The sequence below is a fragment of the Hyla sarda genome, chromosome 6 (genome assembly GCF_029499605.1).
Source record: "Hyla sarda isolate aHylSar1 chromosome 6, aHylSar1.hap1, whole genome shotgun sequence".
NCBI lineage: Eukaryota > Metazoa > Chordata > Amphibia > Anura > Hylidae > Hyla > Hyla sarda.
The window spans coordinates 262,118,625-262,190,713 of NC_079194.1; the positions used below are offsets into that span (position 1 = coordinate 262,118,625).

General features: G+C 43.2%; 2 protein-coding genes across 5 annotated transcripts in view; one reads left to right on the forward strand and one right to left on the reverse strand.

The window, feature by feature from the left end:
* Window positions 1-1,740: 1,740 nt before the first annotated feature.
* TRMT112 (tRNA methyltransferase activator subunit 11-2) lies at window positions 1,741-33,436 on the forward strand. Its single transcript, XM_056527155.1, has 4 exons — window positions 1,741-2,029; window positions 27,672-27,773; window positions 33,017-33,109; window positions 33,244-33,436. The coding sequence occupies exons 1-4, from the start codon at window positions 1,955-1,957 to the stop codon at window positions 33,343-33,345; spliced, it is 372 nt and encodes a 123-aa protein (XP_056383130.1). The 5' UTR covers window positions 1,741-1,954; the 3' UTR covers window positions 33,346-33,436.
* Window positions 33,437-41,559: 8,123 nt separating this feature from the next.
* Window positions 41,560-72,089, reverse strand: part of ESRRA (estrogen related receptor alpha) — a 75,086-nt gene continuing 44,556 nt past the window's right edge. Inside the window, exons 1-8 of one of the 4 annotated variants that reach the window (XM_056527159.1) lie at window positions 68,894-69,018; window positions 65,317-65,433; window positions 57,847-58,164; window positions 55,179-55,295; window positions 54,741-54,866; window positions 53,749-53,916; window positions 52,296-52,565; window positions 41,560-44,215 (exon numbers count right to left, since the gene is read on the reverse strand). In XM_056527159.1, the coding sequence (XP_056383134.1) occupies window positions 43,968-44,215; window positions 52,296-52,565; window positions 53,749-53,916; window positions 54,741-54,866; window positions 55,179-55,295; window positions 57,847-58,150 (1,233 nt within the window). In that variant the 5' untranslated portion in view covers window positions 58,151-58,164; window positions 65,317-65,433; window positions 68,894-69,018 and the 3' untranslated portion in view covers window positions 41,560-43,967. Of the gene's footprint in view, window positions 44,216-52,295; window positions 52,566-53,748; window positions 53,917-54,740; window positions 54,867-55,178; window positions 55,296-57,846; window positions 58,165-65,316; window positions 65,434-68,429; window positions 68,659-68,893; window positions 69,019-72,089 lie in introns of those variants that run through there. The other 3 variants (XM_056527158.1, XM_056527157.1, XM_056527156.1) reach the window with 3 other exon arrangements.

Genomic DNA, 72,089 nt, shown 5'->3' on the forward strand with positions numbered 1-72,089 from the left:
GCCTAACTTACCACCCCCGTTCCAGCTCCGTCATCTTCCTGCGATGCTACACGTCCAGTGACGGAGCAGGAACGGAGGTGGGTAAGTGGCCTTCTGATCACTGTATCCAGCCATCTATACAGAGGGCTGGATACTGCATTAACGTAGCAGAGCGCAACTGCCTCTGCTACTTTAACGTACAAGGACGTACTCGCCTCTGCTACTTTAACGTACAAGGACGTACTCGCCTCTGCTACGTTAACGTAGCAGAGCCCAATGGCCTCTGTTACTTTAATGTAGCAGAGCGCAAGTGCCTTTGCTACTTTTGCAAAACTTCCATCCTGCCCGGACGGCCTTTGGCTCTCTAGGCATGCTGGGAGTTGTAGCCCCTTCACTTCAGAACTAAGCTACACTCTCTAAACTACGCTTTATCTGCCTGTAAAACTAAGCTGACTACACCTGCGTTCAACTACGCTAACTATACTAAAACTGCCCTAACACTACGCTAATACTACACTGCACCTACTACTCTAAGACTGCGCTAACAGTACGCTACGCTAAATACGGTAAAAAACTGTGCTAACACTAAGCTACACTAAGCTATGCTAAAACTGCACTAACACTACACTAAATACGCTAAACCTGCGCTAACACTAAGCTACGCTAAATACGCTAAAACTGCGCTAACAGTAAGCTACGCTAAATACGCTAAAACTGCACTAACACTAGGCTACGCTAAATGCGCTAAACCTGCGCTAACACGAAAGTACGCTAAATACGCTTAACCTGCGCTAACACTAAGCTACACTAAATACGCTAAAACTGCGCTAACACTACGCTACGCTAAATACGCTAAAACTGCACTAACACTACACTACGCTAAATACGATAAAACTGCGCAAACACTAAGCTACACTAAATACGCTAAAACTGCGCTAACAGAACACTACAGTAAATACACTAAACCTGCGCTAACACTAAACTACACTAAATACGCTAAAACTGCGCTAACACTACACTACACTAAATACGCTAAAATTCTGCTAACACTAAGCTACACTAAATACGTTAAAATTGCGCTAACGCTACACTAACTACGCTAAAATTGCGCTAACACTACGCTAACTACTCTATACCTGTGTAAAACTACAACTCCCAGCATGCCTGGAAAGCCTTTAGCTGTCTGGGCATGCTGAGAGTTGTGATCCCTTCAATATAATATGAGCTAAACTACAACTTCCAGCATGCCTTGGCATGCTGGGAGTTGTAGTCTCTTTACTTTAGAACCTATAACCTACCTCCTTTCACTATAAAACCTAAACTACGCTAACTACGTTACAATCTAAGCTAGCTATGCTACACTAATGTTACACTACGCTAACCCTACGCTTGTTTCCCTTTCCCCGTCTTCTACACTACGCTACCTACTCTAGCTAACTTACGCTATCCTCGCTACGCTAACTGCGTAGCGGAAGAAAGCTGCGCAGGTATTTTCCAATCTGTGAAAAACGCCATACGCATGCGCGGGTCTACGCTACAACTACTGCGCAATTAGCGTAGCGTACGCTAATAGCGTGAACATGCGCATGGCGTTTTCCACAGATTGGAAAAAACTTTACATCACCGGTATTTTCCAATCTGTGAAAAATGCCATACGCATGCGCGACATTACGCAGACATTACGTAAGTAGCGTAGCGTACGCCAATAGCGTGAACCTGCGCATGCGCATGGTGTTTTCTACAGATTGGAAAAAACTTTACATCAGCGGTAGACATTGCGCATGCGTTCTCCAATCTGTCACGACTCATGCGCCATAACGATAAGTTTACTGTCAGCATTGGTAGCTCCGCCCACTTTTAAGTCACCTAGTGACTGAATGTGGAGGTGGGGCTGCGGGCGTTCATTGATTGTCGGAGAACATTGATTACCCGGAAGTAGTTGCAGTAAGAAGCACGTGGGTGCCGGTACCGGAGAATGAAGCTGTTGACGCATAATATGCTACGAAGTCACGTGAGCGGCGTGACCCGGGGTTTCCCGCTCATCATCCGGGTATATTGCTGAGTTGTATGTAGTGTGCGTCGTCCTCATGGTTTACTGTACCTGTTCTCTATAGAGACACTGTATGGACTGTGCAATACCGCTGTCTGTCACCTTCATTTAGGATCTAGTAAAAGAACGAACTTCAATACATTAAAGAAGTAAAACCCTAACCTGTGACAACTACACATTCCATCGTGTGCTTTTGCTGTCCGAGCATGCTGGGAGTTGTAGTGTTGCAGCAGCTGAGGGTGCACTGGGTTGCGGAACACCACAGCATATTTTTGGAATTTTAACAGCTTAAAGGGGTAGTCCAGTGGTGAAAAACGTAGGATAGGGGATAAGTTTGAGATCGCTGGGGTCCGACTGCTGGGGCCCCCCGTGATCTCCTGTACAGGGCCCCAACAGCCAGCGCGAAGGGGACGTGTCGACCACCGCACGCAACAGCGGCCGACACGTCCCCTCAATACAACTTTATGGCAGAGCCGGAACGCTGCTTTCCGCAATCTACTTCTCTGCCATAGAGATGTATTGAGGGGGCATGTCATCCGCCGCTTCGTGCAGTGGTTAACACTCGCTATCTGGCCGGAGAGCCTGGCCCCCGTACAGAGAGATCGCGGGGGGAGGGGTCTGACCGCTGGGGATAGCGGGTGTTAACCACTGCACGAAGCGGATGACACGCCCCCTCAATACATCTCTATGGCAGAGACGTAGATTGCGGAAGGCAGCGTTCCGGCTCTGCCATTGAGTTGTATTGAGGGGCCGTGTCGGCCGCTGTTTCGTGCGGTGGTCGACACGCCCCCTTCGTGCTGGCTGTTGGGGCCCCGTACGGGAGATCGTGGGGGCCCCAGCGGTCGGACCCCCGTGATCTGCAACTTATCCCCTATCCTTAGGATAGGGAATAAGTTGTTCACTTGTTCACCTCTGGACTACTCCTTTAAGGACTCGGGGTTTTTTCATGTTTGCGCGAAAGTTTTTTTTCCTCCTCACCTTCGAAAAATCATAGCGCTTTTAATTTTCCATCCACAGGCCCATATGAGGGCTTGTTTTCTGCGCCACCAATTTTACTTTGTAATGGACTCAATCATTTCACCACCAAAACTATGGCGAAACCAAAAAAAGGTGTGAAGGCTTAGGCATCTGTAGGTCCATACGGTTACAACAATACCTAAATTATATAAAGGGGGTATTTATCAAAACATGTGCAGAGGAAATGTGTACCAGTTGCCCATAGCAACCAGATTGTTTCTTTCTAATTTTAAAAAGGCCTCTGAAAAATAAAATCATCTGGTTGCTGTGGAAACTGCTCCACTTTTCCTCTGCAGTTTTTTTTTTTTTTTTTATAAATCTTACCCTATAACTTTTTGTAAAAAAGAAAAAAAAATGTGCATGTTTAAAATTGTCCTTTTCTGACCCCTATAACTTGTTTAATTTTCTGTATACGGGGATGTGTGAGGGCTGAATTTTTGTACCGTGATCTGTAGTTTTTTATTGGTACCATTTGTTTTCATGGGACTTTTTGATCATTTTACTTTTTACCTTACCTTTAAAAAAAATCATAACTCAATTTTGCACCTAAAAATCCGGCTTATTTTTTGCGCCACCAATCCTACTTTGTAATGACATCAGTCATTTTACCAAAAAATCTACGGCGAAACGGGAAAAAAAGTCATTGTGGGACAAAATTGAAAAAAACCCTCCATTTTGTAACTTTTGGGGGCTTCTGTTTCCTCACAGTACATTTTTCGGTAAAAATGACACCTTATCATTATTCTGTAGGTCCATACGATTAAAATGATACCCTACTTATATAGGTTTGATTTTGTCGTACTTCTGAAAAAAATCATAACTACATGGAGGAAAATGTATACATTGTATTTTCCGATCCCTATAACTTTTTTATTTTTCTGCGTACGGGCCGGTATGAGGGCTCATTTTTTGCGCCGTGATCTGTAGTTTTTAGCGGTACCATTTTTGTTTTGATCAGACTTATTAATTTTTTTGTGCGTACACCATTGACCGTGCGGTTTAATTAATGATATATTTTTATATTTCGGACATTTCCGCACGCGGCGATACCACATGTTTGTATTTATTTACACAGTTTTTTTTTTTTCTAAAATGGGAAATTGGGGGGGGGATTCAAACTTTTTTTTAGGGAAGGGGTTAAATGATCTTTAGTAACTTTTTTTTTTTTTTGCAATGTTATAGACCCCATAGGGATCTCAGGCACTGAGCAGTCATTCGGCGATCGGACACCAGGAGGCAAGTTAAGGGTCCCTCCTGCTGCCCTTCAGCTGTTCTGGATGCCGCGATTTCACCGCAGCGATCCCGAACAGCCCGCTGAGCTAGCCGGGGGTAGTTTACTTTCACTTTAGACGCGGCGTTCAACTTTGAACGCCGCGTCTAAAGGGTTAATAGCACACGGCACCACGATCAGTGCCACGCGCTATTAGCCACGGGTCCCGGCCGTTGTTAGAACAGGAGCAGACTCGGGACGTCCTGGGTCCTTAAGAGGTTAATGATCCCGTAGGGTGAACGGCGTAAACGTAAAAAAGACAAAAATGCTGTGATCTAAAAGTTTTATATATGCAAATGTGATATTGATAAATAGTGAAGATGACAGCGCAAAAAAGGAGCCCTCATACCGCCCCATATACTGAAAAATGAAAAAGTTATAGGTGGTCAAAATAGGGCGATTTTAGATTACTGATTTTGTACAAAAAGTTTGAGATTTTATTTTAAGCGGTACAAAAATAGAAAAGTATCTAGCCATGGGTATCATTTTAATCGTTTTGACCCACAGAACAAATATCACATGTCATTTTTACCTTAAAGTGTAAGTGTGAAAACGTAACCCTCCAAAATGTGCAAAATTTTGGTTTTCATTGAAATTTCCTCCCTAAAATAATATTCTTCGGGTTCGCCGTACATTTTATGGTAAAATGAGGTTTCATTACAAAGTACAATTGGTCACGCAAATAACAAGCCTTTATATGGGTCTGTAGATGTAAATATAAGAGTTATGGATTTTAGAAGGTGAGGAGAGAAAAATATGCAAAAATAAAATTGGTCTGGTCCTTAACCCCTTAAATGGGCACTGTCATGAAGTAAAAAAATTGATATGTTGTAGTACTTAAGTACTACAACATATCTCTAATATACTTTAATAAAAAAAAAACAAAGTTTAAAAACAAGTTTAAAATCACTTTTAAATTCGGCCACTAGGGATCGCCCTCCTAGTGGCCGAATGCATTCGGCAGTGACGTCACCACTGAATTTCGACTCATTTAAGCCTGGCAATGAGTCGAAATTCAGGCACTGCGGTGCTCGCTCCCGCCTGTCAATCAAACAGGCGAGAGCGAGCACGCTGATAGCTGGGGCTGCGTGCATTGGCCAGCTCCACTGGCTTCGCCCGCCCCCGTTACCCTGTCCGGAGGCAGCGCGCGCACTCATTGCTGCGCTGATCCTCCGGATGGGTAAATCTGCACTAGAGGAATGGTGTGGGGGAAGCGGGGTTCAGGGGGAGCGCCGCCGCTCAGCACTAGAGGCATGGTAGGGGGAAGCGGGTTTCGGGAGAGCGCCGCCGCTGCTCAGCAGGAGCGCTCAGCACTAGAGGCATGGTGGGGGGGTGGGGGGTTCAGGAGAGCGCCGCCGCTGCTCCGGAAGGGGAGTAGCACTGCTGCTCTAAGGCTGGGTCCACACTACGTTTTGTCCCATACGGGAGCGCATACGGCAGGGGGGAGCTAAAAGCTCGCGCTCCCGTATGTTACCGTATGGGCTCCCGTATGTCATTCATTTCAATGAGCCGACCGGAGTGAAACGTTCGGTCCGGTCGGCTTATTTTTGCGCCGTATGCGCTTTTACAACCTGACCTAAAACTGTGGTCAACCACGGTTTTAGGTCCGGTTGTAAAAGCGCATACGGCGCAAAAATGAGCCGACCGGACCGAACGTTTCACTCCGGTCGGCTCATTGAAATGAATGGCATACGGGAGCGCATACGGTAACATACGGGAGCGCAAGCTTTTAGCTCCCCCCTGCCGTATGCGCTCCCGTATGGGACAAAACGTAGTGTGGACCCAGCCTTACAAAGTTATTGTTTTCACCACAGGGTGCCTCCAGCTGTTTCACCACTACAACTCCCAAAATGCCCTGACAGCCAGTAGATGTCAGGGCAAGCTGGGAGTTATAGTGGTGAAACATTTGGAGGCACCCTGTATAGTGAACTAAGGGCGGAAGTGTCGGCCCCAGCAGGCATCAGTGACGTCACGCCTGCTGGGTAAGTCTGCCTGGTAGTGAGCACACAGCCAGGCAGACAAAAAGCCATTTTAATATAGTAAAAAAAAAAATGTAAAGGCAGGGAGGGGGTTAGGGATAGATGGGCAATAGGCAGGGACAGAAAGAAAAAAAAATGGATGGTGGGAGCTACCCTTTAAAGGGGTACTCCGCCCCTAGACATCTTATCCCCTATCCAAAGGATAGGGGATAAGATGTCAGATTGCCGCGGTGCCGCTGCTGGGGAGCTGCGGCACTGCGCTATCATTACAGTACAGAGCGAGTTCGCTCTGCATGTAATGACGTGGAATACAGGGGCCGGAGCATCGTTACATCACGGCTCCGCCCCTCGTGACGTCACGTCCCGCCCCTTTCAATACAAGTCTATGGGAGGGGGTGCGGCGGTCATCACGCCCCCTGCCATAGACTTGCATTAAGGGGACGGGCCGTAATGTCAGAAGGGGCGGGGCCATGACGTCACGCGGCTCCGTCCCCTGTATCGCCCGTCATTACACACAGAGCGAACTCTCTCTGTGCAGTAATGATAGCGGGGTGCCGCAGCGGGGATCCCGGGGCTCCCCAGCAGCGGCACCGCGGCGATCTGACATCTTATCCCCTATCCTTTGGATATGGGACAAGATGTCTAGGGGCGGAGTACCCCTTTAACCCCTTAAGGACTCAGCCCATTTTGGCCTTAAGGACTCAGACAATTTAATTTTTACGTTTTCATTTTTTCCTCCTCGCCTTCTAAAAATCATATCTTTTATATTTTCATCCACAGACTAGTATGAGGGCTTGTTTTTTGCGCGACCAGTTGCTTTTTGTAATGACATAACTCATTATATCATAAAATGTATGGCGCAACCAAAAAACACTATTTCTGTGGGGAAATTAAAACGAAAAACACAATTTTGCTAATTTTGGAAGGTTTCGTTTTCACGCCGTACAATTTATGGTAAAAATGACGTGTGTTCTTTATTCTGAGGGTCAATACGATTAAAATGATACCCATTATTACATACTTTTATATTATTGTTGCGCTTAAAAAAATCACAAACTTTTTAACCAAATTAGTACGTTTATAATCCCTTTATTTTGATGACCTATAACTTTTTTATTTTTCCGTATAAGCGGCGGTATGGGGGCTCATTTTTTGCGCCATGATCTGTCCTTTTTTTGATACCACATTTGCATATAAAAAACTTTTAATACATTTTTTATAATTTTTTTTTTTATAAAATGTATTAAAAAAGTAGGAATTTTGGACTTTTTTTTTTTTTTCGTTCACGCCAATAACCGTACGGGATCATTAACATTTTATTTTAATAGTTCGGACATTTACGCACGCGGCGATACCAAATATGTCTATAAAAAAAAATTTCCGCTTTTTGGGGGGAAAATAGGAAAAAACGGACGTTTTACTTTTTTATTGGGGGAGGGGATTTTTCACTTTTTTTTACTTTTACTTTTACATTTTTTTACATTTTTTTTTTACACTTGAATAGTCCCCATAGGGGACTATTCATAGCAATACCATGATTGCTAATACTGATCTGTTCTATGTATAGGACATAGAACAGATCAGTGTTATCGGCGATCTCCTGCTCTGGTCTGCTCGATCACAGACCAGAGCAGAAGACGACGGGAGCCGCACGGAGGAAGGAGAGGGGACCTCCGTGCGGCGTTATGAATGATCGGATCCCCGCAGCTGCGCTGCGGGCGATCCGATCATTCATTCAAATCGCGCACTGCCGCAGATGCCGGGATCTGTATTGATCCCGGCACCTGAGGGGTTAATGGCGGACGCCCGCGAGGGGTTAATGGCGGACGCCCATTGCCGGTGGGTCCCTGGCTGCGATCAGCAGCCGGGATCAGCCGCGCATGACACGGGCATCGCTCCGATGCCCGCGGCTATGCACAGGACGTAAATGTACGTCCTGGTGCGTTAAGTACCACCGCACCAGGACGTACATTTACGTCCTGCGTCCTTAAGGGGTTAAGGACCAGGGGGTTTTCCGTTTTTGCACTTTTGTTTTGTCCTCCTTACCTTTAAAAAATCATAACCCTTTCAATTTTGCACCTAAAAATCCATATTATGGCTTATTTTTGCGCCACCAATTCTACTTTGTAATGACGTCAGTCATTTTACCCAAAAATCTACGGCGAAATGGAAAAAAAAAGATAATTGTGAGACAAAATTGAAGAGAAAAAATGCCATTTTGTAACTTTTGGGGGCTTCTGTTTCTACGCAGTAAATTTTTCGGTAAAAATGACACATTTTCTTTATTCTGTAGGTCCATACGATTAAAATGATACCCTACTTATATAGGTTTGATTTTGTCGTACTTCTGGAAAAAATCATAACTACATGCAGGAAAATGTATACGTTTAAAATTGTCATTTTCTGACCCCTATAACTTTTTTATTTTACCGTGTATGGGGTGGTATGTGGGCTCATTTTTTGCTCCATGATCTGAAGATTTTAGCAGTATCCTTTTTGTATTGATCGAACTTGTGGATCACTTTTTATTCATTTTTTCATAATATAAAAAGTGACCCAAAATACGTTATTTTGTACTTTGGAATTTTTTTGCGCGTACGCGATTGACCGTGCGGTTTAATTAACTATATATTTTTATAACTCTGACATTTCCGCACGCAACGATACCACATATGTTTATTTATTTATTTTTTTACACTGTTATTTCTTTTTTAAATGGAAAAAGGGGGGTGATTCAAACTTTTAATAGGGGAGGTGTTAAATGATCTTTATTCACTTTTTGTTTTTAACTTTTTTTTTTGCAGTGTTCTAGCTCCCATAGGGACCTATAACACTGCACACACTGATCTATTGCATTGATCACTGGTTTCTCATAGGAAACCAGTGATCAATGATTCTGCCGCTTGACTGCTCATGCCTGGATCTCAGGCACTGAGCAGTCATTCGGCGATCGGACACCAGGAGGCAAGGTAGGAGACCGTCCTCTTGTCTAACAGCTGTTCGGGACGCCGCGATTTCGCCGCGGCTATCCCGAACAGCTTCCTGAGCTAACCGGTATGGTTTCACTTTCACTTTAGACGCAGCGTTCAACTTTGAACGCCGCGTCTAAAGGGTTAATAGTGCGCGGCAACGCTATTAGCCACGGGTCCCGGACATTGTTAGAGGCCAGACCCGACCGGCTATGACTATGGTTATAGAAAGGGAAAGGACTCAGGATGTACCAGTACGTCCTTGGTCCTTAACCCCTTAACGACGCAGGCCGTATATTTACGTCCTGCGCCGACTCCCGCGATATGAAGCGGGATCGCGCCGCGATCCCGCATCATATCGCGTGGGTCCCGGCACTAATCAACGGCCGGGACCCGCGGCTAATACCACACATCGCCGATCGCGGCGATGTGCGGTATTAACCCTTTAGAAGCGGCGGTCAAAGCTGACCGCCGCTTCTAAAGTGAAACTGAAAGTATCCCGGCTGCTCAGTCGGGCTGTTCGGGACCGCCGCGGTGAAATCGCGGCGTCCCGAACAGCTGATCGGACACCGGGAGGGCTCTTACCTGCCTCCTCTGTGTCCGATCGACGAATGACTGCTCCGTGCCTGAGATCCAGGCAGGAGCAGTCAAGCGCCGATAATGCTGATCACAGGCGTGTTAATGCACGCCAGTGATCAGCATTAGAGATCAGTGTGTGCAGTGTTATAGGTCCCTATGGGACCTATAACACTGCAAAAAAAATGTAAAAAAAAAGTGTTAATAAAGGTCATTTAACCCCTTCCCTAATAAAAGTTTGAATCACCCCCTTTTCCCATAAAAAAAATAAAACAGTGTAAAAAAAAATAAAAATAAACATATGTGGTATCGCCGCGTGCGTAAATGTCCGAACTATAAAAATATATCATTAATTAAGCCGTACGGTCAATGGCGTACGCGCAAAAAAATTCCAAAGTCCAAAAAAGCGTATTTTGGTAACTTTTTATAACATTAAAAAATGAATAAAAAGTGATCAAAAAGTCATATCAAAACAAAAATCATACCGATAAAAACTTCAGATCACGGCGCAAAAAATGAGTCCTCATACCGCCCCGTACGTGGAAAAATCAAAAAGTTATAGGGGTCAGAAGATGACATTTTTAAACGTAAAAATTTTCCTGCATGTAGTTATGATTTTTTCCAGAAGTGCGACAAAATCAAACCTATATAAGTAGGGTATCATTTTAACCGTATGGACCTACAGAATAATGATAAGGTGTAATTTTTACCGAAAACGCCATGCGTAGAAACGGAAGCCCCCAAGAGTTACAAAATGGCGTTTTTTTTTTCGATTTTGTCGCACAATGATTTTTTTTTTCCATTTCGCCGTGCATTTTTGGGTAAAATGACTAATGTCACTGCAAAGTAGAATTGGCGACGCAAAAAATAAGCCATAATATGGATTTTTAGCTGGAAAATTGAAAGGGTTATGATTTTTAAAAGATAAGGAGGAAAAAACGAAAGTGCAAAAACGGAAAAACCCTGAGTCCTTAAGGGGTTAAGGGGTTAAAGGGGTATACCAGGAAAAAACTTTTTTTTTTTTAGATATCAACTGGCTTCAGAAAGTTAAACAGATTTGTAAATTACTTCTATTAAAAAAATCTTAATCCTTTCAGTACTTATGAGCTTCTGAAGTTAAGGTTCTTCTTTTCTGTCTAAGTGCTCTCTGATGACATATGTCTCAGGAAACGCCCAGTTTAGAAGAGGTTTGCTATGGGGATTTGCTTCTAAACTGGGCATTTCCCAAGACATGTGTCATCAGGGAGCACTTAGACAGAAAAGAACAACCTTATCTTCAGAAGCTCATAAGTACTGAAAGGATTAAGATTTTTTAATAGAAGTAATTTACAAATCTGTTTAACTTTCTGGAGCCAGTTTATATATATATATATAAAAAAAGTTTTTTCCTGAATAACCCCTTTAAGGTCAAAGTGGGCTTGGTCCTTAAGGGGTTAAGGACAAAGTCCATCTTGGCCTTAACCCCTTAAGGACCAGGCCCATTTTGGCCTAAAGGACAAGAGCGTTTTTTGCACATCTGACCACTGTCATTTTAATCATTAATAACTCTGGAATGCTTTTACCTTTCATTCTGATTCCGTGATAGTTCTTTCGTGACTTATTCTACTTTATGTCATTTCTTGGTGAAAAATTCCAAAATTTGATGAAAAAAATTGAACATTTTGCATTTTTCTAACTTTAAAACTCTCTGCTTGTAAGGAAAATAGACATTCTAAATAAATTATATTTTGATTCACTACTTTTTGATGCAAACATAAAGTTGACATGTTTTTACTTTTGGAAGACATCAGAGGGCAGCAATTTTCCAATTTGTCACAAAATTTTCAAAATCGGAATTTTTCATGGACCAGTTCAGGTTTGAAGTGGATATGAAGGGCCTTCCTATTAGAAATATCCCACAAATGACCCCATTATAAAAACTGCACCCCTCAAAGTATTCAAATTGACATTCAGTAAGGGTGTTAACCCTTTAGGTGTTTCACAGGAATAACAGCAAAATAAAGGATAAAATTCTAAATCTTCATTTTTTTTACACTTTCATGTTCTTGTAGACCCAGTTTTTTTGAATTTTTACAAAAGGTAAAAGTAGAAAAATCATCTAAAAATTTATAACTGAATTTCTCTCGAGTAAGGAAATACCTCGTATGTGTATGTCAAGTGTTAGTAGAGGGCTCAAAAGGGAAGAAACGACAATGGGATTTTAGAGAGTGAGTTTTTCTGAAATGATTTTTGGGGGGCTTGTCACATTTAGGAAGCCCCTATGGTGCCAGAACAGCAGAAAACCCCCCACATGGCATACTATTTTGGAAGCTACACCCCCCAAAGCACATAAAAAGGGGTCCAGTGAGCCTTAACACCCCACAGGTGTTTGACAACGTTTGGTAAAGGATGGATGTGTAAATGATTGATTTTTAATTTTTTTTCCCACAAAAATGCTGGTTTTCCCTCAATTTTACAAGGGATAATAGGACAAAATGCCCCGCAAAATTTGTAACCCCATCTCTTCTAAACATGGAAATAACCCATGTGTGGACGTCAAGTGCTCTGCTGGCGAACTACAATGCTCAGAAGAGGAGTCACATTTGGCTTTTGAAAAGGAAATTTTGCTGAAATGGTTTTTGGAGGGCATGTTGCATTTAGGAAGCCCCTATGCTTCCAGAACAGTAAAAAAAAAACACATGTCATACCATTTTGGAAACTGCACCCCTCAAGGAACGCAACAAGGGGTACAGTGAGCCTTAACACCCCACAGGTGTTTGACGACTTTTTGTTTAAGTCGGATGTGTAAATGAAGAAAGCATTTTTTTCACTAAAATGCAGTTTTTTCCCCAAATTTTACATTTTTACAAGGGGTAATAGGAGAAAATGACCCCCAAAATTTGTAACCCCATTTCTTCTGAATATGGAAATACCCCATGTGTGGACATCAAGTGCTCTGCTGGCGCACTACAATGCTCAGAAGAGAAGGAGCACCATTGAGCTTTTGGAGACAGAATTTGGTTGGAATAGAAGTCAAGGGCCATGTGCATTTACAAAGCCCCCCGTGGTGCCAGAACAGTGGACCCCCCCACATGTGACCCCATTTTGGAAACTGCACCCCTCACAGAATTTAATAAGGGGTGCAGTGAGTATTTACACCCCACTGGTGTTTGACAGATCTTTGGAACAGTGGGCTGTGCAAATGAAAAATTACATTTTTCATTTTCACGGACCACTGTTCCACAAATCTGTCAGACACCTATGGGGTGTAAATGTTCACTGTACCCCTTATTACATTCTGTGAGGGGTGTAGTTTCAAAATGGGGTAACATGTGGGGGGGTCTATTGTTCTGGCACTATGGGGGCTTTGTAAACACATGTGGCCTTCAATTCTGGACAAATTTTCTCTTCAAAATCCCAATGGTGCTCCTTCTCTTCTGAGCATTGTAGTGCGCCAGCAGAGCACTTTACATCCACATATGGGGTTACAAATTTTGGGGGGCTTTTTTTTTCCTATTTTCCCTTGTGAAAATGAAAAATTTAGGGTAACACCAGCATTTTCCATCCAACTTTGAAGAATTTTCATTAAACACCTGTGGGGTGTTAAGGCTCATCATACTCCTATTACGTTCCATGAAGGGTGTAGTTTCCAAAATGGGGTCACATGTGGGTATTTATTTTTTTGCGTTTATGTCAGAACTGCTGAAAAATCAGCCACCCCTGTACAAATCACCAATTTAGGCCTCAAATGGAAGTATGGGGCAACACCAGCATGTTAGTTTAAATTTTTTTACACTAACAGGCTGGTGTAGCCCCCAGCTTTTCCTTTTCATAAGGGGTAAAAGGAGAAAAAGCCCCCCAAAATATGTAGTGTAATTTCTCCCGAGTACGAAAATACCCCATTTGTGGCCCTAAACTGTTTCCTTGAAATACGACAGGGCTCCGAAGTGAGAGAGTGCCATGCGCATTTGAGGACTAAATTAGTTGTTGCATAGGGGTGGACATAGGGGTACTCTACGCCATTGATTCCCAAACAGGGTGCCTCCAGCTGTTGCAAAACTCCCAGCATGCCTGGACAGTCAGTGGCTGTTCGAAAATGCTGGTAGTTGTGTTTTTGCAACAGCTGGAGGCTCCATTTTGGAAACACTGCCGTACAATACATTTTTCATTTTTATTGGGGGGGGGGGGGCAGTGTAAGGGGTGTATATGTAGTGTTTTACCCTTTATTATGTGTTAGTGTAGTGTTTTTAGGGTACATTCGCACTGGCAGAGGTTCACAGTGAGCATAGAAATTTGCGCCGCAGGGAAAAATTTGCCGCAGCTCATACTTGAAGCAGGAAACTTACTGTAAACCTGCCTGTGTGAATGTACCCTGTACATTCACATGGGGGGGCAAACCTCCAGCTGTTTCAAAACTACAACTCCCAGCATGTACTGACAGACCGTGCATGCTGGGAGTTGTAGTTTTGCAACAGCTGGAGGCACACTAGTTGGAAAACCTTTAGTTAGATTCTGTTACCTAACTCAGTATTTTCCAACCAGTGTGCCTCCTTCTGTTGCAAATCTACAACTCCCAGCATGTACTGATCGCCGAAGGGCATGCTGGGAGATGTAGTTATGCAACAGTTGGAGGTCCACAGTTTGGAGACCACTGTGCAGTGGTCTCTTACTGTAGCCCTTCAGATGTTGCAAAACTGCAAATCCCAGCATGCCCAGACAGCAAACAGCTGTCTCTGCATGCTGGGAGTTGTAGTTGCGTACCTCAAGCTGTTGCATAACTACAACTCCCAGCATGCCGAGACAGCTGTTTGCTGTCTGGGCATGCTGGGATTTGCAGTTTTGCAACATCTGAAGGGCTACAGTTAGAGACCACTGCACAGTGGTCTCCAATTTGTAGACCTCTAGATGTTGCAAAACTACAAATCCCAGCATGCCCAGACAGCAAACGGCTGTGTGGGCATGCTAGGAGTTGTAGTTTTGCAAGATCTAGAGTGCTACAGTATAGAGATCACTGTGCAGTGGTCTCTAAACTGTAGATCTCCAGCTGTTGCAAAACTGCTAATTCCATCATGCCCAAACAGCTGTCTGGGCATGCTGGGAGTTGTAGTTTTGCAACATCTGGAGGGCTACAGTGTAGAGATACTGTATAGTGGTCTCAAACTGTACCCTCCAGATGTTAGGCAACTTACCGGCTTCCGTCGGATCCAGGGTGCCGTCCTCTTCTGCCGCACGACATGCCACCCGCACCGATCACCGCAGCCGATCGTGTCCCGCAGCCTCCACCGATGGGTAAGTGGACTTCTGCGCCTGGTCCCCTTCGGTTTCCCCATCCTGCCCTGCCTATTGTGGGTGGGCAGAATGGGGAAAACGAAAGTTAACCCCGCCGCCCCCGATCTGCTATTGGTCGTCACTTTTGAAGACCAATAGCAGGGATAGGAGGGGTGGCACCCCTGCCGCCTCACTCCTATCCCTTCAGGGGGATCGTAGGTCTCTTCGACAACCGCGATACCCCTTATATTCCGGGTCACCATAGACCCGTATGACCCGGAATAGACGCAAATCGCAAGTGTGAATTCACTTGCGATTTGCGCCGATCGCCGACATTGGGGGCTGGGGGCGGTAACTGATTACTCCCCTGGGCATTTGCGCGAGGTGCCTGCTGATTGATATCAGCAGTCACCCCGGTCCGGTCCCAGCCCATCGCGTGGCGGGGACCGAAATTCCCATGGGCGTACAGTTACGCCCTTGGTCCTTAAGGGGTTAAGCATTAATAACTTTGAGATGCTTTTACCTTTCATTCTGATTGAGATGTTTTTTTTCCGTGACATATTCTACTTTGTTAGTGGTAAAATTTCATCGATACTTGCATCATTTCTTGGTGAAAAATTCAAAAATGTTATGAAAAAATAGAAAATTTAGCATTTTTCTAACTTTGAAGCTCTCTGCCATTAAGGAAGATAGACATTTCAAATAAATTATATTTTGGTTCACAAATACAATGTCTTCTCAGGGATGTGGAAATCCTATCGCCCGAGGCCCGGGACATGTAGTTCCGGGCGCCGGGCAGGTGAATTTTTCATAGATTTAAGCCCTGTATCGGGCAAGCAGGGCCGGAGCGACTTTCCCCTTTTTTTCCCCCCATAATGCGGTGTGAGGTGCGGGAGCGGATGCAGACTTGCATGGGACGCAGGTCTGCACCTCACATCTATGCTCAGGGTGTACGGAGCGGGCTCCAGACTCAAGCCCGCTCCATACCCGGGGCCCCCGGCTGATTTCAGTAGCCGGGGGCCGCCACTAATAGCCCGGCATGCGGCGATCGCCGTGGCCGCCAATAACCCTTTATATCATTTCTGTCAAGGTTGACATCATTGTCTAAAGGGATCTTTTAACCATCCCTGGTGGTCTAGCGTGGTGGATCGCCCCCCTGTAGCCCTCATACAGCCCAGTATATGGAAAAATAAAAATATTATAGAGGTCAGGGATTTTCTTTTTTAAATTAAAAAGTAAGAAAAAAATTACAATTATTATTAAAACGTGACAGAAACTAAAATTTGGTATTGGTGTAATCAGTCCGACATAAAGTATCAATGTGAATGGCGAACAAAAAAAGAAAACCTAAAAATTAGCTTTTTTTTTTTTCAATTTCACCTCACAAATATTTTTTTGTTGGTTTCAGAGCATAAGTTATGGAAAAATGAAAGGCGTCGTTACAAAGTATACTTCCCCACAAAAAACAAGCCTCATATGGGTTATGGCTATTATAGGACAAGGAGGAAAAAATGAAAGTGCAGAAACTAATGAAGACCCTATTTTCGAACTATTTTGGTTGAAATGATTTTATCTATCAGGACAAGTGGATCTTCTTGAGGGACAAGTAGATTGTGTTCCACTTTAGTCCCTTTTGGACAAGTATTTTATTTTTTTTTTCAAATTTCCACACCCCTGCTACTTTATATTTGAATCATAAAGTTGACATGTTTTTACTTTCGGAAGACATCAGAGGGCTTCAAAGTTCAGCAGCAATTTTCTAATTTTTCACAAAATTTTCAAAATCGGAATTTTTCATGGACCAGTTCAGGTCTGAAGTGGATTTGAAGGGCTTTCTTATTAGAAATACCCCATAAATGACCCCATTATAAAAATGGAACCCCTCAAAGTATTCAAAATGACATTCAGTAAGTGTGTTAACCCTTTAGGTGTGTCACCGGAATAGCAGCAAAGTGAAGGAGAAAATTCAAAATCTTCTTTTCTTTACATTCGCATGTTCTTGTAGAGCCAGTTTTTGAATTTTTACAAGGGGTAAAAGGAGAAAAATCCTCTCGAAAATTTGCAACCCAATCTCTCTCGATTTAAGGAAATACCCCCGGCATGCGCAGTAGAGGGCTCAGAAGGGAGGGAGCGACAATGGAATTTTGGAGAGTGAGTTTTTCTGAAATGGTTTTTGGGGGGCATGTTGCATTTAGGAAGCCCCTATGGTGCCAGAATAGCAGAACCCCCCCCCCCCCACATGGCATACCATTTTGGAAACTACACCCCTCAAGGCACGTAACAAGGGATCCAGTGAGCCTTAACACCCCACAAGTGTTTGACGACTTTTCGTTAAAGTATGTGTAAATGAAAGTTTTTTTTCGCTAAAGTGCATTTTTTCCCCAAATTTACAATTTTTACAAAGGATAATGGGAGAAAATGCCCCCCAAAATTTGTAACCCCATCTCTTCTGAGTATGGAAATACCCCATGTTAGGACATAAAATGCTCTGCGGGCGCATTACAATGCTCAGAAGAGAAGGAGTCACATTTGGCTTTTGAAAAGCAAATTTTGCTGAAATGGTTTTTGGGGGGCATGTCGCATCTAGGAAGCCCCTATGGTGCCAGAACAGCAAAAAACACATGGCATACTATTTGGGAAACTACACCCCTCAAGAAATGTAACAAGGGGTGCAGTGGGCCTTAACACCTCACAGGTGTTTGATGACTTTTTGTTAAAGTCGGATGTGTAAATGAAGAAAAAAAAATTCCCAAATTTTACATTTTTTACAAGGGGGAATAGGAGTGAATTACCCCCAAATTTGTAACCCCATTTCTTCTGGATATGGAAATACCCCATGTGTGGACGTCAAGTGCTCTGCTGGCGCACTACAATGCTCAGAAGAGAAGGAGCGCCATTGAGCTTTTGAAAGGAGAATTTGTTTGGAATGCCATGTGCGGGCCATGTGCGTTTACAAAGCCCTCCGTGGTGCCAGAACAGTGGACCCCCCCCTCCCCACATGTGACCCCATTTTGGAAACTGCACCCCTCACAGAATTGTAATGTAATAAGGGGTACAGTGAGCATTTACGCCCCACTGGCGTTTGACAGATCTTTTTCATTTTCACGGACCACTGTTCCAAAAATCTGTCAGACACCTGTGGGGCGTAAATGCTCACTGTACCCTTTATTACATTACATGAGGGGTGTAGTTTCCAAAATGGGGTCACATGTGGGGGAGTCCATTGTTCTGGCACTATGGGGGCTTTGTAAACACACAGGGCCTTCAATTCCAGACAAATCTTCTCTTCAAAAGCCCAATGGCGCTCCTTCTCTTCTGAGCATTGTAGTTCGCCCGCAGAGCACTTTACATCCACATATCGGGTATGTTCTTACTGGGAAGAAATGGGGTTACAAGTTTTGAGGGGCTTTTTTTTTTCCTATTTTCCGTTGTGAAAATGAAAAATTTAGGGTAACACCAGCATTTTAGTGAAAAATGTTTTTTTTTTTTTTCCATTTTCCTATTCAACTTAAACAAAAATTCGTTAAACACCTCTGGGGTGTTAAGGGGGTATTCCAGGGAAAAACTTTTTATTTTTATATATATATATATATATATATATATATATATATATATATATCAACTGGCTCCAGAAAGTTAAACAGATTTGTAAATTACATCTATAAAAAAATCTTACTCCCCAATAATTATCAACTGCTGAAGTTGAGTTGTTCTTTTCTGTCTGGCAACAGTGCTCTCTGCGGACATCTCTGCTTGTCTCGGGAACTGCACAGAGTAGAATAGGTTTGCTATGGGGATTTGCTTCTACTCTGGACAGTTCCCGAGACACGTGTCATCAGAGAGCACTTAGACAGAAAAGAACAACTCAACTTCAGCAGCTCATAAGTACTGAAAGGATTAAGATTTTTTTTAATAGAAGTAATTTACGAATCTGTTTAACTCTCTGGAGCCAGTTGATATCTAAAAAAAATAACCCCCTTTAAGGCTCACTATACCCCTTGTTACGTTCCGTGAGGGGTGTAGTTTCTAATGGGGTCACATGTGGGTATTTATTTTTTTGCGTTTATGTCAGAAAAGCTGTCAAATCAGCCGCCCCTGTGCAAATCGCCAATTTAGGCCTCAAATTTACATAGTGCGCTTTAAATCCTGAGCCTTGTTGTGCATCTGCAGAGCATTTTACACCCACATATAGGGTATTTCCGTACTCAGGAGAATTTGCGTTACAAATTTTGGGGGTCTTTTTTTTTTTTTTTTCTTCCTTTTACCGCTTGTGAAAATAAAAAGTATGGGGCAACACCAGCATGCTAGTGTAAAATGTTTTTATTTTTTTACTCTAACAGGCTGGTGTAGACCCCAACTTTTCTTTTTCATAAGGGGTAAAAGGAGAAAAAGCCCCCCAAAATTTGTAGTGCAATTTCTCCCGAGTACGGAAATACCCCATATGTGGCCCTAAACTGTTTCCTTGAAATACGACAGGCCTCTGAAGTGAGAGATCGCCATGCGCATTTGAGGACTAACTGAGGGATTGCATAGGGGTGGACATAGGGGTATTCTTATTTTGTTGTAGTGGCGGGTTACGGTGAGTTTCCTGCTAGCGCTGCAGCTAAAAATTTGCAGCGGCTCAAACCTGAAGCAGGAGACTCACTGTAAACTCGCCCGTGTGAATGTACCCTGTACATTCACATGGGGGGGGGGGCAAACCTCCAGCTGTTTTAAAACTACAACTCCCAGCATGTACTGACAGACCGTACATGCTGGGAGTTGTAGTTTTGCAACAGCTGGAGGCACACTGGTTGGAAAACCTTCAGTTAGGTTCTGTTACCTAACTCAGTATTTTACCAACCAGTGTGCCTCCAGCTGTTGCAAAAGTACAACTCCCAGCATGTACTGATCGCCGAAGGGCATGCTGGGAGATGTAGTTATGCAACAGCTGGAGGTACGCATCTACAACTCCCAGCATGCCAAGACATCTGTTTGCTGTTTGGGCATGTTGGGATTTGCAGTTTTGCAACATCTGGAGGGCCACAGTTTAGAGGCCACTGCACAGTGATCTCCAAAACTACAAATCTCAGCATGCCCACACAGCAAACAGCAGTCTTGGCATGCTGGGAGTTGTAGTTTTGTAACATCTGGAGGGCTACAATTTAGAGACCACTGTATAGTGGTCTCAGACTGTAGCCCTCCAGATGTTGCTAGGCAATTCACCGCTTCCGTAGGATCCAGGGAGTCGCATCGCCGTCCTCTTCTGCCGCCGATCGCCGCCCTCTGCTGCATCCGATGGTTGAGTGGACCTTCGGCGTCTGTGCTCCTCGGTTTCCCCGTTCTGCCCGCCTTTTGTGGGTGGGCAGAACGGGGAAACCGAAAGTTAACCCCCACCCCCGATCTACTATTGGTCGTCTCTTCTAGACGACCAATAGCAGGAATAGGAGGGGTGGCACCCCTGCCATCTCACTCCTATCCCTTCAGGGGGATCGTGGGTGTCTTGGACATCCCGATCCCCCTTATTTTCCGGGTCACCATAGACCCATATGACCCGGGATCGGCGCAAATCGCCGGTGTGAATTCACTGGCGATTTGCAGCGATTGCTGTCATGGGGGGTCTGATGACCCCCCCTCCTGGGCATTTGCGCAGGGTGCCTGCTGATCGATATCAGCAGTCACCCCGGTCTGGTCCCCGCGCAGCAGGGACGGAATCTCCAACAGGCATACAGGTACGCCCTTGGTCCTTAAAGGAGTACTCTGGTGCAGAGTACTCCTGCTCCGTCCTGCCCGGGCTGCAAAAAAAATGAAATTAAACAATCTCTCACCTTCCTGGGTTCCCGCGGAGCGCCACTACAGCTGATCGGTCCTCCGGTCCATCTTCTTCATACTTCCGTGTGTAAGAAGCGTCACATGGCGCTCAGCCTATCACCGACCGCCGCGATGTTCTGCCTCTGCCCATAATAGGCTGAGCACCATGTGACGCTTCGTTCGTATTTCATTTTTATTGCAATCACTTGATTGCAGATACTGAACAGTGCTATGGATAGCTACAGCATGCCATCACAGCACAACACGCCGAAATTATTTGTTTTATGGACCTAAAGAAGGCACATGCTGGTGCCGAAACGCGTTGTCCCTATTGCTCTAAACCATAATAAACTGTTCTGTGCTTTATTGGCGTTCCGAATTCTTTTATTTAAGCAGTATCGCTCGTTTAGAACCCCTGTTTTTTTCCCCTCCTTTTCCTGGTGCTATGCATAGGGCATAGAACTGATCAGTGTTATCAGTGATCTTCTGCTCTGGTCTGCTCGACCTCAGACCAAAGCAGAAGACCCCTGGAGACGGCCGGAGGCAGGAGAGGGGACCTCCGTCTGTCATTATGGATGATCGGATCCCCGCGGCAGCGCATACGATCTGATCATCTATTTGAAGTGCCGCAGATGCTGTGATCTGTATTCATCACGGCATCTGAGGGGTTAATGGCAGAAATCGTCGCGATTGCTGATGTCCGCCATTACCGGCAGGTCCCTGGCTGCTGACAGCAGCCGGGACCCACCGTGCATGATACGAGCACTGTTCCGGTGCTCGGGGTCATCACGTAGCGTAAGTGTACATCATGGTGTGTTAAGTACCACGGCACCATGAAGTACATTTGCGTCCATTGTTGTTAAGGGGTTAAACACCATTTTAATATTTTTTATTTTTTTCTAATTGGGCAATATTAAATGCAATCCTTAGATTGGCTATAACACTGCAAAAAAAAAAAATAAGTAAAAAAAAAGTGTTAAAGGTCATTTAACCCCTTCCCTAATAAAAGTTTGAATCTCCCCCCTTTTCCCATAAAAAATAAAACATATGTGGTATCGCTGCGTGCGTAAATGTCCGAACTATAAAAATATATCATTAATTAAACCGCACGATCAATTGCGTACGCGCAAAAAAATTCAAAAGTCCAAAAAAGCGTACTTTTGGTCACTTTTTATACCATTAAAAAAATGAATAAAAAGTGATCAAAAAGTCAGATCAAAACAGAAATCGTACCAATAAAAACTTCAGATCAGAAAAAATGAGCCCTCATACCGCCCTGTACGTGGAAAAATAAAAAAGTTATAGGGGTCAGAAGAGGACATTTTTAAACGTATACATTTTCCTGCATGTAGTTAGGATTTTTTCCAGAAGTGCGACAAAATCAAACCTATATAAGTAGGATATCATTTTAACCGTATAGACCTACAGAATAAAGATAAAGTGTCATTTTTACCGAAATATGCACTGCGTAGCCCCCAAAAGTTACAAAATGGCGTTTTTTTCTTCGATTTTGTCGCACAATGATTTTTTTTTTCGTTTCGCCGTGAATTTTTGGGTAAAATGACTAATGTCACTGCAAAGTAGAATTGGTGACGCAAAAAATAAGCCATAATATGGATTTTTAGGTGGAAAATTGAAAGGGTTATGATTTTTAAAAGGTAAGGAGGAAAAAACGAAAGTGCAAAAACTGAAAAACCCTGAGTCCTTAAGGGGTTAATCCTTCCAGTAGTTATCAGCTGCAGAAGTTGAGTTGTTCTTCCTGACAACAGTGCTCTCTGCTGACACCTCTGCTTGTCTCAGGAACTGTCCGAAGCATTAGAGGTTTGCTATGGGCATTTTCTCCAACTCTGGACAGTTCCTAAGACAAGCAGAGGTGTCAGCAGAGAGCACTGTTATCAGACAGAAAAGAACAACTCAAATTCAGCAGCTGATAACTACTGGAAGGATTAAGATTTTTTTTTTTTATAGAAGTCATTTACAAATATGTTTAACTTTCTGGAGCCAGTTGATATGAAAAAAAAATAACAAATTTTTTTTTCCTGTAATGCCCCTTAAGGATTGGGCCATTTTTCACTTTTTGCAGTTTAGTTTTTTCCTCCTAACCTTCTAAAAATCATAACGCTTTCAATTTTCCACCTACAGACCCATATGAGGGTTTGTTTTTTGTGCCAGTCGTTTATTCTTTGTCCACCATGACAGCCACCAGAGAGATGGTCTCCTTGGACCTAATAGGACCAGGAACAGAGAGTTTAAAGAGGTACTCCACCCCTAGACATATTATCCCCTATCCAAAGGATAGGGGATAAGATGTCTGATCGCGGGGGTCCTGCCGCTGGGGACCCCCGCAATATAGCATGCAGCACGTATCTGCTTCCAGAAATGCTGGAGGTTCTGGCTCCCGACCATGGGGACGGAAGATCGTGACGTCACGACTCCGCCCCCGTGTGTGATGTCACGCCCCGCCCCCTCAATGCAAGTCTATCGGAGGGGGCGTGTCCGGGGTCTGTTGGTGGACTCTGGGAATTTCTTTTCTTTTTAAGTGCTTTTTCCCTTGGGGTGGGTTGCGGTCCGCTCTTTGGGCTCCCTAATCCTTATCCCCTTTTGGTTGCGGAGAAGTGATCTTCCCTGCCTCCAAGTAGTGTGGGGTACTGCGCTCCAGTGGAGCTATATGTCCCCACACTAGGATATGCTAAATGTATCCACCGCCTGTGTGCCCCGTGCTTGTGCGGGCTGCTCGTACCTCCGGTGCTGGCGGGCTCCATGTGGGCTGTCTGCTGCTTATCCAGCGGAGGCTGCAGTCTCATGTGTACTCCCGGTCTCTTGTTTTCCCTCGGCTGATGGCTCCTGTAGTGTGTAGCTCTGTTTGTGGTCCGGGGGAAGCTGGGCGCATGGAGGAAGCTGGGCGCATGTGTCGGCGTCCGGAAGTTCCAGGCTGTGCGGAGGTGTCATCGGGGCGGAAGTGAAGTCAGAGGGCGCCAAAATTTGAATTCCTGTTTGTATAAAGGTAGGAAATTCAGTGTGTTTCTTTATCTATGATTGTGCTGTGGCTGCCATGGACTCACAGGCTTCCTCCAGAGTAGATTCTATGGAGCAGCTTGTTTCTCCAGCTACTGTGGGTATTTTCCTGCATAGTTTTGACGCAAATACTTCTCCTCTTGTTTAGCCTCTTATATGCGGTTCCCTTTTTTTCTTCAGGTACCTTTGCAAAAATCCAAAATGAAACTTCTGAAATGTGTGATGTGTTCTGCTAAATTACCTGATGCATATAAAAAAAACAAAAAAAATAACAGCTTTGTAAGCTTTGTCTATCTAAAGTGGTATAAGAGGAGAAACCGTGTATTTCTGAAGATATGTGATCACTTATTCGCCAAGAAATACAAGCATCTTTGGCGGACATTTAAATCCCTCTTCAAGCAGTCAGTCATCTTCGAATGTTCCTCCTGCTGTAAAAAAAAATTCCGGCTTTTGCTAGTTCGGATCCCTCTACAAATGTTTCTTCGGTTGCTACTGGTTACTTACCTAATAATACTTCTCAAATCTCCCCTGGTTTTACACATATACCGTATTTTTCGCCGTATAAGACGCACTTTTTCTTCCCCAAAACTGGGGGGGAAAAGTCGGTGCGTCTTATGCGGCGGTCCCTGCGGCCATCAACGGCCGGGACCCGCGGCTAATACAGGACATCACCGATCGCGGTGATGCCCTGTATTAACCCTTCAGACGCGGCGATCAAAGCTGACCGCCGCGTCTGAAGGGAAAGTGACACTAGGTGTAGGCAGCCCCTCTTTTCTTTCTTATACAAATTATTACTATACACCCGGGTATAGGTGTTTTTGCCTACTCTGCCTCGGCCAGTATTTAATTGCGAGCTGCACCATTTTCTAAATTTATAATATTGATTTGTGTTTATTTATTTATTCATCTTATCCTGTCCCTAAAGGGTACCGTATTTTTCGCCGTATAAGACGCACTTTTTGTTCCCCAAAACTTCGGGGGAAAAGTTGGTGCGTCTTATACGGCGAATACACACCTATCGCAGCGGTCCCTGCGGCCATCAACGGCCGGGACCCGCGGCTAATACAGGATATCACCGATCGCGGTGATGCCCTGTATTAACCCTTCAGACGCAGCGATCAAAGCTGACCACCGCGTCTGATGCGAAAGTGACACTAACCCGGCTGCACCGGGAGGGACCTTACCTGCCTCCTCGGTGTCTGCTCCATGCCGGGATCCCCTGCATGTCCGGCGGTCTCCTTCGTCATCATCCCGTCGTCGCGCACCCCGCCCCGCACGCCGCCCCGTCATCCAATAGGAGCGGCGTGCGGCGTGACTTGATGGAGGACATTCAGGGCAGCGGTGACTAGTCCAGAGCAGCGAGGACACGTGAGTATTACCTCCTATACCAGTGGTCTCCAACCTGCGGACCTCCAGATGTTGCAAAACTACAACTCCTGGCTGTCCGGGAATGCTGGGAGTTGTAGTTTTGCAACATCTGGAGGTCTGCTGGTTGAAGATCACTGTGACCTATACTTTACATTGTATTCTAGATTTTCCTCATTTAAAATTGGGTACGTCTTATATGCCGAATCGTCCTATAGGGCGAAAAATACGGTAAATTGTAAAACACTGAGGAGGTGTGAGAGGGGAGGGGCTTCTACGCAGTGCACTTTTTGGTAAAAATGACACCTTATATTTATTCTGTAGGTCCAATCGGTTACAAGGATACCCAATTTATATATAATATATATATATATATATATATATATATATATATATATATATATATAGGCTTTATTTTAACTACATGCATGATTAATTTTTTTTCCCTGTATACGGGGATGTATGAGGGCTCATTTATTGTGCTGTGATCTGTAGTTTTTATCAGTTCTATTTTTTGTTTTGATGGGACTTTTTTATCGCTTTTTTATACATTTTAATTTTTTTTTTTAGGGTATACAAAGTGACCAAAAATATGCAGTTTTTTTACTTGGGTATTCTTTTACGTAAACTCCATTGATCGTGCGGTTTAATTAATGTTATATTTTTATTGTTTGGACATTTCCGCACTTGGCAATACCACATTATTTTTAATATGTTTACATATTTTTATAAGGAATTTGGGGAAAAAGGAGGGTGATTCCAATTTTTTATATAGAAGGGGTTAATGTTTTTTTTTTTTTTTTTTTTTTTTAAACTTCAAATTATTATTATTATTATTATTATTATTATTATTTTTTACACTTTATTAGTCCCTTAGGGACTTTTAAGAGGAATCATTAGATTCCTCATAGAGATCAATGTAGTTCAATAGAACTAAATTGATCTGTGTGCTCTGCGTTTGATTGATAAAGCCTGGTCCAGCCAGGCTTTATCAATCTAAGAGCCGCAGGCAGCACTGGAGGATACGTAAGCCCTCCGGCTACCTCAGAAATGGATTGCTCCCTCTAGACGCCGCTGTCAGCTTTGAAAGCTGTGATCTAAAGGTTTAATTGCCGGCTGCGACTATAGCTGACCCGCTATAACTTTTTTTTATTTTTCAATATACCATGCACCAGCCCTGGATTGAGACAATGGTCCAGCCATATTTCCTATATAGGAAAGGTTACATACAGTAGAGTGAACCAGTTACTAGCTAGTCTCTGAATGTCTAAAGTGCATAGATAGCAGTGGAGAGAAATATGAAGCTTTTGATATCTCCAAGACCCAGAGGTCTCAAAGGGGGCAAAGTGGTGGTAGTGGAGGCCAATTAGTGAATGTTATAGGCCTATTTGAAGAGAAGTGTCATTAGTGCATGTTTAAAACTGTGGATGTTGGGGTTCAGTCTGAGGGATGAAGGTATCGCATTCCAGAGAACTGGTGCAGCACGAGTGCATGGGATAGGCTATCCTACAAATAAGATAAGGACAAGGACTATTGATATGATTTAGGATATTGGGCAGACTGGATGAGCGGAATGGTTCTGATCTGCCAGCATATTATATGTTTCTGTGTAAGATAAGGGAATTTTTTTATTGCATCATTATGTCTGGAATATAAGAATATGATCCAGCTTTGCAAATGTACTCCATTAAAAAAAAAATATATATAATATATTTGTGTCTTTATGCAAACCTATGTGCCTCCATGATACAACTAAACTCTGTGTAGTCTCATCATATCGACACTTAGAAAAAGACAAAACACAGAATCCATCAAAACCTGCAACAAATCCTCGATAAGGGTACATTAAAGAAATCTGTCACCAGTGTCACTTGCACAAACCTGTCTGTACCAACAGGTAGAGCAGGTGACACTAATGACAACGGTACTTACCTTGTACAGGTCCGTGCAGTCGTTCTTCTGTAATCTTCTCATGGGGCATTGGCGGAGCTTAGTGACGTCACTGTTGCTGCTCTCTGCTGGGTCCAGCTGCGGTGATGTCACTAAGCTCCGCCGGTGCCCCAAGCCAGGCCTGGAGCTGAAGCTAACGAAGAAGATTACCGAAGAACGACTGCACGGACCGGGACAAGGTGAGTACCATTGTCATCAGTGTCACCTGCACTACCTTTTGGTACTAGCAGGTTAGTGCAGGTGACACTGGTGACAGACTTCCTTTAAAGTTTGCAGTGTTTGATGGTGAGGAGTTTTTGCCGGGGAAAATCTGTACCATTTCCGTTTTATGTGAAAGAACACTTGACCCCGTTGACCTTCCTACTGTGGTCTGAAAACATGACCCTGTAACGGGAATTATGATGAGACTAGCCAAAGCTTCACTCTATAAAGCTTGTCTCATATTTTGTTTGCTCTGCTTTTAGGCAGAAGAGGTGAAGGTTAACTCAGTGGACTTCAACCGAGAATTTGTGGCTCGTATGATTCCTAAGCTGGAATGGGAGGCCCTGGTGCAGTCTGCAGAGAGCGTGAGTATCCTGCACTGTAGGTTTTCTTTTGCTCGATATATAGCAGCATTTACCACTTAACATAATATTTGCTAGCTTAGATTGCCAAGTTTTGTTTGCCTCTTCTTCTTAACCATGCTGCTTCCAGCTGTTGCAAAACTACAACTCCCAGCATGCCCCACAGCCATTGGCTGTCCGGGCATGCTGGAAGTTGCAGTTTTGCAACAGCTGGAGGTACCCTGCTTTTGAAACGCTGCTCTATCTACTGGCCTCTACTCTTTGGGTTGGTTCACACTGGGTGGAAACGCTGCTGTGGATTTTGTATTACAGTAGAAGCAAAGTGTATGGGATTTGTAGAAATCTTTTCCACCTGGTCTGGAAATAAATCGGCAAAAAATTTGTACAAAATTTGGCCTGCAGTGTGGACTTTATATATACTGCTTGTGGGTCTTTTCTATGTATACACTGCAGATTTATTGCAGATTTTCCCCTTTAACTTTAGGAGAAAATCATAATCTGTAGTGTTGCTGATCGAGAGCAAAATCCATAAATGCAAATCTCAAATACATAGGGGAACTTTGTCATAACCAGTGCAGAGAAAAGTGGAGCAGTTGTCCAGAGCAACCAATCAAATTACCGTATTTATCGGCGTATAACACTTACTGGCGTATAACATGCACCCCCATTTTAACAGGGAAATTTAAGTAAAAAAAATAAAATGTAAAATAAATGACTTGGACTAAATGCCACATCATCCCCCCAACTTCGTTTTCTTCTGCACCTCAGTTTGGTCCCGTCCCCTCCAGTGCCACATCATTCCTTCCCTTTTATCAGTCCCTGTGCCACATTTAACCCTCTTATCGCCACCCCCCATGTCTCATCATCCCCCATGTCTCATCATTTCCCCCTGTCATAGACCACCACTAGCCATACAGACATTAAGCCTTTAGTGCCTCCCCCCCTCATCATTTCCCCCTGTATCATCATCCCCCACCCTCTCTCATCATGTCCCCCATCATTCCCCCACTCATCATCCCCCCCCCACCCTGTCTCATCATCCCCCACCCTGTCTCATCATGTCCCCCATCATCCCCCCCACCCTGTCTCATCATCCCCCACCCTGTTTCATCATGTCCCCCATCATTCCACCCTCATCATCCCCCCCACCCTGTCTCCTCGTCCCCCATCATTCCACCCTCATCATCCCCCCCACCCTGTCTCCTCATCCCCCACCCTGTCTCATCATGTCCCCCATCATTCCACCCTCATCATCACCCCCCACACTGTCTCGTCATGCCCCCGATCATTCCCCCCCCCTCATTTCCCCCTGTCTCATCATCCCCCCATCATGTTCCTCCTATGCCAGTGGTCTTCAACCTGCGGACCTCCAGATGTTGCAAAACTACAACTCCCAGCATGCCCGGAAAGCCAACGGCTGTCCGGGCATGCTGGGAGTTGTAGTTTTGCAACATCTGGAGGTCCGCAGGTTGAAGACCACTGTATATGCTATTCTTCCCCTTTCCTTACCTGGCTGGGCTTCGGCTGTCTTGTGGGCTGCGGTCAGTGAAGCAGATGAGGGACGTCCTCTCCCGGCTCCTCTGCGCGTCATCAGGGATGTCACTTTTCGGCGGCGACTACAGGAAATGAAAAGTGACGTCACTGATGCCGGGCAGAGAAGCCGGCAGAGGACGTCACTCATCTGCTTCACTGACCGCAGCCCGCAAGACCCCCCCGCCTGACCTGACCTGCCTAAGCGCAGCCAGGTAAGGAAAATAAAAAAAAAACTATAAAAAGCAGGGAAAAGGGGAATGATAAGGGAGGGGGGAGGTAAGACAAATGAAAAATAAAACTGTCACTTGTTTTCTCCCGCACTATCCCGTACCTGTGGATAGTGCTGGAGAAAACAAGTGACAGTTTTCCAGAGCGGGGAGGAGACACAGCTGGTCACTGATTTAAAGTGGCTGCGGCCGAGCTGCTAATACTTAACAAGCTGCTGCGGCCGCTTTAAATCAGTGACCAGAAGATTTATCGTCTTTTTGCCTTAAATTTAAGTTTTAAAAGTGCTTGTTATATGCCGATAAATACGGTATGTTTTATTTTTAAAATATAAAAGAATCTCCCCTATTGATTTTTTTTTTTACATATTCCGCACCCATATCTGCACCAAAACCCACATAAACTTGATGTAGATTTGCAGCTTTGTATTTACTTATGAAAATGCTGCAGATTTGCCTCTGCAGAAAATCAGAAGTATTACTGTCCTTTGTGGCTGTACCCTTAAAGGAGTACTCCACTGGCCAACGTTTGGAACATTTAGTTCCGAACACTGTATGTGTGCTGCGGGGGTTGGCCACACCCTCTCGTGACGTCATGCCAGGCCCCTCAATGCAAGTCTATGGAAGGGGAGCATTACACCCCCTCCCATAGATTTGCATTTAGGGGTTGTGTTGTAACGTCACGAGGGGGCGTGGATGACCTCCGCAGCGCGCATACAGTGTTCGGAACTAAAATGTTCCAAACGCTGGCCAGTGGAGTACCCTTTTAAAGGGGTTATTCAGCTTATTTCTACCAAAAACAGCACCACAGCTCCTCACTTAGTGTGTGATATTACGTGTCTCCATTCACTGTAATTGAACTGAGATGCAATCCCATAGACAACCAGTGGACAGGTGTGCTGCTGTTTTTGGAAGTAATCAACTCTGTTTTCTAATCCTGGATAACCCCTACTGACCGCCCCTAGAGTCAGCATCCTACTTTGCTTGTGTGTCCTGGTTTGGCTGCTCATAGCATGGCTGCTACGAGCAGACACAGACTGAGCTGCGAGTCGCACATGCGAAGTCTACTCTGACATTGTGGTCGCGGCTGCAATCTCTGTGTAGAGACATTGCGCATATGCCCGCAACGCGAAGCTCATTCTGTGTCTGCTCTTAGCAGCATATTGCTGGTACAAGCAGATAAACCAGGATACATGGGCACAGTAGGAGACAGACTTTAGGGGAGGTTAGTAGCGCATTTGCAGCGTCAAATATGCTGCGGATACGCAGTGTACTGGGTTAAAGTGTGGGTTGAGAGCTGTAAAATGAGGGATTACTCACTTGAATTCGTTGGTTAGATGCTGCATTGTAAACAGTTATATTCCTAATGCGCCCAGTGCGCATTGGAGGCAGAAAGCCGGCTGGCTGAGCTCCTGTGTCCCCTCTATATTCTTCCAACGGCCCGCCCCCTTTAGTCATATGCTAATGAAGGCCACGGATGAGCTTTGCTCTTTGTGCGCTTCCCACCACCTTCATTAGCATAATAATGAAGGGGCGGGGCCCGATGAGGGAATATGGAGGAGACACAGGAGCTCAGCCTGCCGAATCCCCGCCTCCAACTTATCTCAAGTAGTTCTCTTAACCCATTAAGGACCCAGCCCATTTTGGCCTAGAGGGCACGGCCAATTTTCATTTCTGCAATTTCAGAAAGGAACCCCCCCATTCACAGACCCATTTTGAGCGCTTGTTTTTGCGCATTGTACTTTGTAATGACATCATTCATTTTTTCATAAAATGTACAACAAAACAAGTATTTGTGGGGAAAAGTTAAAGAAAAATCTGCAATTGTGCTACTTTTGTGGTTTTTGTTTTTACCTAGTGCACTATACAGTAAAACTGACAAAGAATCTTTAATCTGTGGGTCAATACAATTAAAACAATTGCATTGTTTATATAGTTTTTCTATTATTGCATTATTTTAAAGTTAAGTAGCTTTTTAAACAAAATAACAATGCTTCAAATTGCCTTTCTCTGACCACTATAACACTTCATTTTCATATATGGGGCTTTTTGTGCCACGATCTGTAGTTTTATCTGTAAAAATTTAGTTTTAGATGGGACTTTTTGATTACTTCTTCTAAAAAAAAATTTTTTTATTGATATGATCATTTAAGCAAAAATCAGCAATTCTAGCTATTTTTTTTTTTTTTTCCCATTTACGCCGTTAACTGTGCAGGATCACAAACATATTTTCATTGTTCTGACAACTCTGAATGCAGCGCTAGCAAGTACCGTATTTTTCGCCCTATAGGACGCACTGGCATATAAGACGCACCCAATTTTAAAGGTGCAAAATCTAGAAAAAAAAGATTCTGAACCCAACAGTGATCTTCAACCTGCGGACCTCCAGATGTTGCAAAACTACAACTCCCAGCAGGCCTGGACAGCCGTTGGCTGTCCGGGCATGCTGGGAGTTGTAGTTTTGCAACATCTGGAGGTCCGCAGGTTGAAGACCACTGGATAGGAGGTAATACTCACGTGTCCCCGCCGCTCCGAACCAGTCACCGCTGCACTGGATGTCGCTCCATCGCTGTCGCAGCGTCCCCGATGCTCCGGACGTTTTCTACCAGGGGATCCACGCTTGCCGTCATCAAGTCACTACGCACGCCGCTCCTATTGGATGATGGGACGGCGTGCGTAACGACGTGATAATGTCGAAGGAGAGCGCCGGCCATGCAGGGGATCCCGGCACAGAGCAGACACCGAGGAGGCAGGTAAGGTCCCTCCCGGTGTCCTGTAAGCTGTTCGGGACGCCGCGATTTCACCGTGGCGGTCCCGGACAGCCCGACTGAGCAGCTCGGTTAGTGTCCCTCTCGCTTCAGACGCGGCGGTCAGCTTTGATCGCCGCGTCTGAAGGGTTAATACAGGGCATCACCGCGATCTGTGATGTCCTGTATTAGCCGCGGGTCCTGGCCATTGATGGCCGCAGGGACCGCCACGATAGGTGTGTTTATTCGCCGTATAAGACGCACCAACTCCCCCCCCCCCTCCCCCCCCCAGTTTTGGGGAAGAAAAAGTGTGTCTTATACGGCGAAAAAAACGGTATGTTTATTTACTGAAACAGCCTTGCCCTGTGATCATGCTACGGGGTCAGATGAGCACCTCAAAACAACCAGCTCCTGCACTCTCTGCCCTGGTGCATTTAGAATCAGACAGCAAGAGAGTCCAGGTATGTCCTGTGTTGTCTACAGGTTAAAGGGCAACTCCTGCTTGCACAGTTGTTCACATAAATAGGTATTAACTTTGAATTGGCAGCGCACAAACAATTGTACCAAGCTATACGGCCTGTTCCAATTATAGACATAGTTATGCTGTCCTCACGACATTGTATGTCCCATTGGCTTTATTTTTCTACATCAAGTGACTTTCTGTATAGTTTTTTTTACAATGTACTCAATAACCTCATTGCTGCTGTCCTCGGTGTAAGTAAAGTTCCTTGTCTCATTACAGCTGGGGCACGGCTCAGGCCTACCACGTGAGCTTGTATCTGGGTATGACGATGATGAGGAGTTCTTGAAGAAAGTTCACCATGTACTATTGGAGGTAAAACATCTTGATACAAGTGCAGAAGGGGGTGAATGTGTGTTATGGGAAGAAAAAATAAAAATAAAAATTATATATATATAATACACACACAAACAAACACACACACTTATCACCTTACTTATCTCCGCCAGGTTGAAGTTATTGAAGGTGCCTTAAAGTGTCCAGAGTCTGGCACAGAATTTCCTATTAGCCGAGGAATTCCCAACATGCTCATAAATGAGGAGGAGTCCTAACTATCCATTCTGTCCCCTGCCCTGTAAATATTTCATGTACCACCATTTGTTTTGTTTCGTTACCAATAAAAGCTTTTTGTTGTTGGACGTCTGTCCAGTCGTCTATTTTGGACTCAAATACACAAATGATCAGCACAATGTGAAATCTCCCTGATGTTTATTGCAGTTCAGGCCCAGAAGAGCCTTAATTGTATACAATGGTCTATATATGCAATGAGGTATATTACATATGCACACTATTCTATAGGCTGTAAACAGAAGGAGAGGACATCCACAATTATTTAGGGAACAAGAACCTAACTGCAAAGCAAAGAAGTATAACAATATGGATTATAGAGAACAAAATGTACTAAACACAGGGACGATACCAGTAACGCAGATTAATAGAAGCACAGAGAAGCAGAATGTAGTGACTATGAGGGAAGACAAGAAATTCTAGAGCACCCCTCAATGTTTTGTCTTGTAGCAAAGGAAGAAATGTCCAACATGTAACAAATTAAGTAAAAGACAGGATGTATGTACCATGATACTACCAGAGCTGCCCTATATATACCCGATGCAGTTGCTTCAGTAGTTATTTAGGTTCTGTATGAATAACTTTCGTATAGAAAATACAGCACATCATTTGCCTGCATATGAATTCACACCGGCGATTTGCGGCAATTCCGGGGTCATACAGGTCTCTGGTTACCCGGAAAATAAGGGGGATCGGGGTTGTCCAAGACACCCACGATCCCCCTGAAGGGATAGGAGTGAGGTGGCAGGGTGCCACCCCTCTTATTCCTGCTATTGGTCATCTAGAAGCGACGACCAATAGCAGATCGGGGGCGGGCAGAATGGGGAAACAGACGAGGATCGGTGCCGAAGATCCACTTACCCATCGGCGGCAGCAACGGGCGGCGATCGGCGGCAGAAGAGGACAGCAATGTGGCTCCCTGGATCCTACGGAAGCCGATGAGTTGCCTAGCAACATCTGGACGGCTACAGTTTGAGACCACTATACAGTGGTCTCTAAACTGTAGCCCTCCAGCTGTTGCAAAACTACAACTCCCAGCATGCCCAGACAGCGGTTTGCTGTTGGGGCATGCTGAGATTTGCAGTTTTGCAACAGCTGGAGGGCTACAGTTTGGAGATCACTGTGCAGTGGTCTCTAAACTGTGGCCCTCTAGATCTTTCAAAACTACAACTCCTAGTATGCCCACACAGCAGTTTGCTGTCTGGGCATGCTGGGATTTGTAGTTTTGCAACATCTGGAGGGCCACAATTTGGAGATCACTGTGCAGTGGTCTCTAAACTGTAGCCCTCCAGATGTTGCAAAACTGCAAATCCCAGCATGTGCAAACAGTCTCAGCATGCTGCCAACATGTACCTCCAGCTGTTTCATAACTACATCTCCCAGCATGCCCTTCGGCGATCAGTACATGCTGGGAGTTGTAGTTTTGCATCAGCTGGAGGCACACTGGTTGTAAAATACTGAGTTCGGTAACAGAACCTAACTGAAGGATTTCCAACCATTGTGCCTCCAGCTGTTGCAAAAACTCCCAGCATGCATGGTCTGTCAGTACATGCTGGGAGTTGTAGTTTTGAAACAGCTGGAGGTTTGTACAGGGTACATTCACATGGGGGGGTTTACAGTAAGTTTCCTGCTTGAAGTTTGAGCTGCGGCAAATTTTTCGCAGCAGCGCAAACTCCTAGCAGGAAACTCGCCGTAACACGCCAGTGTGAATGTACCCTAAAAACACTACACTACACTAACACATAATGAAGGGTAAAACACTACATATACACCCCCTTACACTTTCCGTCCGTCCCCCCCAATAAAAATGAAAAACGTATTGTACGGCAGTGTTTCCAAAACGGTGCCTCCTGCTGTTGCAAAACAACCCCCATTATTTCCGGACAGCCACTGACTGTCCAGACATGCTGGGGAGTTTAGCAACAGCTGGAGGCACCCTGTTTGGGAATCCCTGGACTCCTATGTCCACCCCTAAGCAATCCTTAATTTAGGCCTCAAATGCGCATGGTGCTCTCTTACTTCGGAGCCCTGTCGTATTTCAAGTAAACTGTTTGGGGTATTTCCGTACCCGGGAGAAATTGCACTACAAATGTTGTGGGGGGGTTTCTCCTCTTAACCCTTATGAAAAGGAAAAGTTGGGGGTTACACCAGCCTGTTTTGCCCCACACTTTTTATTTTCACAAGCGGTAAAAGGAAAAAATTTTGTAACACAATTTCTCCAGAGTACGGACAAGGCTCAGGAGTGAGAGCGCACTATGTACATTTGAGCCTTAAATTGGTGATTTGCACAGGGATGGCTGATTTTACAGTGGTTCTGACATAAACGTAAAAAAAAAAGAAATACCCACATGTGATCCCATTTTGGAAACTACACCCCTCACGGAACGTAACAAGGGGTATAGTGAGCCTTAACACCCAACAGGTGTTTGAAGAATTTTCATTAAAGTTGGATTGGAAAATGAAAACAAAATGCTGGTGTTACCCTAAATTTTTCATTTTCACAAGGAAAAATAGGAAAAAAGCCCCCCAAAATTTGTAACCTAATTTCTTCGGAGTAAGAACATACCACATATGTGGATGTAAAGTGCTCTGCGGGCGCACTACAATGCTCAGAAGAGAAAGAGCGCCATTGGGCTTTTGAAGAGAAAATTTGTCCGGAATTGAAGGCCACGTGTGTTTACAAAGCCCCCATAGTGCCAGAACAATGAAACCCCCCCCCCACGTGACCCCATTTTGGAAACTACACCCCTCATGTAATGTAATAAGGGGTACAGTGAGCATTTACGCCCCACAGGTGTCTAACAGATTTTTTGAACAGTGGTCCGTGAAAATGAAAAATGTAATCTTTCATTTGCACAGCCCACTGGTCCAAAGATCTGTCAAACACCAGTGGGGTGTAAATACTCACTGCACTCCTTATTAAATTCTGTGAGGGGTGTAGTTTCCAAAATGGGGTCACGTGTGTGTATGTGGGGTGGGTGGGTCCACTGTTCTGGCACCACGGGGGGCTTTGTAAACTCACATGGCTCCTGACTTCCATTCCAAACAAATTCTCCAAAAGCTCAAAACCTCCTCTTCTGAGCACTGTAGTGCGCCAACAGAGAACTTGACGTCCAGATATGGGGTATTTCCATACCCAGAAGAAATGGGGTTACAAATTTTGGGGGTCATATTGTCCTATTACTATTACCCCTTGTAAAAATGTAAAATTTGGGGGAAAACCAGCATTTTTGTGAATTTTTTTTTTTTCATTTACAAAAATCATCAAACACCTGTGAGGTGTTAAAGCTCACTGTACCCCTTGTTACGTTCCTTGAGCGGTGTAGTTTACAAAATAGTATGCCATGTGGGGGACTTTTTGCTGTTCTGGCACCATGGGGGCTTCCTAAATGCAACATGCCCCCCAAAAACCATTTCAGCAAAATTTGCTTTCCAAAATCCCACTGTCGCTTCTTCCCTTCTGAGCCCTCTAGTGCACCCATAGAGCACTTGACATACACATATGAGGTATTTCCTTACTCAAGAGAAATTGGGTTACACATTTTAGGAAGATTTCTCTCCTTTTACCCCTTGTAAAAATTCAAAAACTGGGTCTATAAGAACATGCCAGTGTAAAAAAAGATTTAGAATTTTCTTCTTCAATTTTCTGCTATTTCTGTGAAACACCTCAAGGGTTAAACCTTTTGAATGTCATTTTGAATACTTTGAGGGGTGCAGTTTTTATAATGGGGTCATTTATGGGGTATTTCTAATATGAAGACCCCTCAAATCCACTTCAAAACTGAACTGGTCCCTAAAAATTTCGAATTAGACACTTTTGTGAAAAATTGCTGCTGAACTTTGAAGCCCTCTTATGTCTTCCAAAAGTAAAAACACGTCAGCTTTATCATGCCAACATAAAGTAGACATATTGTATTTGTGAATCAATATATAATTTATTTGGAATATCCATTTTCCTTATAAGCAGAGAGCTTCAAAGTTAAAAAAAATTTCGAATTTTTTTTCACCAGGAAATGATGCAAGTATCGACAAAATTTTACCACTAACAAAGTAGAATATGTCCTGAAAAAAACAATCTCGGAATCAGAATAAAAAGTAAAAGCATCCCAGAGTTATTAATGCTTAAAGTGACGGTGGTCAGAAGTACAAAATAGCCGCTTCCTACAGAGAAAATTGGCTGGGTCCTTAAGGGGTTAAAGAGGACCAGTCACCTCTTCTGCTGTGCCTATTTTAGTAGATATTTATATTCTCTATAATGTAAAATTTTTGGAGCATCTTTTGTAATAGCTTTGTATATCTTTTCTCGGTATGACTAAATAGCACCGTGGCGATGAGAGTTGGGAGGGGTACCTGCACACTGTATGTAAAGCTTGTGCTGACTCTATTGGACTAAGCCCCCACATATCTTTTGGAACCTCTTTAAGATCCCAACTGTGTATACTCTTGTTCTGCGATAAGGACTCGCAGCACTACTGGTCTGAGATGTCAAAGTGAGATGTCAGAGTAATTCCACTGATCTGTTTTCATTGTTTTAATTTCCATTTTCTGTAAAAGATTAAAAGCCATATATTTTACACTGAGCTGGACAGTCTTTACCTGTGTTTCCCAACCAGTGTGCCTCCAGATGTTGCGAAGTTTCAACTCCCAGTGTGCCTGGACAGCCAAAGGCTGTCCGGGCATGCTGGGAGTTGAAACTTCACAACATCTCAGGGGTGTGGAAATAAAAAAATAAAAAAAACTACTTGTCCAACGGACTAAAGCGGAACACAATTTCCCTCAAGAAAATCCACTTGTCCTGGTAGATAAAATAATTTCAACCAAAATAGTACGTAAATAAAGGTCTTTATTAATTAGTTTCTGCACTTTAGTTTTTTTCCTCCTCGTCCTATAATAGCCATAACTCTTATTTTTTTTCCATCTACAGACATGGAAAAATAAGAGTTATGGCTATTATAGGACGAGGAGGAAAAAACTAAAGTGCAGAAATAATAAAGACCTTATTGGTCGGAAGGAACATTTTGGCCTGGTAGGCTGAATACTAATGCTTGCTTTTCTGTATATTACATATTTGTTGTGGCATTCAGTTTACTGCGCTACCCGCTTATGCCTGTTGGTATACCGTTACTTTTTTCGCATTACTTGGTTCTCTTTATTTATATAATGTGAAAACTCAATAAACAAAGTTTAAAAAAAAAAAGACCTTATTTACGTACTATATGAGGCTTGTTTTTTGCGGGGCCAAGTATACTTTGTATATGTTTCCATAACTTATGCTCTGAAACAAAAAAAAATAATTGGGAAAAGAAATTGAAAAAAATGCAAATCTTGTGGTTTTCTTTTTTTCGCCATTCACCTTGTGGTCAAACTTACATATTATTTTGATACTTTAGGTCGGCCTGATTACATCAATACCAAATTTGTTTAGTTTCCGTCATGTTTTAATAATTTTTTTTTTACTTTTAAATTTTTCTGTATACTTGGATGTATGAGAGGGCTCTTTTATTGGGCCGTAATATGCTGTTTGTATCGGTACCATTTTGGTATTGATCTGACTTTTTGAACACTTTTTTACTTCATTTTTTTCTGGGATATGATGTTATAAATAGAGATGAGCGAACTTACAGTGATTCAATTCGTCACAAACTTCTCGGCTTGGTAGTTGCTGACTTTAGCCTGCATAAATTAGTTCAGCTTTCAGGTGCTCTGGAAAAGGTGGATACAGTCCTAGGAGAGTCTTCTAAGACTGTATCCACCTTTTCCAGCCCACCGGAGCACCTGAAAGCTGAACTAATTTATGCAGGATAAGTCATCAACTGCCGAGCCGAGAAGTTTGTGACGAATCGAATCACTGTAACTTTGCTCATCTCTAGTTATAAACATAAATAAATGCTATTCTGTGATCTGGTATTTATTTATTTTTTTACGTTAACGGCATTTACCGTATGGGATATAAAATGTTATTTTTTTATAGTTCGAACAATTACGCGTACGCCAATACCAAATATGTTTATTATGTTTAATATTATGTCCACAGGGGATCGCCCCCCCAAGCACCCCCCCCCCGCGCGATCGTGCTGCAGGGGGGGGGGGGCGATCCACCCCGCTAGACCGCCAGGGATGGTTAAAAGATCCCTTTATACACCGCTGTCAATCTAGAGGGTTAATAGCCGCCCGCGGCGATCGCCGCATGCCAGGCTGTTAGCGGTGGACCCCGGCTACTGAAATCAGCCGGGGGCTGCAGAGTATGGAGCGGGCTCAATTTAGGAGCCCACGCCATACACCCTGAGCGCCAGTGTGAGGTGCAGGCTTGCGTCCCATGCAAGTCTGCATCCGCTCCTGCATCTCACACCGGCATTATAATAAAAAAATAAAAGTACTACTACAAACTACATGTCCCGGGCATCGGGCGATGGGATTTCCACATCCCTGCATCTGGAGGCACACTGGTCTATACAGTCACACTGGAGCGCTCAGCCTGTCTTATGTGTCATGTCCTTGCTCTGTTTACAGCAGCAGATCATGCCAGCCTTTTAGATCTGACACAAATATTTTTGGCCCAGATTCATCAAACTGTGAGAGAAAAAGTGGAGTGATTTTCCCACAGCCACCAATCACAGCTCAGCTTTCACTTTACCAGAGTTTTTTAGCTGAGCTGTGATTGGCTGCTGTGGGAACAATCACTTCACTTTTTCTCTCATACAGTTTGATAAATCTGGGACTTTGTGTTTTTTAGAGTGATTTTACGCTGCGGATCTGCCAGTGACCCGACCCATAGTGTGCCTCCAGCTGTTGCCCCACCACCTGGCATGTTTACAGCGGCAATCTGCCGCTCAGAGCAGCCACACAGGACACCACGCGCATGTGCAGTGTATTCAGACAACAGCTGGAGGTACACTATGGGTCAGGGCACTGGTGGATCGGCAGCGTAAAATACACTGCGGATCAGTTACATGTGACTAGGGATCGACTGATATAGTTTTTTTTAGGGGCGATACCGATATTCCGGTATAAGTTATCGGCTATTTATCCCCCCGCGACACAGCTGCAGATCATTGATTTAAAGCAGGCGTTTTAAATCAATGCACTGCAGTGGCTTTTGCGGTGCCATAGGCTGCCGCCACCCGCTTCTCTCCCCCTGCCTGTCCGGGGGTCCTGAGACCTATCACCGCCACCGCTCCCCCACCACGCGACCGCTGAACCGCGAGCGCCCCCCCGCACCGGCCCCATTGCCTCCCCCATCCCCGGTTTTATAATTACCTGTTCCCGGGGTCCTCCTGAACTGTCACTGTGCGCGGTCATGTCACGTCGCGCACGTCACTCGTCATTGCGCACAGCGTGACGCAGCAGGAGCAAGAAGTAGCGTGGGCTCCGGGAACAGGGGAGGCAATGGGGGCAGTCGCGGTGCGGCGCAGGGGGCGGGGCATTATCGGCAAGGTTATTGCCGATAATGACCAAAATCGTGATTATCAATCGGTCGATCCCTACATGTGACCCTACTCTAAAAAGGTTTTTCATTTACAGTTTTTCAGAAAATCCTGATTCCTAACAGCTGGATCACTTTATCATTCAGGTGAATAGCTGAGCTGCGTGAAACTGATATGTGGCTAGAGATACAGTGTCTAAGGCTATGTTTACACGGTGGAATGTCCACCTGGAAAATTTCCGTGCAGACGTTCCACTGCTGGCGCTCGGACTACTCGGAAATGTGCCGTCCTATAGATGTCAATGCATTTCCTTGCGGACTCCGCAGAAATAATAGACATGAATATTCTTTCTGCCGATGCCAAAAATCTGAATTTCTGCACAGAAATTCTGCTGAGTGAACAGTGCAACAGAATCCCGTTGAAATCAACGGAATGTCTGTGCAGAATTTTTTATGCAGAATTCTGCACGGACATAATGCCGTGGGAACATGGCCTTACAATGGGCTCAGAGCATTCAGCTCAATGCAAAACTGCCAGTCAGCTGTTGGCAATAGCTTGGTCAGGCTAAATTCACACAATTCATAACTTTATACCACAGACAAATTAATTGCAAAATCTGCCATATGTGTCATAAATGAAACCATGCATGTAAGGCTATACCTGCACAATGAGACTCAAATTTTTATGATTTTAATTATTTTTCTTTTTTTGCACTTTTAGAATATATATTTTTTTTGGAGCATGTTTTTGACACTTTATGCAAATCAAATGGCCTATCGCAATAGAGCTAATAGATTTGATGAGGTTGGAAAACATTATTATTTACACTTAATGGGTGCTTCTCTGTAATAGTGCAAAGAAAAATAGTACTGCAGGGGGTGAACAAATGATAGAATGTCTGCAGCAGTTAATGAATCATAATTTAGAAAGTTTAAACCGCACTGATCTACACTAAGAGATTGTTCACACGTACCCGATCTGCTGTATATTTTGCGTGGCTGATTTTGCTACCCCCTAACTTCATTGGGTTGCAAAATCAGCTCCAGATCCTGTGTGTGTGAACGTACCCTAACTCTTTTACTTCATGCCAGCCGCAGTTTTTCCATACAGGAAGTGAGTTATGTAACTGCTGTTATGTTCTTCATGCTATACACTACAGTTTATTTGCTCAGTTGGACAGCTATGCCCCAGGTCAGCTACAAAAAAAGTCTTTGTACCCCTTACATGTATTGGCATACAAAAATCTGCGTGAAAGTGACCTGGCACACTACAGCCACAAGTTTCTGCCTGACTGCAGGTCAGATGAACCAAACTGCCAGGTAGGATGAAACTGGACTTGTGCTGCATTTCTATAGCTATATTTTGGTCTGTCTAAATATCTACAGCCAGAATTGAAAAGGGTTTACACAATAGAACAGCTTTCTAGCGTTGGTTTCTGTTTTTTCTTGCTGTGGTCTCACAGCAAGGAGAAAAAAAAAACTAAAAATACCAAGTAAATCACAAGTGAGCTTAGAGGAACTGGTAACTAATACTTTTCCCTATGTTGTTGTGAATATAACAAAATTTAGCTTGCTGCAAACATGACCAGTTCATCCAGTGATTTTAGAGACTTCAAGCACAATTGCCTGGGGAACAAATGCTGCTCATGTAATATTCCTAATATGGGGGAACAACCTGGCAGAAGGCTTAGACCTACAGTGCCTCTTCAGTACCATGTCATGTTAAAACACAAATTGGGCAGTCTGCTTATTTCTATGTGCCCCAACTACAACCCCATGGGGGATTGATACCACTCTGCACAGGCTTAGTACAACATGATGCAATGCAACAATGTGTGAATAAAGTATTGGCTTGCTTTATTTAGGGCTTATTGCTTTTTGTTTTAAGAAGAGAGATTGGCTGACAGCATGCCTCGGTTGGGGAAGGTGAACTGCTATGTTGGGGCCCCACATAAACCTTTAGCTGCCCACAAGTGGTGGTAAAATAATGTACATCCTTAGAAAGGTACTAGAATTATTTGTTACCTACATGTGATTACTGGGGTTCCAACGCGGCTGCCCTATGTGCATGGAAACTCACATGACTGCTGCTCCATTTACTGCTATGGGACTGACCGATCACGCTTGACAATCTCAGTCCGATTAGAGAGCTGTGGTCATACAAGTGCATTTACACATGGCACACAGGGACCACCGTTCTTGAGACCACTTAGGGTCCCAGCAATCACATAAGTATCACCTATTCTGTGGTTAGGTGATAATTTTAGTAGGAAACTCCTTTAATCTAGGAAAATATTGCATGAATTTTTGCAAATTATCAGTTATCGTATGAATATTTTAGGATATTTGGAACACACTATAGTGGGATAGTACATATAGTATAATCTACTACATCTACTATGAAAGTAGACATAAGCTCTACAGACATTAACCCCTACTCATTTTCTGTTACCTTAGGTATAGATTCAAGGAATGCAGCAAGACGTAGCCATATGTAAGCACCATTTGCAGTACTTTTCATATTAAGTATTACGCATGAGCAAAAGAAACAAATAAAAGTGCACCTTTAAGTTACATCCCGCAGATAGCACCTGCCATGACTGATAGTGTTATAGAACAACATGTTTTTTTTCTTTGTATATGAACAATTAAACATTAAATTCCAAAACTGGTCTACAAATCCGACATACTGGGGAGATTGTCACTTGGGCAGACTCTTTAACAGGAAAAAATATATAAACTGACCGGTGTAAAACCATACACCACAATGAACAAAGAGAAAGAGGGACACACAACTCCAAGTTATCATCCAGTAACTTTGTGATGTGCCCTATTGCTTATGGGATAAAGTTATGGCTCAAAAGTATGTTTGAGGGACTGAAGGACTCCCCCCATTACTTTCTATGGCTTATCCTACCATAGGATATCAGCACTTCACTAAATTAAATAAAAATAACTAACACTTTGATGTCACTTAGCTCATTAATGAACATAAACATTTGCCAATGTCCATTCATGCCTGCACCAAATCTGCAGTATCTTCCAAAGCAGTCTATACCGCAATACAGGAAGAATCTGTGCATTAAAAATAAAATTGCTTGTCCTATACATTCATTATGTAGTCCCAGCTTTCATCCTCTGGGTCATCGCAAGGAAAGTACATGGTACACTTATTTATCTCTCTCAATCCATCATGGCTTCCAGCATTTCTAGGAAAAGCTTGTGCATAGGGACAGTTCCTTCTTCTCGTAGGGCATGGAAGTGCTGAAGGACTCTACCAGCAGTCTGGCGAAGTAATGGGAGTGTCAGAAGCAACTTCCCATCACGACAGGGTTCCTCCGGATGGCGATTTGATTCGTATTCACTAAGTGCTTCTTGCAAAGCATCCCGAAGACGTAAAACTGCATCAGGATCTTCAATGTGCACAGAGTCTACAAAAGAAAAAAAATATATATTTATATATTGCTGTGTTTACGTAGCCTAACTTTTGTAAAGAAACCGAAAATGTTGTAACAGCTATTCAGTTCTTTACAAAAAAAAAAAATGATATGAACGCACATCATTTTGTTTTGTTACAGTGTCCCTCCCAGTGCGGAGACCCCCAATGATAAGGAGCATGAGCAAGGATAAGCGCATTAGCACACTTTACTCACTCTGAACAATCTTTGTCTTGCTGACCCACAGACTTAATGCACGCTTATCTCTGCTTATTCTCCTGATCGGTGGGGTTCAAATTCTGTGCCAGTTACTTTATGAATCGATAGGAAATGGGACTTCAACAAGGCGCAGGACTCTGTGTTGGAAACCACGATAATACTTATTTGCATAAGTAAAACCAAAATTAAAATAGATTGGAGATGGATGTGCAACGCTGGAGTATCAGAGCGTTTCTAGGCAGGACCGGGCTCTTCGTCAGGCAATAAGGGGACACGTGAAAATGGAACAGTTATAAAATGGTATAGTAAGTACTGCTGGAGTCGGGTACCAAAACCGGAAGCATTACTGGTGTTTAAAAATGTAGAATACTTATATTATGTACAAATCTATAAATATTATGTGGAAACATTAAAATATATAGACAATAATAACAGATAAAAGGAATTAAATACATACAATAAGATAAGTGAGTTCTGTACGGAGTCAGAATGATGCGCATGCGCAAGTTAAGATAGAATGGTAAATGTAACATAAGTACGTGAGTTACATGAAACTAGGGAGACCATTGGGCATGCGTATTAACACAAATAATTTGTTCTTGTCGGTGACATCACGGCAAGGGAAAGTGAAGATCTAGGATTCAGGTAATGACTTCTTTTACTTCATTTAAACCATGCAGGGATAATTTATGAAGTTACTTTATGAAGATACTTTTATAGTGATTTAAAAAACAAACACACACAAACTTCAAATTCCCTGTACAAAATAAACGTCTGCTTACAGATTTTATTAGTAGAAGAAAGGATTGTCTGGGCAAAGTTATCTTTGTATAAAAAAGGTGCCCAGGGAGGCAGGAAATAATTAGAAACAAAAACAAGCAAACACCTTCCTTGCTCCCCTGCCAGGTTTACACTGTCTAATCCAGTGTTTCCCAAACAGGGTGCCTCCAGCTGTTGCAAAACAACTCCCAGCATGCTCAGACAGCCTTTGGGAGTTGTAGTCTTGCAACAGCTGGAGGCATCCTGGTTGGGAAACACTGGACTAGTCTCTGTTGCAGCAGGCTTTTCTGCTTGGCTGAGCTATGGAGGTCACATCAACAATCATCGGCCAAAGGAGTGTCCCAACTCATCCACAGGCTGAGCAAATCTGTAACATCATATCAACAAAAGGTAGAAGCCTGCTGAAACAGAGACCGGAACTGCGTGATCTGTGGCGCCACTGCCCTGGATCCCATTTTACAAAAATGACATTGCGCAGACAATCCCTATAAATAGCCAACTGCATACTCTTTAGGCAAGGTTCACATTGAAGAATCTCTGACTGGAAAAATTCCAGGCAGAGATTCTGGGTGCGGCCAGTGCTGTCAGACTCAGTTGCGCTGTAGGAGATCATTCATTCAGGGGCAGAATTTCCGCAATGTGCAAATTCCACATTGTGTACTTTGCAGAGGAGTGGAACAGCATAGACAGCAATAGGATTCTGCTGCACCAGAACTTCCGCGTATAAAGAAAAAAAATATATAAAAGTGTTATGTTTTGCATTTTACCCTGTGATAACAAGGTGTAAGCACTCTTGATGACCACTGTAAAAACAGGTTAAAATTCCTCTCCCCAGAACTAATGTTTATAACATTAACACGCTGTACATAAACAATACACTCATCTTCCCAACACTTACTAATCGGGACTTTATATTAACAGTGTGAGTGCTGTATGTGCTCTTTTTAGTGCATCTGTACTTCATAAAACCTATTCAATAGGCACTGTACAGCAAGCTAACATATAAGGCTTTCTAATATACTTTATATCCTTTGCATAGAAATGGTTATGTGAAAATATGGCTACTAGGAGTCCCCATACTGTTGAGAATGTTGTTCTGTCCTGCTGCTGTGTCATCTTTGTCCTAGCCAATGTGCACTCTGGGACAAAGTCCAGGAGGTATGGGTGGGACTAGCGCTGCTCTGTTCTCGCCCCGATCCTGTCAATCAGACTGCAGTGATCTCGTGCCAGGAGCGATCATGAGGCTCAGTGTGGCTCTGAGTTCCAGAGAAGACTGTCTGTCCACACCTTTGTGTGAAAAGCAAACCAGGAGGATTACTTTACCATCTTCTTCAATAACTTGCCCGCACCTTCTCCATCACCAGCTGACATTATCTGGAGCCAGCAGGTGTATGCTAAGGGCTTGACATGGCACCTGCCTGCATTGATTGGTTGCAGGGCTTTGCGCACTCCCAGAGTGCTTTAAATGCTTAGAAGAACAGCAGAAAAGGCTGCAAACACCTCAGGCATGATCTATCACTCATGCAGAGTAAGCCTGGGTGTTTTTTTTTTATTTTTTATTAAGATGCGATAGTCGTTAATTTCTAATGATAATTTGTTTTCCCTTAGTCCTAACAGTGGCACAGATGGGGTATGCCGCCCCCGTGGACTGGTTAGGAGCGGTGGAAATTTTATTGAAAACCTTAAACTAATTAGTGGACCCTCCCACCCTGCCTTACAAATAGGGGAAGAATACCCCCGCCCCCTTGTGTAATAAACAAGTAATAAAAAACAAAAAAGGAAACAGAGTGAGGGAGTGTTGTGCCACTGTTAGGACTAAGGGAAAACAAATTATCATTAGAAATTAACGATTCCCTTACGTCCTAACCAGTGGCACAGATGGGGATTTAGCAAGCAGATACCCCCATCGGAGGGCACTCCTGTCTGGATAAGACAGACCACCCAAAAGAGAAATAGCTAGCTACTCCGGAATCCACTCTATAGTGTGAGATAAAAGTGGAGTGTGAGCTACAGGAAGCTGCCTTACAGATGAGTTCCAGAGTAATCTAGCTTCTCTCTGCAAACAAAGTAGCTACTGCTCTAGTAGAGTGAGCTTTAACAAATTCAGGGGGCTCCAGACCCTGAGAAACATAAGACTCCTGAATATCTTCCTTAATCCAGCGACTAATAGTTGGTTTGGAAGCCTTGTGGCCCTTTCGGGCACTAGAGAAAAGGAGAAGAAGGTTTTCATCCTTACGGAATTCCTTGGATCGATCCAGGTAAATCCTGAGACATCTCGAGAGGTCGAGGGTACGAAGGCCTCTATCTTCTTCCGAGGAGGGGAGAGGAGCCAATACAGGTAGAGAAATAACCTGGTTGATGTTAGTAAAAGTTGGCACTTTAGGGATAAAAGTAGGCAAAAACTTAAGAACCCTGTCCAGGAGGAACTGAATAGGCTCAAAAACTGAAAAGGCTTCTACAACTCGTTTGTAGGTGGAGGAGGTGACTGCCAACAAAAAGGTTACTTTAGGAGTAAGAAACTTTAGATCCACCTCCTCCAGAGGCTCAAAGGGGGAGATGATAACCCCCTGAGCACAACTGATAAATCCCAAGCAGGGATAGATCAAATGACTGTAGGCTTAATTCTAGAAGCTCCTTTCAGGAATCTTCTAATCAGGGGGGTCTTGACGAAAGCCGATATAGCAGAAACTTGCACTTTAAGGGTGGAAGATGATAATCCTTTGTCCAATCCGTCTTGCAGGAATTGAAGAATAGTAGGGATGGAAGGATACTTGGAGGATAGTTGGCGCAGGCGACACCATGATGAAAAAAGGTTCCAAATTCTTCCATAAGCTTTTGTAGTAGCTTCAGATCTGGAGTGTGATAGAGTCCTCAGGACCGCCCCTGAAAGCCCTTCTAAGTGTGGAAGGGACGGATAAACCTCCAGGCCATCAGGTTGAACATTTGTAGGTTAGAGCAGCTGTGAGTGTCCATTGACACTATTGCTTGTACTGGGGGAAGCCTCCAAAACTGAGTTTGACTCATTTGAATAAGTTGAGTGAACCTACCTCTTTTGGGCCAGTATGGATTGATGGCTATCACAGAGACTTGGTCCTACCTGATTTTCATCAGTACCCTCGAAATCAATGTCTGGATGGAGAGACCACTCTCCAGTTGGAAGACCCCTGCTCAGGTGGTCTTCTATGACATTGTGAGTTCCCCGGATATGAACGGCCGACAAATGGGTGAGGTTCAATTCTGCCCAATCCAGAATCACACCTATCTCTCTCAGGAGACTTTGTAACCTCGTGCCTTCGTTTGTTGATGTACAGCAGTCATGCTTTCCGATTGAACTCTTACCGCCTTCCCTTGTATATGAGGTGCAAAATGGAATAGGGCCAGACTGGTGGCTCTCATTTCCAGAAGATTTGAAGATAGCATCTTCTCCTGTAGAGACCAGGTCTCCTGGACTGTCATGTCCAATAAGTGAGCTCCCCAACCTACAAGGGATGAGTCTGTGGTAAGTATGATCCACACAGGTGAGATCAAAGACTTGCCATCCTGAAGGTACACCCACCAATTCAGGGAGGACCGGACTTGAGGAGACGGAGTGAGCAGAAATTTGTCCCACTGGACTGTGAACTCACTTGGCTAATACTTCCGACTGAAGCGGATGTAAGTGCCAAAGAGCCCAAGGTACCGCCTCTGCGGTCCCTGACATTAAACCCAACATTCTCATTAGATAGCGAATTGTAACCTGCATGGGAACTATAAGAGATTGGGCTGTATCCTGAACCCATAGATTTCTTTCAGGAGTTAGATTGTCATCGCTACAGAGTCCAGAAAGAATCCCAGGAATTTCACTGAGGTGGCAGGTTGGAGATTGGATTTGTTCCAATTGATTATCCAACCTAGCTAATGAAGGAAGGATACAGCCGTTTGAATATGTTGGATAGGATTACTAGAGAGGAGGCTTTGAGAAGCCAATCGTCTAGGTAAGGGACTATGGTTAGTCTTTGAAGTCTCAACGTTGCCACCACGGAAACTACTACCTTGGTAAATGTGTGTGGGGCCAAAGAAATTCCAAATGGGAGGGCAACAAAGTGATAATGCTACAGAACTCCCTGAATCTGAACAGCAATCCTTAAGAATCTTTTGGACCCAGTGTGGATGGGTATATGAAGATAAGCATCCTTGAGGTCCAAGGTTGCCAGGAAATACCTAGGTATTAGAAGATTGATGACAGACTGAATGGTTTCCATTCGGAAACGTTTTGTGTCTGATAGACCAGTTGAAAAACCTTAGGTCTATAATAGTTCTCCAGTCCCCGGTGACCTTGGGGACTAAGAACACAGGAGAATAGATGCCTGCTCCCAGTTCTTGAATGGGAACCTCCTCTAAGGCTCCCTTTTGAAGATATTCCAGAATATAAAGTTTCCAGAAACTTCTGTTTGTGGGAAGGTAAAAGTTTGGTTCTCACAAACATGTCTGGAGGAATATTGTCTAACTCCACTCTGTAACCCTCCGAGATAATGCGAAGGACCCAAGGATCCTGGATGTGAGCCCGCCAGGCAGGCAAAAAATGTTGATGGCGACCGCCTACTAGAAGAAAGAGAGAGGGGAGTTGAGACAGGATAGGGGAACTGGCACAAATCCAAGAGCCTCGGGGAGGCCCGTAGTCAGGGCGCCGAGGACTTTCCGCCCTTGTAACCCCTGGAGCACCTAGTGCCCCTCTTTTGGGACCCCCAATCTTTTTGGGTTCTAGCTTGGGAACCGGATCGGTTCCCATACCGCTTGGCTCGACCACGAAAGGGCTGCTGCGGAAGAGATTTCCCTTTCCTGTCAAGACAGCCCCTCCATTTTGCAGTCAAGTTCAGTCCCAAATAATATGCCAGGTTCGTAAGTCATTGCACATAAGGTATGCTTTGATGAGGAATCAGACCTCCAAGGTTTAAGCCCCACAGAGGCAAGAGCCATATATTATGAAGCTAGCTTCAACTGTTGAGGGGCGGTATCACCCCTTAGTCTAGGTCGGCATGGATCTATGAGAACCTAGCTCTCAGAAATGTATCTACCTCAGAGGAAGCTATGGCCACAGAAGCCGAAGTCGTAGAATAAGAGCACCTAAAGGCGCAGTCGGCCTTGCAATCTATGGGATCTTGAAGACTGGAGCCATCATAAAAAGGGACCAAGGTTCGCTTGAATAGTTTATCCAAATCCACCTGAGGAACGAGTCCCCACGAAGACACCTGGTCTTCCTGCATAGGGAACATACTCTTGAACCGCTTGGTAAGAATGGAACCCTTCTCTGTCTTTTTCCTCCTCTTTCGAGGATGACGACTTAGAATCCTCACGAGCAGCTTCACCAGACACCTCCATAGACCTAGGTAGCGAAGATGGACTAGCCCTCTTGGTGGTCACTAGTTGCTTCAGCTCTTCATGGTACTCATATTTGAAGCAACAAAATCTTTAACCCAAACCACCATATCTTGAATAGATGGTACTTGCTGGGCCTGGTACCGAGCACGGCAGGACGGACAGCGGGAGAACTGATAGTTGTCCTCTAGTTGTGCCTGGCAATCATGGCACTGAAGATGCTTTCTTTTAGAGGTAGCCTTTTTAGGAGGCGCCTCCCTAGATCAGTCATTCGATGACATGCCTTAAAAAAAAAAAAAAAAAGAGAATTATACAAAGGAAGGGGGAAGAAGGGAAAAAATATTATCCCAGAAGATAGGTTTTACCACAAGGAAAACAGAAAAAAGCAACAAACTTTGCAAATAACAATAGCAAATAACAAACAGCTGAGGAAAGAATTACTTGGACAAAGCCACAAGAACAACCGCTCCAGGAGACCCAAAGCCTGAACTGGCTGGCTTAAATGGTCTCCTGGGCACCAACCCCGGAACTCTCCCCCCCCCCCCCCTAATTGGGAGGAGCTTAGGGAAAAATAAAATTTATATAGCAAGGATATAACAAAACTAGCCAAAAAGTAGACGTTACTAGTCTAGCAACCTGGAAAATAAGTAAAATCTAAAAAAAAAAAAAAAAAAAAAGTTAAGCCTAGGAGCTTAGAGGAAACACTCCGGCCGAAAACCGGAAGTGACGTCAGACACAGAGCGCTGACACGACCCACTCTCACCACCGAGCGCAGAGCACGCTCACAGGAGGGAAAAAAACCCTGACAGGGATATATGCATGAAGTGCCAGAGCCGGCAAAAAAGATACAGGGAGCTGCAAAGCAGCAGAGTAAGTGGACAAAACATGCCAAGAAGGTATGTCAATAAAGAAACCTCCAAAAACGAAAGGAGAAAAAGAAAGGGTCCAGAAACTGGACCTGCACCAGTCATAACCTGTCTGGAGGACAGAAAAAAAAAAAAAAGGCGGCTGGGGTATTCTTCCCATATTTGTAAGGTGGGGGGGGAGGGCTGGGGGGGAGGGTCCACTAATTAGCTTAAGGTTGTCAATAAAATTTCCACCAGTCCTAACCTGTCCATGGAGGCAGAATACCCCATCCGTGGTTAGGACGTAAGGGAAACAGAGCAATCGGCACAGCAATCCTGTAGCAATCCTGCCTTACAAGCACATAGCACTGAAGGCCACTTTGACCCGTACACAGTTCATCAAGGTGCTCAATCCAGAAACAAGCAAGGAATAAGAGATAAAAGAATAACAATGGCACTCACTGTAATTGATGGAACTGTGGCTCTTTATTCGTGACAACCGGCAGACTACAGTATAGGGATGAGGGACGCTGGAGCAACAGCCTTCATCCCTATGCTGTAGTCAGCCGGTTGTCACGAATAAAGAGTCACCGTTCCATCAACTCTGGTGAGTGCCATAGTCATTCTTTTAGCTCGTTTTTTTTTATTATGTGACGCTTTAAACACACAACATACATTGACATGCTCTAAGGCTGAAACAACTATTGCAAGTTTTGTTACAACTGTGGGCAAGTTATAGGGTTGACTAACACTATAACTGGCTTTTAACAATACAGAAGGACACAACACAACTGGTGGTCATGTCTACAAATTAAACAAATACAATCTAATATTATATTCCTTTTGTTTAAAATAACACAAGAATGACAACTCACCGGAATTCGTAAGAGTGAGGGCTTTTAACATGACATATTCCTCTCTTTCCACACGCAAAGCCCGATACTTGCGTACCAGATGAAGTATGCAGGAGCAGAGATCAGTCAGACGGGCAGAATGTGAGGACTCCTCATCCAATACAAAATCCTCAGCAAACACAACTTCATCTTCATATGGAAGGGAGCGGAACACAACTCCCAAAAGAAGAACCTCCATCCAGACACTCTGCAAGAGACTCATCTGGTCCGATAAAGAAAGGGAAGAAAAACCTGCAAGAGAGTAAATATCGGCTGTGAACATTTAGCTACTTGATTTAGGACATGTTGTACTTATACACGAAAGCTATGTTACAGTTACATGTAGACAGTTAAATGGCAACGTTAGCCCCCAGAGGACCTATGATGTAAATGAATTACGGAGTGCCCTGCAATATTGCACCATGGCATACATTTAGTTCATGAACCTGAATGGAGCGCAGGCGCAGAGCTCGCTTCATGCACAGCGGGTCCTTGCAGGGACACCGGCGCTAATGGTACACATCAGTGATCATGCTGATGTCAGTCATTAACCCTATAGATGCTGTCATTAATGCCAATCATGGCATCTATAGCCAAATGAAGGTGCCAGTGGGTTTGGGTGGGCTCATCGATAATCACAAATAGCAGCCGGAGGTCTCTTACCAGCTTTCAGCCAGAAGGATGGCAAATCTTCTTGGGCAGCCTGTAGAGCCAGTACTATGTTTTTGCATAATACTGAACAATAGATAGCAGGAGATGTCCAGAGCTTAAAAAAAAAAATAGAACCCTATCCGTAGGACCCCCCTGCAAACTCCTGTACCAGGCCCCAGCTCTGCGCTGCTAGAGCGTGTTCCTTACCCAGCAGGTCAGCCAACCACTGGGACCACCCAAACTATCCAGTGAGCAGCAGTTGTGTGGACAAAAATGCCTGTTGATGTAACGGGAATAGTAGTAGTACTCAGGTGGAAAACACATGGTGGCAGCAAGTTAAACAGATTTGTAAATTACTTATATTTAAAAATCTTCATCCAGTACAAACAGATCCCCATAGAAAACCTCTCCTGCTATGGACAGTTCCTGATACGGACAAAGGTGTCAGCAGAGAGAACTGTGATCAGACTGACAAGAACTCCAGAAAGAAGTACAACTTCCTGTGGAGCATACAGCAGCTGATAAGTACTGGAAGGATTAAAAATTTTAAATAGAATTAATTTACAAATCTGGTTAACTTTCTGGCACCAATTGATTTGAAAAAAAAATGTTTTGTTTTTCACTGGAGTACCCCTTTAAGGCATTAAAGAACCTAAAGAACCTTTATTATACAAGGATGAAACTTTATTTACATAAACCCAAAAAAACACATGAAAGATAAATAAAGAGATGCAGACAGATACAGCCTCACCATCATACACTGTGAGGGATACTAATCACGCACCTGGGATGTTCTTGGCCCAGCTGATAATAATAACAATCTCTCGATCTGCGAGGTCACACAATGTGCTCATAGACTTCAAGTAGCCATCAGGAAGTGATGGGTCTGGCATAGCAAACAGCTTATCTGGCTCTGCCACCAGCAGATGTGAGACTACAGTGTTCACTGGAGCTAAAAAACAGGAAAAAAGATCCGTCTACTGAATGAACATTATTCTACAACACTTTATCTTGATGACAGCAAATAGAAAATATTAGGAGAAGCAGTAACATAGGGCCGACAGCAAGAGGTTTCTAGTAGCATTATAAGTATGATACTACTTTGTAAGCGAACACCACTGCCAGATAAACATAGAAGAAACTGAGCAGCAAAAGAACAAAAGTGTCAGTATGTTCCATACTGTGTATTTCAGAGAGCAGCTTATAGTATATGTGTATACGTACATGCAACCTGTCTATAGAATAGTTTTCACCTCCTACTGATAACGAAGCAGATTATAGTTGCATTTTCCCCCCAATCTATGATAATAAATCATGTGTTGAAGCATACCGGTTACCGGTTTCAGAATAAAATGTGTGTATGTGAAGAGTACCAGTATTTCTGGCCATTTTATAACTTGTGACTTTTTTTCACCAGTTTTCCCCCTCTGCAGTCTCTCTCATTTTCAGTTGTATCTGAGAGACTAGCCTCTGATATTTTCTACAGCATGAAGGACACTATAGAGCAGTACTGAGTAGTGTATGCTGTGAATGTAGCACTAAAATGTGACGTAACACCATATAGATCATCTCTCTACAGCCAGCTTTTTACAAAGATTTTGCAGAGTAAATAATGAGTGGGGGAGCAGGAAAGTGGAGATAAGTGGAGAAATTTCCTTATATTGTACGTCTACTTTTTCTAAATGCAAGGTTTGTCGAAAGTGTACTGCTTATTTAGCGAATTATATAATGTATCACTCAATATGTGCAGTGAAAATTCAGCCTATAAATTATTACCTTGTTTCTTGACTACAGTCGAACTTTGTTGGGATGGTTGTGCTCCTGGTGTATATTGCAAGATGTCTCCTTCTGGTCTTCTCTTATATTTCTGCCGACCCCCTCTTACACGGTCTAAACGCACCCCTGAAAGTCAAGTTTAAAAAAGCCCATCTGTAGAACCTGCCAACCATCATACAACCATCATTAACTCTCATATTTTATTTCCAGTTCAAGTCACTATTTTACTAGTAATAGATAGTTTAGATGGAGGAAATATCCAGGTTATCTATGTGGTTAGAGAGGTCTAAGTAGCATACAGTAGAACTGCTGATTGTTTAGGTATACTGTCCATATTATGAATGCCAAAACACAACTATATAACATGTCAGAAACTGTCCTTTATAAAGAGATCTGTCAAAAATGTAACTAAAAACTAATAAAAAGCATTACACTAACCTTCCTTGAGCATGCCCACCCGCAGACACTTAGTAAATCGACAGGCTTGGCATGCCTTCCGTCTTCTTTTGGTAATTTCACACTCATTGGTAGCAGGACAGCTGTATTCGATATTGCCTAAGAAGAGAAGAACAAAGAATGTAGCATTTGCCCAGATAAATGGAACAGCTACTTCCAACACCTGTGTAAGACAAGGGCTTCACACTTTGGCCATGACACACTGCCCGGCCATAGGTCGCAGCGGTGCACTGTCTGCATTGCAGCTAAGGAAAGTGAATGTGGCTGTGCTGCAGCGAACTAACCGTCACCAGAAAATCGAGCAGGCATGGAATTCTGGCAATGTCAGGTTACAATAACTTGTGTGATGCAATGGTACCACATTCACTTTCATTAACTACAATGCAGGCAGCACAACAATACGTTCTATAGCAGTACAATGTGACACTTGCTTTGTAGCCCTAGTCTAGGACCTAAAAAAAAAAAAAAAAAAAAAAAAAAAAGCCCATAGTAACAACTTCCAGCCAAATAATCTGCACTACTAAAAAGAAAAAAAAAAATCGTATTATTCCCAAACGTCTAATTTGATAACATGTGACAACTTAATACATCACTGTTATTATACACCTCTCTATGTTCCTTCAAGTAAGACATAAGAGGCCTTCATACAGTCATGGCCGTAAATGTTGGCACTCCTGAAATTTTTCTAGAAAATGAAGTATTTCTCACAGAAAAGGATTGCAGTAACACATTTTGCTATATACATATTTATTCCCTTTGTGTGTATTGGAACTAAAAAAAAAAAAAAAAAGGAAAAAAAAGCAAAAGCAAATTGGACATAATGTCACACCAAACTCCAAAAATGGAATGGACAAAATTATTGGCATCCTTTCAAAATTGTGGCAAAAAAATTATTGTTTCAAGCATGTGAACAGGTGTGGGCAATATAAAAATCACACCTGAAAGCAGATAAAAAGGAGAGAAGTTCACTTAGTCTTTGCATTGTGTGTCTGTGTGTGCCACACTAAGCATGGACAACAGAAAGAGGAGAAGAGAACTGTCTGAGGACTTGAGAACCAAAATTGTGGAAAAATATCAACAATCTCAAGGTTACAAGTCCATCTCCAGAGATCTAGATTTGCCTTTGTCCACTGCGCGCAACATTATCAAAAGTTTGCAACCCATGACACTGTAGCTAATCTCCCTGGGCGTGGATGCAAGAGAAAAATTGATGAAGGTGTCAGCGTAGGATAGTCCGGATGATGGATAAGCAGCCCCAAACAAGTTACAAAGATATTCAAGCTGTCCTGCAGGCTCAGGGAGCATTAGTGTCAACGTGAACTATCAGTCGACATTTAAATGAAATGAAACAGTATGACAGGAGACCCAGGAGGACCCCACTGCTGACACAGAGACATAAAAAGACAGAATACATTATGCCAAAATGAACTTGAGTAAGCAAAAATCCTTTTGGGAAAATGTTTTGTGCACAGATGAGACCAAGATAGAGCTTTTTGGTAAAGCATATCATTCTACTGTTTACCGAAAACAGAATGATGCCTACAAAGAAAAGAACATAGTACCTACAGTGAAATATGGTGGAGGTCAATGATGTTTGGGGGTTGCTTTGCTGCCTCTGGCACTGGGTGCCTTGAATGTGTGCAAGGCATCATGAAATCTGAGGACTACCAACGGATTTTGGGTCGCACTGTACAGCCCAGTGTCATAAAGCTGGGTTTGCATCTGAGATCTTGGGATCTTAAAATTGATGTTGGGAAAAGGCGCCCTTCCAATAAGAGAGACCTGGAGCAGTTTGTAAAGGAAGAGTGTTCCAACATTCCAGCTGAGAGGTGTAAGAAGCTTATTGATGGTTATAGGAAGCGACTGATTTCAGTTACCGTATTTTTTCCATAGGGTGTGCAACCAAATATTAAGTTAAGGGTGCCAATAATTTTGTCCAGCCCATTTTTGGAGTTTGGTGTGACATTATGATAATTTGCTTTTTTTGCTCCCTTTTTTGGTTTAGTTCCGAATCACACAAAGGTAATAAACATGTGTATAGCAAAACATGTGTTACTGCAACCCTTTTCTGTGAGATATACATGACTTTACCTGTAAGGACTAACATAGAGAGGTATATGATAACTGATAAATTGACCCCACTGGCTTTTTTTTTTACCATGGATATATTAGATGAAACGAAACTATAGGGACTATCCTCATGGGGAACAAAATGATTGGAAACTGAAGTTCAACAATACCCAACCCTTCTTTTCCTCCATCATCAACCTGAGTTGGGAGGCCCCATACACATAGGAGAGTCAGTTGGACCTACCAAATTCAAGATGTGATCATTCAAGCAACACTGTACTGCAATGGTCTCAAACTGTGGCCCTCCAGATGTTTCAAAACTTCCACTACCAGCATGCCCGGACAACTAACAACTGTCCGGGCATGCTGGGAGTTGAAGTTTTGCAACATCTGGAGGGCCACAGTTTGAGACCACTGCTGTCTACCTTTACTTGACACCCTTTTAGTTTAAAATATTCCAGGAAGTAATGAAAACAGGAAATAATCCTCCTCCCATTAAAGAACGTATAAATGTAAAGGGACCACAGTCGATAAGGTGCAATGCAGATCATGTACAAAAGGCTTGCAGTTAAAGCCTAACCTTGTATAGTGCGTTTGAAGAAAGCTTTACAAGCTTCACAAGAAGCAACTCCATAGTGGTATCCAGATGCCACATCGCCACACACCAGGCAGAGCCTTTTAGGGATGGAGTTTAGGACATATTTGCCCCTTCCAGGTGTATCTTCTGGTTCATCATCACCACCTCGGCAGCAGCGAGGACCCTGTGGTTCAGGTCCGTGTCCACTGCTATCACTAGATCCACTGGGGCTCCGGCGTCCAATGCTTTCTGGAGTCCCTGGTTCTGCCTTGATACAGAGATCAGGGCGTCTGTCACGAGAAGACATGATAAAGAAGTGTACTGTGAAAAGGAAACAAAATGACTGTTAACATTCCGAAATAAAATGCATTGGAATCATAGTTCACATGGCAGCCTTTGTGTGAACCCAATACCTCAACTCCATTTATTGTTATTCAATAGTCCTGTCAATATGTCAGCAAGCAGACCACATCTCAGGACCTGCACTGGAATTATAATGGAAGGAAAGCAGCAAGAATTCTGAACTGTTTTGCTGAAAATATGTATATTAATCTGAGTGGTGGTGGTGGTGGTGGTGGTGGGGGGGGGGGGGGCAGTTAAAACTACATTTCACAGGGGAAACGTACAAACTTAGGAAAGTGCCCTCTGGCTGATGCTGCTCTAGGACTACCCTCCTGCACTGCAAGGTAACCAGTGAGCCACCACAATGCACCAGGTATAGGAGACAGATTTGGGCTTATGTTTAATGTAGGAAACATGGATTTAAACATGGGAGATTTGCTACAGATTTTACTTGCAGATTTGTGCAGGTAAAACTTGCTGCAAATTACAATATAGGACAAGTGGATAAGATTTAGCAAAGTGGAAGATATTTTTAGTAAGGGCAAAATCTTGTAGTGAATTTGAAGCACAATCTGCAGTAAAACCTGCATGTGGATCTTTCTACAGATTCAGTGGTGAGAAAAATTCCACTGTGTGTGGATACAACCTATATCTGGTATTGTACATACGATTAAAGTTGGCTGAGCCCACCAATGTGTATATTGGTAACTCAAGAGAAGGGTCAGTTGTACTGGATTTTAACACATCCAATCTTTTTTTCTTCTGAAAGTATTATGCCACCAGAGAAGTCTGCCAGTAGCTTTGTCCTGTCTCTCTGTTCAGAATATATAAACATTCAGTGTGTACACGGGAAAGATATCTGAAAGGTATGTCCATCAGAAGATGGGCTCCATACACTAATACCGGAGTCCATCTCTTGCAATAAGAAGGATTGGGTGCAGAGCTAAGCACTGAAGCGTGCTTCACCAGACTATATTTAATAATCTGAGACCCTGACCGATCTAAATGTCTATGCAACATGTCAAAAATGTATGTAAATGACAAGGATACTTTCAAGGTGATATTCAGCCTTATAAAACTGATGTCTGGAGGGGCTGTCCTTCACAATATAGAGGTGGAAGGTTGCAAATTGCTCAGAGCTAAAAACAGCTGATCATTGGAGATGCTTGGAGTCGGACCCCTACTGATGTAATATTTACGGCATCAATTTTATAAGGCAGGATAACCCATTTAAGACTGAAATCACACATTCGGTGTGGAGGATTTTAAAACAGAAGTGGATGCAAAAGAGAGGGGACATATCAGTCGTTTTATACAATTGGATCTAATCCTGGCTTTGGCTTTAACCCTTTAAGGACGCAGGACGTACCCATACGCCCCCGTTTCCGAGTCCTTAAGGACTCAAGGCGTACAGGTACGCCACGCATTCTTCCTCCGGCCCCTGCCGCTCGCCGGGTGGGGACCAGACCGGGATGCCTGCTGATATCGTTCAGCAGGCTTCCCAGCATATCGCCCAGGGGGGGTCCTGAGGTCAATTCAGATTGTTGATTTGCGGCAATTCCGGGCTGATCGGGTCTCTGATGACCCGATAGCCCGGAAAATGGGGATGATCGGAGATCCCAGAGACTAATCGATCAATGGCAGTTGGGGGGAGGGGGGGTCGACGGTTTATAGTTGAAATCCCCACTCTGCCTGCCCCTGGATGTCGGGCAGAGCAGGGGGAGATGGCGGCGGTACCAGAGCAGTTCAGGATGGCGGCGGAACTGGCAATCGCGGTGAGATCGGCTTAGGCAGCAGCGGGATCAGTCGCGGGATCTGCGGCAGTGAGAAGGCGGTGGTGGAGCAGCGGTGAAGGCAGCAGTAAAGATCCGTGGTAAGTGACCTTCACTGCTGCCTTCAATGAGTTGCCAAACTACAACTCCCAGCATGCCCAGACAGCCAAAGTGCTGTCTGGGCATGCTGGGAGTAGCAGTTTTGCAACATCTGGAGTGGTGCCCAAGCTGTAGCCCTACAGATGTTGCAAAACTACAACTCCCAGCATGCCTGGACAGTCTTAGCATGCTGGGAGATGTAGTTTTTAAACATCTGGAAGAGCACAGTTTGGACACCACTATACTATACTATAAGATCAGTGTGTGCAGTGTTATAGGTCCCTATGGGAGCTATAACACTGCAAAAAAAAAAAAAAAAAAAAAGTGTAAAAAAAAAAAGTTAAGAAATGTGATTTAACCCTTTCCTTAATAAAAGTTTAAATCACCCCCCTTTTCCCATAAAAAAAACACCATGTAAATAAAAATAAATATAAACATATGTGGTATCGCCGCGTGCGTAAATGTCCGAACTATAAAAATATATTATTAATTAAACAGCACGATCAATGGCGTACGGGCAAAAAAAATTCCAAAGTCCAAAATAACGTATTTTTGGTCGCTTTTTATATAATGAAAAAATGAATAAAAAGCGATCAAAAAGTCAGATCAATACAAAAATGGTACCGCTAAAAACTTCAGATCACGGCGCAAAAAATAAGCCCTCATACCGCCCCATACGCGGAAAAATAAAAAAGTTATAGGGGTCAGAAGATGACAATTTTAAACGTATACATTTTTCTGCATGTAGTTATGATTTTTTACAGAAGTACGACAAAATCAAACCTATATAAGTAGGATATCATTTTAATCGTATGGACCTACAGAATAAAGATTAGGTGTCATTTTTACCGAAAAATGTACTGCGTAGAAACGGAAGCCCCCAAAAATTACAAAATGGCGTTTTTTCTTCAATTTCGTCGCACAATGATTTTTTTTTCCGTTTTGCCATAGATTTTTGGCTAAAATGACTGATGTCACTGCAAAGTAGAATTGGTGGCGCAAAAAATAAGCCATAATATGGATTTTTAGGTGCAAAATTTAAAGGGTTATGATTTTTAAAAGGTGAGGAGGAAAAAACGAAAGTGCAAAAATGGAAAACCCCGTGGCCGTTAAGGGGTTAAACTGTATTAACCTTGTCCTTGGGTCGCCCTCTAGTTGTAAGTACCGTGGATGTATTCCATTTTGCCATTTTTTTTTTCAGCTATATGTTTCTAGGGAAGCTTGATGATAAGTCAATATGGCTACCATTACAGTCCCCATGCTATCCATCACCCAGTTTTCTCACACAAATATCCCTCATATTAGCTGTAATGGTGGCGATTTCCTGTTGGCAACTTAATATCATACTGTTCTTCTACAGTTCTGCCTCCTGGAGTGGAACTGGCTCCTAAATCTACAGTAATTTGTCACCCCATGTTTTAACACCACAAGTCAATTGATAGATGTATACCGTATAAAGCCATGTCATTTCTGGCACATCTTAACACTAGGTCTTTGCTCTATGTTTAACTTTAGCAGATTCCATGAATACAGAATGCTAAAAAAAAAAAAAAAATGCATGTATTTAAGGACATCTGTACTGCATGCATGTTACATATTCCTGCCCGGCCTGCAAACATAAACAAAATAAACTTTGACTCACCTTCCTACGTTCCCCTGTTGCTCCGATACCGGCCTCACGGTTCTCCGCTGGCCGGTGATACACTGACGGCTCTGTGACGTCACCGTCCCCAGGAAGCAGCAAGAGGACCTCAGCCGAGAACAGTGAGGCCGGCACCGGAGCAACAGGGGAACGTAGGAAGGTGAGTCAAAGTTTATTTTATTTTTGCAGCCCAGGCACAGGAATATGTAAAATGCATGCAGTACAGATGTCCTTTAAAGAGATTATCCAGGAGAAAAATAGCAGCACGCCTGTCCTTAGGTTGTGTGTGATATTACAGCTAGGCTGCATTGACTTCAATGGAACTCAGCTGCAATACCACATACTACCTGAGGACAGAGGTTGTGCTGTTTTAGGTTTTAGAAAAAAAATTAAATAAAAAAATCGGCTCAGTTTTTCTAATCCGTGATAACCCATTTGGCTAGGTTTCCATTTGTTTTTTTTTGTTTGTTTTAAACGCCAATAAAAAAAAATGGGCCAAATCTTTTTCAGTGAAAAAAACGCTGCAACCAGATGTTAGCTGTAAATCAACAGGAAATCGCAAAATGCAATTTCCACTGGGCGTTTTTTCATCCCTCTTTGGTGTTTTCCTGCTCCTTGGCAGTTTTTCATAATCGCAGAATGTTGAAACTTTTTTCACAAAATTCGTGGCGTTTTTTCTCCCATGGAGGCTATGGTAATGAATAAACTGCATTAAAAAAAAAGCCATGTGGGTTTTAACGAATGGCGTTTTTGCGGACGGTTTTCATTCTTTTTATGTCGGCCAATCAAAAACGCTCAGCGGGAAATATGAACCTTTGAGGTGAAGTTCTCTTCTGGAGTAAAGTACAGTGCAGGAGAGTGGAGCGGTGAGACCGGCTACGATCTGTCCCCTAGTGCAGGTACTACTGCTCCCAACACACTATTCCATGCTGGGAGTAGTGGTAGCACCGCAAATAAGGATGGACATATACCGGTAGTTAATATAGTATTAAACACAATATTTATTAAAAACAACATTAAGATACAGTAAATACATTAGTAATAAAAAGTTTCATAAAATGAAAGTAAAAAATATATTATTTTTAAGAAGACATGGACCCCTTATCCATTTTTAATATTGCCGGGTACATTTTCAGGTCTCTGCTCACATACATAAATTTTGCCCTGCTTAAAAAATATATAAATAAATTAATTTGTTCTAAAAAAAAAAAATAGAAAATTTGTTCCCTACAATTTTCCCAACCCTACTGCATTTTTATTTCTTTTTTGGTACCCAACAAAATCCGGAATATAACGCCCCCAGGGAAACTGCCAAAGAGGCCAAAAATGCAATTTCCACAGAAAAGTAAAAACGCCAAAACACAGGAAAAATCTGTGGCAGTTTTTGTGGCATATTTTATGGCGTTTTTTTACCTAAAACAAATTCCTGGAAAAAAAAAAACAAGTGGAAACCTAGCCTTAACACACGTTTTTTCGCAATGGGTTAAGCCAAGACAGACAGGATAGGCTGCAAATTTACCGGGGTTATCTAGTTCTGTAAATCGAGGGCTATCCATAGGATAGGCTATAAATAATATATTGGCAGGGGTTCCACTTCTAGAGCCCTTGTTGTTAAACTTACACAAGTAGCCTCTTCAGGGTTTATTGCTACAGCAGAACAAAGTGCTGCAGGATTACTCTGTTCACTTGAAGATGGCCACACTGCCACTAAAGTATTGCAGGTATGAGCAGCAGTAACCACTGAAGAGGCTGCAGCATTGGCGCTGCTCAATCTGACTTGCTGCAGTAGACTGGCACAGGCTTAGGCCCCTTTCACACTACAGGTATCAATCATCCTGTAAAAAAAAAAAAACCTCCGCCATTACTCCCGTCAAATAGTCCTGAAAACGGCCGTCGAAAAATCCCATTCGTGTCAATGGGAATTTTTTGACCATCCTTTTGCATCAGGTATGTCCGTTTTTCTAATCTCTGTTATTTTTGCTGCCACAAAAGACTGTGCATGCAATAATTTTTGTTCCAAAAATAAAAGTGAAATAACGTCCATTAAAATTTAACATTGAAGTCTATGGGAAATGGATGTTCACAAAAAACATCCGTTATTATCATATTTTTTAAATGATCTGGTTTTTTGTACTAAGCATGCTCAGTACAGTATTACAACCAGGAAGTCATATGGAAATAAAATAACGGACATAAAATCAATACAACGGATGATCACTGATGACCAATTTTAACAGACATTCTGTCTAAATAACGGACATGTGCCATCCGTTATCACCCGTTATAGTCCGTTATTTTGACAGAATGTCTGTTAAAATTGGTCATCAGTTCTCATCCGTTGTATTCAGATATTTATTTTATCCATTTTTTCATGACCCGATATTGCTGAATAACGGATGTCAGAATGCAGGAACATGATTGTAGTGTGAAAGGGGCATTACGTGGGATCAAGCCATGAGCTGGTGAGTGAAGCGCTCAGCCACACACTTCTCCCTGTTCTCTGTCTAGTGATCAGAGGGGGTGTCAATACCCAGACCTTGACCGATCAAAACTTTTGATGTCTGTGACGGCTGTAGGTGACCGTAACTAATGTATATGGCCACCTTTAGTGTACTCAACGCCACCTTTAGTATTAGCGGTAAGTACTACAGAGGCAAACATGGAAGCAAGAAGCGAGGATCTAAGATCCTCGGAAGAACACGGTGCTCCAAAAGCACTCCTTTTCAAGATGAATAATAGCCGTAGGTCTGGTTTTCAATAAAGCAGAAAATACTTTATTCATGCAGGAATGTGCAGGGATAACGCGTTTCGAGGGGTGGAGACCCCCACTTCGTCAGATCCAATTCTCCTCATAGAGGCAAACATGTGACTCCGGAAACGCCAGAAAGCCAGAGTCAGGTAGAAGCCGGTTATAGTGGAATGTCAGGACTTCTATTGTACATTGTTTAGGGCAGTCAGAGCGGCCACTAACTATATAGGAGCAAATCACTAAGACAACTGGAGACAAAGCACCCGCAGCTATTAACAGAATAGAAAGAAACTATATGAGATAAGTCTAGTCTGAACCAGAGAAGGTAAGTGACAGGCGACCCAAGGATAGATAGTGACCTTTACTCCGGTTCATGCAGTGTTTAGTTAGACTGGTTTAGCAATAACCTCAGGGTGTAGAGGACAGAAACAGTAGCAGGGTTGTAGCAACACAACTATGTTGACGGGTTATACAGGAGACTTGTATACGATCGGGATTTGTTTTCAGACAACAAGGGGGAAAAAGCTGGAGAAATGCAAGGACTGGACAATCCAAGCTGCTGATAAGGAAGGTTACCTTGGGTGCTGGCAGGGTCAGAAGATCACAAAAGGGGGAAAATTATAATAAAGTTACAGATCTGGGGCAAACAGTAAAGAGTATAGGAATCGAAAATAGCAATAATGCTTCAGTGCAGGAAGAGTAGAAAGTAACAACTGGTCAGTTTAACCTTTGACCTGTACCCCTCCCCCTTACGCTCTACAATATCTCGGCTCACTGAGCGCAGTTCCTGAGTCCATAAAAGTATCAGCGCACGCACTTTATCATAAACCAATATGGACTACAAAGAACATGGCATGGCGAGTACTCACGAGGAGATACACATGAAGGCAACACTACTACTCCTGCTGTTGTGGGGCAGACACCCTTTGTCGACAGGTGGTTGGGGCTGGTGTCTTGGCTGATAGTTGTTAAAGGAGAAGAAACATCTGTAGACAGAAAAACACAGAGCGTGACTATACGGTGCATACAGTTTATAGATCAAGTTATATTTTATATATACACTAATCTACTTTGTTCCTTATATTCCCTACTGCAGTGTCCTTCAATCTGCGGCTTTCCAGCTGTTGCAATACTACAACTCCCATCATGCCCTGACAGCCGAAGGCTGTCAGGGCATGATAGGAGTTGTAGTATTGCAACAGCTGGAGAGTCACAGGTTGGGAAACACTGTTTTAGCCTTCATTCTTAGAGCATAGTGGGAGTTGTAGTTTTCCCATAGCTGGAATGGCAAAAGTTAGAGAACACTGCTCTACTAAACTCTTACTGGAAGGGCTAGAGAACGGTCCTATTAAAACAACTTTAGTCCTTGACTTGTCCTTCCCTGTCATGTTGTAAAAAAAAAAATGATTTTGGTAAGGCTGAGTAATATTCATATGGCTCCAACAACCCAGCTTTCTTAGAATCCTGAATAGTGCTGTAGAAGATGTGAATGTTATCACAGCACATGCCAACAGATTCCCATTCTGGACTCTGTAATGAAAGTATTCAATCAACTTATCCAGGTACAGAAACAGTTAAAGGGGTTATCCAGGAATTTTTTTTTTATATATATCTCAACTGGCTCCAGAAAGTTAAACAGATTTGTAAATTACTTCTATTAAAAAATCTTAATCCTTTCAGTACTTATGAGCTTCTGAAGTTAAGGTTGTTCTTTTCTGTCTAAGTGCCGAGACACGTGTCATCAGAGAGCACTTAGACAGAGAAGAACAACCTTAACTTCAGAAGCTCATAAGTACTGAAAGGATTAAGATTTTTTAATAGAAGTAATTTACAAATCTGTTTAACTTTCTGGAGCCAGTTGAGAAATATATATAAAAAAAAAATCCTGGATAACCCCTTTAACTGTTTCTGTACCTGGATAAGTTGATTGAATACTTTCATTACAGAGTCCAGAATGGGAATCTGTTGGCATGTGCTGTGATAACATTCACATCTTCTACAGCACTATTCAGGATTCTAAGAAAGCTGGGTTGTTGGAGCCATATGAATACGAAAAGGATTAAGATTTTTTAATAGAAGTAATTTACAAATCTGTTTACCTTTCTGGAGCCAGTTGATATATAAAAATTATTTTTTTTTCCTGGATAACCCCTTTAAATAGATTTGAAAATTACGTCTATTAAAAAAATCTTAATCCTTTCAGTACTTATGAGCTGCTGAAGTTGAATCGTTCTTTTCTGTCCTCTTTGATGACACGTGTCTTGGGAAACTCCCAGTTTAGAAGCAAATCCCCATAGCAAACCTCTTCTACTCTTTGCAGTTCCCAAGACAAGCAGAGATGTCAGCAGAGAGCAGTGTTGCCAGACAGAAAAGAACAACTCAACTTCAGCAGCTGATAATTATTGAAAAGATTAAAACATTTTAATAGAAGTCATTAACAAATCTGTTTAACTTTCTGGAGCCAGTCGATAGAAAAAATAAAGTTTTTTCCTGGAATACCCCTTTAAAGGGGATATTGCCATCTTAGCATGAGCTTTGTGATTTCAAAGGTTAAAGGGGGTTATCCAGGATTAGGAAAACATAGCGGCTTTCTTCCAAAAAAAATAAATAAATAAATAAAACACACAACAGCACCACACCTGTCTTCAGCTTCTTTCCAATAGAACTAAGCTGCAATACCACACACAACCTGAAGACAAGAGTGGCACTGTTTCTAGAAGAAATCAGCTATGTTTTTCTAGTCCAGATCTTCTACAACTCAAGTGCTATTAACAAAATAATAATAATAATAATAATATATTGCAACTATCTAAAAAGTCACATCTTGTCTTCTTATAGCATTACAGAAGATTATATACAAGGAATAGATTTATAGCTAGAGCATGTGATCCATCTACTTCTCTATTTATCTACTCGGATCTAACCAGAGCCCAGCGCTGCAGCCACAGACATTGACCCACGTCTCCAAAATCCCAATGACCTTGGCTCAAAGTCACTGCATGTCTGCGAGAGGAGAGAGGGAGCCCTATAGAAGAATAACAGGATCATCACATGCTGTATAGGATCTATATATACTTCATAAGAAAGGGAAAGGAAACGGCTGTACCCCTGCTAGGCAGAGTCCTGAAGTTTTGTCATGGAAATGTAATATATATATATATATATATATATATATATATATATATATACACACACACACACATATATATATATACACATATATATATATATATATATATATATATATATATATATATATATACACACACACACACACACACACACACACACACACACACATACATATCTGCACTGTTCTTCAGCTTTTGCCAAACTACCTCTCCCATCATGCCCCAACAGCTTTTGGATGTCAGGGTATGATGGTAGTAGTAGTTTTGCAACCTTGCTATAGCCAATGATGTCTGTGTACAGCAATGTTATATATAGAACACTGGAATATACAAATTGATGTAATTACATAGCCCAGTGTTTACCAACCAGGGGGCCTCCAGCTGTGGCAAAAACTACAACTCCCAGCATGCCCAGACAGCCTTTAGCTGTCTGGGCATGCTGAGAGTTGTAGTTTTTTGCCACAGCTGGAGGCCCCCTGGTTGGGAAACACTGACATAGTCCAATGTCAATACATTTTACTACTCTACTTAAAATGTCTCAGTCTAGGGACACAAGGAAACGTCTCACAGTCTGTCGTGACATGTCGCCCATGGGAACACGCCACTTTTGCACATTGCTACTTCTAAACTTCCAAAATAAATTCATTTTTGGGGTGGGAGACCTTCTTAAAAAGTAAAAGTAAGAATTATAACTGCTATAATAGTGCTGGTCACATGACATTGTATCCATTGTTTGTTTTATAAATAATCTACACTGCACAGATACAATAATACACAAGTGTGCACACTCTTCCTCTTCCCCACCGCCTATAGACTTGTGTACAGTCCCTCAGTCCTGCTTGTAAACTCACGTCAGGCTCCTGTTGTCATTGCGCCGTCCTGGCCCCCGGTCTTGCACACTCACCGGGTGTGAATTGCGCGCTGGTCTTTCCCGGACATGTGTGTTGTGTGCACCGGCCGTGTATACACACACTTGTGTAGGACGCAGCAGAGGACGCGGCTTACACACACTCACTCACACTCCGTGTCACACACTCACACACTTCCTACAGCGGGTCCTCCTCCAGCTGGTGACAAGCAGGGAAGGGGCGGGGCCTCGCATGCTCAGCAGCCGCACTGCTAATCCGTCCGGCATTGGTGCCGCGTTGTGTGTTCTGCGCTGACTGGCCGGCCGGCTTCATTACATATTCAGGGAGGATATAATGGGTGACACAGTAATAACCAGGGCTGAGGTTGTGTATAGACTGAAGTATGGTGCATGCACAGAGAATAGCGCAGCTTGCATTAGTATTCTGGCTCTGCCTAATGAAACGACCTTGTGTGCGACCTTGAGGCTGAGTGAAGTCCGTGTGTTCCTCCTCCTGTTCCTCAGTGTGGTCACAAGTCTACCAGGGACTCTGTCAGTGACCTTCAGCAGCTGATCCGCTCCGTCTGTGTGGATTATGGGCAGAGAAGTACCATGTCCTTCATATGACCTCTACCGAGGAGATCCTCCCCCTGGACACATCTCCCTGCCTATTGTTTCCCAACCAAGGTGCCTCCAGTTGTTGCAAAACTACAACTCTCAGCATGCTGGGAGTTGTAGTTTTGCAACAGCTGGAGGCACCCTTGTTGGGAAGCAGTGACCAATCTAAGGGTGCATTCACAACACGTTTTTGCAATACAGTTCCCGTATACGTTTTCTATTACACATGCCTTTAGTGTTTCACCTCTACAATGGTCCCTCAAGTTACAATATTAATTGGTTCCGGAATGACCATTGTATGTTCAGCCTAGGACTCTATGGAAACCTGGTAAGGCTGACATCACGTTTTGTCCCATACAGGACCGCATACGGCAGGGACAGCTGAAAACTTGCGCTCCTGTATGCCTTCGTATGCGCTCCCGTATGTAATTCATTTCAATGAGCTGACCGGAGAGAAACACTGACTCCGGTCGGCTCATTTTTGCCCCGTAACCGGTTTTCCAACGGCACCTAAAATAGCGGTCGACTACGATTTTAGATCCGGTGGAAAACCGCATACGGGGCAAAAATGAGCCGACCGGAGTCAGTGTTTCACTCAGGTCAGCTCATTGAAATTACATACGGGAGCGCAAGTTTTCAGCTCCCCCTGCCGTATGCGCTCCCGTATGGGACAAAACGTGATGTGAACCCAGCCTAATTGGTTCTGAAGCCACCAAAATATTATACAGTGACCCCTCAACTTACAATGGCCTCAACATACAATAGTTTCAGCATACAATGGTCTTTTCTGGACCATTGTAAATTGAAACCAGACTCAACATACAATGTACGGACAGTCCAGATCTGTGAAACATGTCAAAGGCCGGAAGATCTGACCAATCAGAATGGGCATTTTACTGGTAAAACTCCTGTATTACTGAAGTGTATGCACTGACTGGTGTCTGGTAGCGCCCCCTACAGTACATGTTCTGTACTCTTTACCTGTACCAGGATTAACTGCTTCTTTGGACACCAGGTGAGGGCGGCTCCATGTAACTTTATTAGGACATTGTGTGTACTGTACAGGACCCCGAAGAAGCTCCTGTCCTCTACATAGACCAGTGCTTCCCAAGCAGGGTGCCCCCAGCTGTTGCAAAACTACAACTTCCAGCATGCCCAGACAGCCTTTGGCTGTCCGGGCATGCTGGGAGTTGTAGTTTTGCAACAGCTGGAGGCTCCCTGCTTGGGAAACACTGACATAGACCGTGATTACAGCTCCCAGCAGCTCTTTATTACTTTTATATGTAAGGATTTGCTTTATCTGTATTAGTTATCTACTTATTTTTATTTAATTCTCACTTTTTCCTATTTTTGGATGACATTTTGGTGCCTTTAGAACCAATTACAAGGTTTCCATAGAGTTCTGGTCTCAACATACGATGGTTTCAACATACAATGGTCGTCCTAGAACCAATTAATAGTAACATGAGGGACAACTGTATAGTTATATTAGTCCTTATATAAAAAAAAGTAGGAAAGATCTGCTGGGAGCTGTAATCACTGTCTATGTAGAGGACAGGAGCTTCTTCAGGGTCCTGTACAGTACACAGTGTCCTAAAAAAGTAAAATGGATCTGACCTTACTTGGTGTCCAAAGGAGCAGGTAACTGTGGCACAGGTAGAGTACAGAACATGTAATACCTCCTTGTACTGTAGGGGGCGCTACCAGACACCAGTCAGTGCATGCATTTCAGTAATATAGGTGTTTTACCAGTGAATGCCCATTCTGATTGGTCAGTTCATTGACACGTTTCACAGATCTGGACTGTCTGTACATTGTATGTTGAGTCTGGTTTCAAGTTACAATGATCCAGGAAGGACCTTTGTATGTTGAAACTATTGTATGTTGAGGCCATTGTAAGTTGAGGGATCACTGTATTTGCCTGCTTTCTGATACAGCTGGATTAACACGAAGATGCACTGTATGGAAAACACAGGGTGGGTTCACATTACGGTTTTGACATCCGACCGTCGCATTGTAAAATCCGATGTTGCAAAATCTGATCAAAAGAGATGAGAAAAGGTAAAACCGAATGTCTGTAAAGATCATGGTTTTTAAAGGAGTACTCCACTGTAAAAAAAAAAAAAAAATCTAAATCAACTGATGCCAGAAAGTGAAACAGATGTTTAAATAACTTCTATTTAAAAATCTTAATCCTTCCAGTACTTATCAGCTTCTGTATGCTCCACAGGAAGTTCTTTTCTTTTTGATATTCCTTTCTGTCTGACCACAGTGCTCTCTGCTGACATCTCTGTCCATGTCAGAAACTGCCCAGAGTAGGAGCAAATCCCCATAGCAAACCTATCCTGCTCTGGACAGTTCCTGACATGGACAGAGGTGTCAGCAGAGAGCACTGTGGTCAGACAGAAAGGAAATTCAAAAAGAAAAGAACGTCCTCTGTAGTATACAGCAGCTGATAAGTACTGTAAGGATCAAGAATTTTAAATGGAAGTCATTTACAAATCTGTTTAACTTTCTGGCACCAGTTAATTTGGAATTTTTTTCCCCCCAGTGGATTAACCCTTTAACCTGTAAAATGACAAACATTGGAGCAACCCATGGACCAGCGCCATGTCCGCCCACCCGACCCATGACGTACATGTATGTCATGGATTGGGAAGGGGTTAAAATATTGCATTATTTATACCGTACAGTAGCTGTTTAAAAAAAGGAGTAAAAAAAGCTAAACCCCAGAATAGTTTTTTTTTTTTTTTTTATCATGTCACATCCCAGAAAATAAAAACTGCTCTAAAAGTCCGATCAATCCCACAATGATACCGATAAAATCAACAGATTACGGCACAAAAATAGAGCCCCATACAAAAAAATAGAAGGATTTTATGCATATTAATCTTCGTACCAAAAGTTATAATTTTTTAAAAGAAGTAAAATAAAAGAAAAGCTCTCTCTCTCTCTCTCTCTCTCTCTCTCTCTCTCTCTCTCTCTCTCTCTCTCTCTCTCTCTCTCTCTCTATATATATATATATATATTGGGTATCATTTTAATC

Excerpts from the sequence above, each read along its gene's own strand:
- TRMT112 (XM_056527155.1), top strand. The coding sequence starts at position 1,955 with ATGAAGCTGTTGACGCATAATATGCTACGAAGTCACGTGAGCGGCGTG. Across the intron at positions 27,774-33,016 it reads TGGTGCAGTCTGCAGAGAGC|CTGGGGCACGGCTCAGGCCT; the intron begins GTGAGTATCCTG and ends GTCTCATTACAG. Across the intron at positions 33,110-33,243 it reads TTCACCATGTACTATTGGAG|GTTGAAGTTATTGAAGGTGC; the intron begins GTAAAACATCTT and ends TATCTCCGCCAG.